General features: G+C 39.5%; 3 protein-coding genes across 17 annotated transcripts; 2 read left to right on the forward strand and 1 right to left on the reverse strand.

The window, feature by feature from the left end:
- Positions 1-1,455: 1,455 nt before the first annotated feature.
- Positions 1,456-48,670, forward strand: Tnpo3 (transportin 3). 11 transcript variants are annotated; one of them, XM_058582812.1, is made up of 11 exons: positions 1,456-1,776; positions 3,634-3,750; positions 4,825-4,919; positions 6,992-7,148; positions 8,133-8,300; positions 9,230-9,342; positions 19,484-19,575; positions 21,055-21,186; positions 39,593-39,645; positions 45,011-45,256; positions 45,792-48,670. In XM_058582812.1, the coding sequence occupies exons 1-7, from the start codon at positions 1,471-1,473 to the stop codon at positions 19,542-19,544; spliced, it is 1,017 nt and encodes a 338-aa protein (XP_058438795.1). In that variant the 5' UTR covers positions 1,456-1,470; the 3' UTR covers positions 19,545-19,575; positions 21,055-21,186; positions 39,593-39,645; positions 45,011-45,256; positions 45,792-48,670. The 11 variants fall into 11 exon arrangements, with proteins under 11 accessions (XP_058438795.1, XP_058438796.1, XP_058438797.1 ...); XM_058582813.1 differs by having other exon boundaries at positions 21,086-21,186; XM_058582814.1 differs by having other exon boundaries at positions 21,144-21,186; positions 39,593-39,675.
- Irf5 (interferon regulatory factor 5) lies at positions 26,775-50,336 on the reverse strand. 5 transcript variants are annotated; one of them, XM_058582808.1, is made up of 9 exons: positions 50,224-50,336; positions 33,612-33,817; positions 29,943-30,132; positions 29,510-29,568; positions 29,064-29,097; positions 28,623-28,889; positions 28,009-28,401; positions 27,802-27,920; positions 26,775-27,589 (listed from the first exon to the last, which is right to left on the reverse strand). In XM_058582808.1, exons 2-9 carry the CDS (start codon positions 33,804-33,806, stop codon positions 27,344-27,346), a joined length of 1,503 nt encoding a protein of 500 aa, XP_058438791.1. In that variant the 5' UTR covers positions 33,807-33,817; positions 50,224-50,336; the 3' UTR covers positions 26,775-27,343. The 5 variants fall into 5 exon arrangements, with proteins under 5 accessions (XP_058438791.1, XP_046310987.1, XP_046310989.1 ...); XM_046455031.2 differs by lacking the exon at positions 50,224-50,336 and adding an exon at positions 39,586-39,780; XM_046455033.2 differs by lacking the exon at positions 50,224-50,336 and adding an exon at positions 37,885-38,003.
- Positions 39,997-43,377, forward strand: LOC124099812 (E3 ubiquitin-protein ligase ZNRF2-like). The gene is given in 2 exon segments (XM_046455037.2): positions 39,997-40,324; positions 40,327-43,377. Coding segments are annotated over 2 exon segments (711 nt in total). The 5' UTR covers positions 39,997-40,017; the 3' UTR covers positions 40,731-43,377.
- Positions 50,337-71,721: the final 21,385 nt, after the last annotated feature.

Here is a 71,721-nt window from a genome sequence, read left to right on the forward strand (position 1 = left end):
AAAATGAATTACATAAATTTTAGATAATCTGAAATTATACTGCCTAGTGACAATAAGAAATAATAAAATCCTAGATCCGGGCACTTTCAACCTAGGCCTCGATTGTCTTTCTACTCTTACTCTCCAGAAAGACACTTCCAAAGCCTATTGCTTTCTAAGTAAATTATTTTTGGCTCCCTATACATTTTCAACATTTCAGCCTGGGTCTTTATGCCCACTCCACACCCCACAAAGAATATCCTGCCTATCTCTATTTGTCATGAATTCATAAACAATTCTCTTGATTACCAAATAGGTATTGAATAGCTGAGCTGTTCCATATATTATGTTCCATATATTATACCAATTTATGGGTAAACAAAATATAAATAACACATTATTCCAATTTATAGATCTAACTCAAATATTACCTCTCTGCTGATGTCTACCCTGAATCTTTTCCTCATAAAGCAGACCTCGTCAAAACATTCATAACACTTGTTACCTGCACTTACTTTTTATTTTGTGGTAACTTGTGTACATGCCACACCTCTCCATGGGTTCAGTGAAGAAAGGGGACATGTTACGGTTCATCATATATCTTTTGCAAGGGTTACTACAGAATAGGTATTCTGTAAACACTTGCATAATCTTTAAATTACCTTAGTTGAAAAGCATGCCCTTCTCATAATTTTAATTTGTACATTTCCTATTTTTCAAAGAGGAGTCTCTGGAGTCAGATAACTGAGCTTTGAAATCTGGCTCTATCAATACATCACTTCTGCACTTGGATTATTTCCTTCATCTTGAGTTTTCTTGGTACCATCATTTGTAAAATGTAAATGATAAAGGTACCCTTATCTCATAGGGTAGTAGTGATGATTCAATGCATTAATATGTGTAAGAGGCTTTGAATTCTGCCTGTTGTAGAGTAAGTACTTAATAAGTGCTAGTAAGGCTAAGACAGGCGGATTACAAGTTCAAAGGCAGCCTCAGCAACTCGGCAAGACTCTGTCTCTAAATAAAATATAGATGTGGCTGGGGGTGTGGCTCAGTGGTTAAAGTGCCCCTGGGTTCAATTCCCAGTCCCCCCCCCAAAAAAAAAAAAAAAAAAGTCCAGAATCACTTTATTTCTCTTCAGAAGCAATTGAGGGACTGGGAGTGTGACTTACTGGTAGAACGCTTGACTAGCATACATGAAGTGTTAGGTTCGATCCTCAGTACTGCCAAAAAAGAAAAAAATAAGCTGGGTGCAGTGGCACACACCTTGTAATCTAGAGACTTGGGAGGCTCAGGCAGGAGGATTACAAATTTGAGCCCATTCTGAGCAATTTAGTGAGATCATGTCTCAAAATATGAAAAGAGCTGGGGGTATAGCTTGATGGTAGAGGACTTGCCTGGCATGTGGTAGGCTCTGATTTCAATTCCCAGTAATAGGAAAAAAAGAAAAAGAAAAGATCAAGTTTTACTGATGGGTAATGGGTTGAACCTATGCACATATGTGTGTGCATACACTGGCCAAAATCAGGTCATGTATATTTTTATAAAAAGTTTTATCCAGATTATTTAAAAGCCAAATCAGATAGTACCATCGTAGGAGCACTATTTGAGCTTTTAGATGTTGATTATTTTCTTTCTTGTGTTCTTTTGACTCAGATATGGCCAGTTTTATCCGAGACTCTAAATAAACACCGGGCTGATAATCGGATTGTAGAGCGTTGTTGCAGGTGCCTTCGCTTTGCTGTTCGCTGTGTAGGCAAAGGTTCTGCAGCCCTGCTGCAACCACTAGTCACACAGGTAAGTTCTCCACAAAAGCAGAATGTTAAATGCACAGAATTTGAAATAAGACCCTTTAGATCAAAAAGTTTTACTGCCAAAATGCTCTCAATTTATTAAGTGCAAACTGAAAAATATTTCAAAGAAATAAGTGCCTGTGGTAGATATGTTGTCTATAAGGAAAACAACTTGTAATCTCTTTTGTATAATTGTAGTCTGACTACATTCCAGTGTGAAATTATGTGAAGAGAATGAGTCATGCTCAGCCCTTATATACCAAAGCTAAGCACTTACAGATTAATTTCCTTGGGGAAAAACTGTAGCAAGTCAAACTTCACTATTTCTTGGTCCAAAGATATTTTATAGACCACAATTTGTTGTTCACATATATCTCTTATTTGTTAAAAATGAATTTTATTTATTTTTATCCTTAAAGTCAATATGATAGCAAGATTTTCTGTATGAAGCACTCACATCTAGAACTACAATATATGAGATGCCTCAGCTTACATCACTAAGTAATTTGTATTTATGTTAACCTCAAAGCAGGGCCATAAACTTTGCCAGTGTACCCACATTTTAAGTATTATCTATTGACTTTGATTGTGTGTGTGCTACATGGGTAAGTTGTTAGAAGACTGAACAGCCTGTTAAGGCCTATACTTTTTACTGTGTGGCCCTTCAAAATAAAAGTTGGCCAACCCCTGATTTCAGTCATTCATTAATAGTACATATAGTTTTGAGTCTGTAACACTGAATAGATTCATAGCTCTCATCTTATGCTTGCTCATTCCATGGCATATGCTGGTAGAAGAATTACCAAATCCTTCAGCCCCCACCAAGCTCATAGTTGAATTTATATACTAAGATCAAATGGCATTTTAAATGGGTGAATGTGTCTCGAGTAAAAACAAATATTTTAAATGTATATATTGTACTAAGGTTTTATTTTATTTATTTTTTAGTTGTAGATGGACACAATGCCTTTATTTTGTTTGTTTATTTTTATGTGGTGCTGAGGATCGAACCCAGTGCCTCACACTAGAGGCATTTGCTAGGCAAATGCTCTCTACAACTGAGCCACAACCCCCTGTACTAAGATTTTATTTTGTTGAAATTGAAATATCTTGATTGGAAATAAGTTTTTTACTTAAAAAGTAAAATAGATGAGTTTAAGATCAACTCAAAATCTTAAACAGTTTTTGCATCTTAAGCATGTAGCTTAGTGGTAAAGTGCCCCTGGATTCAGTCCCCAAAATAAACATAAAGAGTTCTTTCACTGTCTTCTCTAAGATAAGGACATTTGATATTTTTGTTGCTATTGTGGTTTTATATATGGTCTTAAAAAAATAAGACTTGTTGATATTGCAAATAAAATTTGAGCACATACTGTTATAGTTTTACAAATATTACGTGAGTTCCCTCATGGCTTCCAGTTTGAAATATTGATAATTCTCTTACAACATTGTTTTAGCAAAATAAAAGATCAAAGGCTTGAAAGAACTCTAGAGAACTTGAAAATTATGGAGAAATTGAGGCCTGGGTTTACTATATTGCCTTAAAGAGACCAATCTGTCTCTCAGTTGCTTCCTGGAAAATAGCTACCTAAGTTGATACTTTTTGAAGGGTAAAGATTTTAATTAATTTTTTTTTTTTTACTTTTTTTTTTTCCTAATTAATCCTGGGGGTTGACAGTACTCTGTGCTACTGAGCTATAATCCTCAGCCCTTTTAAATTTTTTATTTTGAGACAAGGTCTTCCTAAGTTGCCAAGGATAGCCTCAAACTTGGTATTTTCCTGCCTCAGTCTCTTGTAAGTGAGATTACAGGTGTGCCCCGCCACCCTTTGCAAAACTGATGAATTTTTTTCCCTTGGCAGATGGTGAATGTATACCATGTACATCAGCATTCCTGTTTCCTGTACCTTGGCAGTATCCTTGTTGATGAGTATGGCATGGAAGAAGGCTGTCGGCAGGGACTTCTAGACATGCTCCAGGTATGTGTTTCCTTGGCACAGCAGATGCATCAGGCCTAGAGGACCTAAAAGCCAAGCATTGTATTCTTCACTATGTCTTTATTTCTTTGCTTTATGTTTTCCCCTCTATGCATGTTGATTTCCTCATAACAGGAATGTAGAAACTTGCTCTTTGTTTTCTGTACAGATGAGATTGGCAGAAAGAAAGAGCAAGCGAGCGAACTTGGCTACATGAGTATAATAATCATTATAAATAGTATTGCATGATTTATGTTTTCCTGTGATAGAGTGGAATGTTTTTCAGGGGAGTGGGAGAGCATAGGCTTTCCAAACTCAAACATAATTGTATATTTAATTTCTTGCCTGGAATAGCCAATTAACTAGTTTATTTTGCAACAGAGAGAGTTTTGGAGTTCATAGCAGGTGTTGGAAAATGCCTCTAATATACTACTTTTTCCTCCTTTCTAGTCACCTGGGAGCAATAGATAAGGGAATTAAAGTGTGCTACTCCTTTTCCCAAGATATTATTTCACGTAAAATTGACATTTCAGGGTTGTTATGCAAACTTCATCTACTCCCTAGATCACATTTATAAATAGTGTCTTTGCTTTCAGAAACTTAGATGATATTTTTCTGGTTTTATGAACTGAAATCTATACCTTTTACCTCTTCTGAAATGTAGATTTCATGTGTGGAAACAGTTTCAATCAGAAAATTTTTTTCTCTTGCTTTTACTGATTCATATCCCATCTACCCCACCCCACCTCTTTTTCTCTCTTCTCTTTTTTTCCCCCTTAGTATTGGGGATTGAAATTAGTACAGGGGCTTTACCACTAAACTACATGGCCACAGAGCCTTGCCAAATGCTGAGGCTGGCCTTGAACTTGTAATCCTCCTGCCTCGGTCTTCCAAGTCACTGGGATTATAGGCGTGCTTCATAATACCTGGCTTCCCTGATCTGATTCTCATCACAATCTTTTCTTTTCTCACCTGTGCTGCCCTTTTTTATTCCCTTTGTATTTGTTGTTGATATTTGGCAAGTCTGAATGCTGTAGCTTTGTAAGTATTTCTTTTAAAATCACTGTTCTAATCTAGGCACTGTGCATCCCTACCTTTCAACTCCTGGAACAGCAGAATGGTCTCCAGAACCACCCTGACACTGTAGATGACCTGTTCAGGCTAGCTACCAGGCAAGTCCTTCTGAAAAACAAACTAAACTTTTTTTTTTTTTTTTTTTTTAATTAATTGCTCATCCCCATCTCTGCTTAATCTTGCCATCTGACACCTGGTTATTTCCTTCTCTATAAAAATGAGATCATTGGAGAACAGAGATTAATGATTCATAACCCAAAGGTAAATTGTGAACTGGTATATCCCTAGAGGTTAACGAGGATATACTGGGTGAGAGCAGGCAGAAAAATATCTGAGTTCCTACCATGAAGAAGAGAACATGCACAAAGCACAAATGTGCTTGGTATGGGTTGTGTGGTATAGCTCAGTGGAGGCCCCTAGTTTCAATTCCTAGCATCCGAAAAAAAAAAGTGCCTGGTATGAACATTTGACTAGATAATCTCTACAACCCTCATAGTGTTTATGCCGCTGTGATTATTTCATGCTTCATCCCAGCTTTTTCCTTGAGAAGGTTAACATCCTTCAGATTTAATCATATCTCAGAACAAAGAATTCCTAGGATTTTAAAATGCCTTAGAAGTTACTAGTCCAGCTCTACCCTCACCAGGCTGCTATCACTCCTATCCATTAAATTTCTTTTACCAATAGCACCGACAACATTGTTGCTGACCTTCTGCTTGAATTCCTTCTTGGTCCTTTGTTAAGGAATTTGAACCAAGTCAGTGAACAAATTTAAATACATTTTTTAAGAAAACTTTGAGATGCTCGGGATTGAACCTAAGGATTCATACATATTAAGCATGCACTCTACCACTCAGCCCCACTATTTAAATTATTGTACCAGTGAAAATTTGAAGTCTTATTGACTTGACTATTTCATCTTAGAATTGAATATAGAATACTGCTTTTGTTGGTTTTTGGACAGGTTTAAAAAACAAAACAAAACCTTATTTGTGAATTGATAAAAGAATTATTGGACAGGCAGTCAAGCTCTGTTTTACCAGGATATCTTTCTTGGAAAACTCTTTGCATGTGGTGAAGTAAATTCAGAACATACTGTATTCTTTAAAAAAAATTCTTCCTGTACAATAAAGAATCTGAAAGAACAGGAGATGAGGAAATATAGCTAAGTGGTAGAATGCTTGCCTAGCATGCGTGAGGCCCTGGGTTCAATCCCTAGCATGGTCCAAAAAAAAAAAAAAATATATATATATATATATATATATATATATATATATATGTATGTATGTATGTATTTCTACTTGATACTTCTCATCTTCCATAATCTGGATGGTGGTTGCACACATGTAATACTTGGGAGACTTGGGTAGGGGAATCTCAAGTTTAAGATCAACCTGGGAAATTTAGTGAGACCACCGTCTCACAAACAATTGGTAAAATCTTGTGGTAATTTAAAACAAACAAACAAAAAAACCCCCAAACTCAAGCAAAACTACTTTAAAAATTCAGCATTTTCCAACCAAATTGAACACACAACTTGTTTTTGAGGAATTCTTATTGACATCCTGGAAACTGGTGTTCTATAGAATATAGTTTGGGAAATGCTATTCTAATGTGTTGAGGCTCTTTTGTACTGATCTTTGAAGCTACTTCAAAGTCTTAATTGGAAATTGAGTTTGGCAACATGTCTTTTCATATGCTAATCTAAAATATGGCCCCTTTCTTGCCTTTTTGTTTCCAATAAATATTTTTTAAAGAGCAGTTTTAGGTTCACAGCAAAACTGAGTAAACTAAGTATAGAATTCCCATATTCCTCCAGTTTCTCTGTCCCAAACAAGCAAACATAGCCTCCTCTATTAGCATTCCCCTCTAGAGTGGGCCATTTGTTATAATCAGTGAACCTGCATTCACACATCATTGCCCAAAGTTCATAGTTTACATTAGGGTTTACTTTTGGTGTACCCATTTTGTGAGTTTTAAAAAAACTATCCACCATTATAGCATTTTCACTGCCTAAAAATCTTCTGTGCTGTATTTATTCCTTCCTCCCTACAATTATAGCAACAGTTGATCTTTTTGGTATCTTCATGTTTTTTTATCCTTTACCCTGCTTGCTTTTTTGTAGCCTAATCTCACCATTTATTATATCCAGCCTCTCTTTCCATAACAGGTTTATTCAGCGTAGCCCTGTCACCTTACTGAGGAGCCAAGTAGTCATCCCAATCTTACAGTGGGCCATTGCCTCTACTACCCTGGATCACCGGGATGCCAACTGTAGTGTCATGAGGTTCCTACGAGACCTCATCCATACAGGGGTAGCCAATGATGTAAGTATAAACATTGTACCTTTCCTACTTAACAGATTATCATCTCTTCCTCACTTTTTAGGGGAAAACCAGTATGCTAGTAGGTCCATATTTGATCTGTATTACCAGTCATATATCATAGTTGATCATTCACCCCCTGGATTATTAACTCCAGATCTAAGGCAGCTGTGCTAAGTGCCTTAGGCATCTTGTAGACAAAGCAGTCTAAAACTGTCCCTGTTTCCAAAATATTTGGTGTCTAGTTGAAGAGATAAATAGACATAGAGATGAGTGATAAAAGTCATGATTGCTATGAGTCAGAATAGGGAAGGTTCTGGACAGAAATTAGTTGGGGTAACTGTCTTAAAAAGAAGAAACTTAAAGCCATAAGATAGAGATAGAGCTTTGATGGATTAGAGAGGAGGATAGTCTAATTGGTATATAAACTGTGATCAGGAAAAGTCAGAATAGCATGAAGTATGCTAGTAGACAATGAATAAACCTGTTTGGCTATGTAGTGAAGTGGTTCACAAGATTTTCAAAGGTAAATTTGTCTAGATGTTGAGTAGGATTGAAAGTAAAGAAGAAATATGTGAATGAACTAATAAGTAAAAAGTAATCAAGGTTTATTTTAAAAGGAAATAAGCAAGGAACAAGACAGGGAGGTGAACATGGGAGATGAAAACAAGGACATGAGTTACTTTTCACGGGGGAAAAATGCTAATCTTAATTCTTAACCATTGTTTCTCTTCTGCCTTCTAATCCTGAAAAATCAAATCATTAATATTAATCTCATCAGATACCTATGATTCCATTTCCCTCATATTAAACTCATATTTTCTTCCTAATGACAAAATATTTAATGGTCATTATGAATTCAGCTGTCACATAATGTACTTTTTTCCATGGTAAAGAGTACTTACTAGACTAATGGAGAGTGAGTTCTTGTTCTTTGGAAAGTGGAAACTAGAACCACAGTCATCTGACACTCCTGCTTTGTTACAGCATGAAGAAGACTTTGAATTACGAAAAGAACTAATTGGACAGGTGATGAACCAGCTTGGACAACAGCTTGTAAGCCAGCTGCTCCATACATGTTGCTTTTGTCTCCCCCCCTATACCTTACCAGATGTGGCTGAAGTGCTCTGGGAGATCATGCAGGTTGACAGACCGGTAAGATTCTTTCATAAGCAACCTATTCTCCTAATTCTTAAACTTAATAGACTTTGGTTCCTTGAAGCCTACCATAACTTCGAAACAAGCCCTTTTGCATATGTCCCTTAGAACCAAATTTAGGCATATTGCTAAGTTTAATTGGTAGTTGAAAGGGCCCAGAGAAGAAAAATAACTTATTATCATATTTATGTCTAAATAAACCTCTCATGAGGTTTGTACTGTGTATTACCAGAAGTAAGTACAAAGCATTGAAAGCATATGTGACTAGCCAGTAAGAAATTTTTTCCCTCATAAGAGATCCCATGTATCAGTTATAGTGAGTTGCAGATTATTCCAATATTCAATCACTTTGGGGAATTGTATTATTTCTTACTGATGTATCTAGCCAGAGCATTATACAGTTATGTCCAAGTAGTTTGAGTACTGACCACAGGATAATATTTTTAATATTGATAAAAAAGCTCTTTAGGAAAGTACACAGTTGACCTAAGTGAACTGTCCCTTTACTTATTTTGTATACATTTTGTTCCTACTCTTCCTTATATCTGAAATTTATTTTGAATTTTTTTCTATATAGGCTCTGGAGTTTTGTGACATCTGTTCATTTTTTAAATATTGTGTAAGTTTAATGACAGAAACAGAATAATGGCTTATATAGAAAAGGCTTCACTTCCAAAGTGTAGAAGGACTTCATCTGAAATCATGCCTGCTCCCCCTCTGAAGGGAAGTCTAGGCTTGCATTTGCAGACTATATCAACCCAGAGCATTTGAGGGCATAAAGATAGTGCTTTGTTAATTCCTTTACTTGTTTCAAGTCTAGGGGGAAAATGCTAAGAAAAACCTGTGGGGTTTTGCCTATACCTATAAAGTCTCAGACATGTAAACCCTGTCTCCTTTTAAGATTCTTATCCTTTTTCCTTATACAGACCTTTTGTCGATGGTTAGAGAATTCTTTGAAAGGTTTGCCAAAGGAGACAACTGTGGGAGCTGTTACAGTGACACACAAACAACTTACAGACTTCCACAAGCAAGTCACTAGGTGAGTGACGCCAGAGGCTTGTGAAACAAGTGTGAATAGCATCTGGGGTATGTGGATAAAACATCTATGTTTCTTCTGTGCTATTGTAAATTCACAATTTAGTTTCTTTTAGTCTGAGACTGCACAAGTTGGCATTAAAAACCAATCTGGGGGGAATATCACCATACTATATATTTCTATATCACTTACATCATACATATCAACTAAACTGGTTTAAGAATAAGAGGAGGCACTACCTCTCCCAAAAGAAAAATGCAATCAGGAGATCAGTGTTTACCTTTCTGAGTCCCTTTTAGTCCATGTTCAGGGATCAAGAATGCTGTTGGATGGGCACAGTGGTGTACCCCCTGTAATCCCAGCGGCTCTGGAGGCTGAGGCAAGAGGATCTTGAGTTCAAAGGCAGCCTCAGCAAAATCGAGGAGCTAAGCAACGTAGTAAGAACCTGTCTCTAAATAAAATACAAAACGGGGCTGGGGATGTAGCTTAGTGGTCAAGTGCCCTGATTTCGATCCCTGCTACCTCCCCCTCACCACCCCCAAAAAAGAACACTGATTCTGAGTTGGTGATGTAGCGTAGTGGTATAGTGCTTGCCTAGCATGCCTAAAGCACTGGGTTCAATTGTATGTTTTTTTAAAAAAAATGCAGATTCCTGAATAGGTGAAGCATTGGTTATAAAGTATTAAAGGGTAATGTAGACTGCAGTGAATGAGAATTTTCCCCATGCCTAAAGATATTCAAATTCTAATTTCACAGTTGTATACATAAAACATCTCTCTGGGATGTTGTTTAGGACCCTGAGCCAGCTACTTGATCACAATTTCTGGATTATAGCTTAGTTAAAGTTTTTGTGTGTGTATTTTGATTGTGAATAGTAAACCTATTTAATGGTCTTCCTAATTACCATCTTATATCCATAAAGGTGTTACTTGATTTCCTTTTAATTTTTTTATTAATGGGTAGTTAGATTATTTTTATTTATTTATTTTTTGGTGTTAGAGATAATAACAGAACTGTATCTAGACGTGATTTGTAATACCTCTCATCCCAGCTACTCAGGAGGCTTGAAGCAGGAGGATTGCAAGTTTGAGGCTAGCTTGGGCAACTTAATGAGACCCTGTCTCAAAAAAAAAAAAAAAAGAAAGAAAGAAAGAAAAAGAAAGTAGGGAAGTAGCTCAGTGTCAGGTTCTTCTGGGTTCAATCCCCAGTGCCATTTAAAAACAAATTAAAAAATATATAAAAATGGTTAAGATGATAAATTTTAAGTTATATATATTTTATAAAGATTGTTTAAAAGATGTAGAATATTCGAAGATGTAGCATTTTTCTTCCTTTGAATATTTGTCTTAAAATATAATCACTGAGTCAAAATCTATAAGACTTGTATGGTCTTCAATAATATTAATGGCAGCAATTTAAATTGGATTTTATAACTGTCTTATCTTGCCCTGATACTTCTTTTTGCAAGAACAGTCTTTAGAATTTTTAATAAATTTCAGGCAATGGCTTAAACAAGTATGGAAAGATAAGGTCAGAGAATAAGTGTTGAAGTGAGATTGGCAATTGTGAAAAAAAAAATTGGAAATATTTTAATTGCCATGTTTAATAATTAATGGTATGACTGTACTAGTAAATAGTCACTAAAAAAGAAAAAGATGCACTGCCGCAGTCCGGCTGCAGCAAAATAACTGGGGGGTGACGAACAACTTGTGTACGTTGATACAGCAGGAATAGGAGCCGTTTATTGCAGGACAGGAGCAGTATTTATACATTCCACACAGCTTATCTAATTAGCATAAACTAGATACATCAGTCAACCAATAAGGAATCTCCACACTTAATGGCTCGCTTTTGTTACTTCTCAAACCACTCCCTCTGGCATTTTGCCAGGCACCATCCAGACTTGTTTACGAACTCTAACATTCCCCTGGCAAAATGCCAGGTGTTATTTTGACTTGTTTACAGACTCCAACAATGCACATGTTCTGGTACAAAAAATATACAAAACATTTTGTAAAGGAAGCTAATGGTATCACATAACCCAATTTGAACTTTTGAAACAATTTTTATAATAAAATATATAACTTAAAATTTATCATCTTAACCATTTTTACATATTTTTAATTTGTTCTGATTAATTATACATGACAGAATGCATTTGGCACATCATACATAAGTGGAGTATAACTTCTCATTCATCTGGTTGTATGTTATATAGAGTTACACAGGTCACATAATCATATATGCTCATGGAGTAATAATGGCTGATTCATTCTACTATCATTCCTCTCCCAAAATCCCCTCACCCCCTTCACTCCCTTTGTCTAGTTCAAAATACCTCTGTCCCCTCCCCTATTGTGAATTAACATCCACGTATCAGAGAAAACATTCGGCCTTTAGTTCTTTGGATTGACTTATTACACTTAGCATATTATTCTCCACATCCTTGTATTTACTGGCAAATGCCATAATTTCATTCTTCTTTGAGACTGAGCAATATTTCATTGGGAATATCTATCACAATTTCTTTATCCATTCATCTGTTGAAGGGCACCTAGGTTGGTTCCATAATTTAGATATTGTGAATTAAGCTGTATCACTGTAGTATGCTGATTTTAAGTCCTTTGGATATAGACCGAGGAGTGTGATAACTGGATCAAATGGTGATTTCTTTCCAAGTTTTCTTAGGAAATTTCCATACTGCTTTCTATAGTGATTGCACCAATTTGCAGTCACACTAGCAATGTCTGAGTGTACCTTTTCCCTTTCCCTCCACATCCTTGCCAACATTTTTTGTTTCTTGTATTCTTGATGATTGTCATTCTGACTGGGGTGAATTGGAATCTCAGTTTTGATTTGCATTTCTCAAATTACTAAAAATGTTGAACATTTTTTCATATATTTGTTGGTTGATTGTATTTCTTCTTCCTGCAAAGTGTCGGTTCAGTTCCTTAGCCCATTGATTGGGTTGTTTGTTGTTTTTGGTGTTGAGTTTTTTGAGTTCTTATGGAAATTAATGCTCTATCTGAGGTGCATGTGGTAAAGATTTTTTTCCCATTTTGTAGGCTCTCCACATTATTGATTGTTTCCTTTGCTGAGAAGAAACTTTTTAGTTTGAGTCCATCCCATTTATTGATTTTTGATTTTACTTCTTGCACTTTAGGAGTCTTGTTAAGTTGACTTCCTAAGTCAGTTCCTAAGCTGACATGGTGAAGACTTGAGCCTACTTTTTCTTCCATTAGGCCCAGGGTCTCTGTTCTAGTGCCTGTCTTTGGTCCACTTTGAGTTGATTTTTGTGCAGGGTGAGAGATAGACGTTTAATTTCATTTTGTTACATATGAATTTCCAGTTTTCTCAGCACCATTTGTTGAAGAATCTGTCTTTTTTCTGATGTATTTTTTTTTTTTTTTTTGGTGACTTTGTCTACTATGAGATAACTGTATTTATGTGGGTTTGTCTCTGTGTCTTCTATTCTCATTGGTCTACATGTCTGTTTTGATGCCAACACCATGCTGTTTTTGTTACTATGGCTCTGTAGTATAATTTAAGGTTTGGTATTGTGGTGCCTCCTGTTTCATTTTTCTTGCTAAAGATTGCTTTGGCTATTCTGGGTCTCTTATTTTTTGTAAATGAATTTTATGATTGCTTTTTCTGTTTCTATGAAGAATATCATTGGGATTTTTTTTATTTTTTTTTTTGTACCAGGGATTGAACTCAGCGGCTCTCAGCCACTGATCCACTGAGCCACATCCTCAGCCCTATTTTGTATTTTATTTAGAGACAGAGTCTCACTGAGTTGCTTAGTGCCTCACTTTTTCTGAGGCTGGCATTGAACTTGAGATCCTTCTGCTTCAGCGTAATCTAAGAGCATGAGAAATCTTCTGAGGTCTTCCTCAATTTCTTTCTTTAGTGTTCTATAGTTTTCATTGTAGAGGTCTTTCACTTCTTTTGTTAGATTGATAACCCAATTTTTTGTGTGTGTGTGGCTATTGTGAATGGGGCAGTTTTCCTAATTCTCTTTCAGTGAATTCCTCACTCATGTGTAGGAATGCATTTGAGTGCTTAGCCATGTTTATTATTTTTTTAATATGTATTTTTTAGTTGTAGATGGACACAATATCTTTATTTTATTTTTATGTGGTGCTGAGGATCGAACCCAGTGCCTCACGTGTGCCAGGTGAGTGCTCTACCACTGAGCCCAAGCCCTGCTTAACCATTTTTAAATGTGCAGCTCAGTATGTTCATATTTCCGTATGTGATGGCACACACTTGTAATTCCAGCAACTTAGAAAGAGGCTTAGCAAGAGGCTCACAAGTTGGAGGCCAGCCTGGGAAATTTAGTGAGATTCTGTCTCAAAAAACAAGAAGGACTGGGGATGTAGCTCAGTGATAAAGTGCCCCTAGGTTTAATCCCCAATAGCTCTCACCCAAAAAAGAAATAGGTTGCAAAACAATCTAAACATATCTCCAATATTTTTTTATCTTATAAAATGGAAACTGTGCCCACTAAGTAACAATTCCCTTTTCTCTGCTTCCCCCAATTCCTAGCAGCCATCAGCCTATTTGATGTTTCTTTGAGTTTGACTACCTCATGTGGCTTATTTTTTATGTCCTTAGAGGTCAGCCATGTTATATGTACCAGAATTTCCTTCCTTTTTTTAAGGCTAAATAATATTTTTATATGCATGTGTTTTATAATTCTATTCTTCTGTAGGACACATTTATGTTGTTTCCAGCCTCTTAGCTTTTGTGAATAATCCTGCCATAAACAAATGTAGAAATGTCTTTGAGATTTTGCTTTTATTTCTTTTGGATTTATGCACACAAGTGAAGTTGCTGTGTCCGATGGTGAATTTATTTTTAATTTTTTGAGGACCCATCATATACTGTTTCCTAACAGCTGCACCATTATTATTTCTCACCAGCATTGCTTTTACCTTCTCCACATCCTTGTCAATGTTTGTTATTTTGTTTGTTTAATGGCAGCCACCTTGGCATCTCTCTTGTAGTATGACATAAATATCTTGGTGTGGTTTTGATGAACGATGTTGAGTATTTTTTCATATGCATATTAGCCATCTGTATATTTTCTTTGGAGAAATGTCTATTCAGGTTCCTTGACCACTTTTAAATTAGGTATCTTTTGTCATTAGATTGTAGAAGAAGTTCCTTATATATATTTGGGACATTAACTCCTTATCAGGTATATCAGATTTGCATACAACATTTTCTCCCATTCTATAGTCTGCCTTTGCATCTTGCTGATTGTGTCCTTTGATGCACAGAAGTTTTAAGTTTGGGGGATCAGGTGCTGGGGATTGAACTCGGGCATTCAACCACTGAGCCACATTCCTAGCCCTATTTTGTATTTTGTTTAGAGACAGGGTCTGAGTTGCTTATTAGCATCTAGTTTTTTGCTGAGGCTGGCTTTGAACTGGTGATCTTCCTGCCTCAGCCTTCCAAGCCACTGGGATTACAGGTGTGCACCACTATGCCTGTACTTTTGTTGTCATATCCAAGAGTCATTGACAAATAAAATGTCATGAAGTTTTCCCCCTAGATTTTGTGCTAAGAGTTATAACTTTAGGTCTTGTTATGACTTAGTTTTTGTATGTGATGTTTGGTAGTGACCCAGTTTTTTTCCTTTTTCATGTTGATCTCTAGTGTCCCCAGACTGACTGACTGACTGACTATCTATCTATCTATCTATTTATTTCTTACTAGGGATTGAACCCAGGGTGATTTATCACTGGCTATACCCCTCAGTCCTATTTATATATTTATTTTGAGACTGGATCTTGCCAAATTGCTGAGGCTGGTCTGAAACTTGTGAGCCTCTTGCTTAAGCCTCCTGAGTTGTTGGGATTACAAGTGTGTAATGCCTGGCTAATGTCTTTCATCAATTTTTTTGTAGTTTTTTATTGTACTATATGTCTGTATGTATATGTGTTTGTATATATATGCTACCTCATGTATAGTAAATTTCTGGAAAATTATACATAGGACCAGGATGGAAGGGGAGGGAGGTGTTTTTTTTTTTTTGTTTTTTTTTTTTTGTGTGTGTGTGTGTGTGGTGCTAGGTGCTAGGTATTGAACCCAGGGCCTTATACATACATGCTAAGCAAGGGTGTAGCCACTGAGCTACACCCTTGGTCTGAGAATTTATTTCTTTCTTTTTAAATATTTTTTTATTTTTTCATTGTGGTTGTACACAATACCTTTTACTGATTTATTTTCATGTGTTGCCGAGGATCGAACCCAGGGCGCCGCATTGCTAGGCAAGCACTCTATTGCTGAGCCACAACCGCAGCCTGAGAATTGATTTCTTAATGTCATTTTAAAAACAATTTCCTTTTTTTTCCTTTTGTATACCCCAAATTTTTGTTAATGTTAAAATCCCAAACCATGGAGTAGCTTTGGGATTTTAACATTATTATTATTTGTAGCTTATTAAGTGGCTTAACTTCATGCCCTAGAAGTGAGTGATATTTAACTATAGATCAAGTGACATGCATGACTGAAAAATAACATGACAACCTTTGTGACACATTTTGCTAGAGTGGGGATTTTCCCTCCACCAGGTAGACATATATTGACTGGGATGACCTTACACAATTATTTGGTTTCTTTTTTAACTATGAGTCTTCCCAGTTAAAGTAATACTCTACCTATAAGCTGTTGCAGATGAAAGTAGTATAACAGATGCTTCTCTCTGCTTCTGTTTTGCTTTATTCCATGTAGTGCTGGTCAGTAGAAGGGCACAATCATATTGGCTCTAATTTCTAAGCAAATGAGAGCCTAGGAGGGAAAAGCCTCAAAGGATTGAGCTGAAGAGTCAAATACGTTATTTTGAATCTTGCCTCACTACCCTGTTACTTGAAACTTTAGTTAATTCTGTAGTACAGGGTTAGTACTACCTAGCACATAAGGTTATTGTGAAATAGCAAATGGAAATCTAAAGAAGAGCTTGCACATAGTAGGTGATTAGTGACTTTTAACTCCTTTCTTCTTAAAAAAGAATCTGCCAAAATGCCGTTGTATACTTGCAAGACTAGCTGAGGCGTGTCTCTTGCCAGCTCTAAGGCAGCCACCCACACATTATGGAATAAGTCTCCACCAAACCCAAATTCTCTTGACAGGGTTAGTATATGACAGATAGAGCAATAGTTTAAGTTGGAAATCAAGGTCGTGGATATTATTCCCTTGTTTAAGGAAAGGGGCAAGGAAAAGTACCTAAAACAAGACTGTAAACAAAAAAATATCTGTAATCTTGGTCCTGTGATATGGGAAAATAAAGTACACTACCTAGGTTGTCTACCTGATCTTTCATTGTAAAACAAGTTTTACAGCTCCTGCTGTAGTAGACTGTGACATAATGGTGGGAAATGAACAGAAGTAAGAGGTAATGTTAAGGTATAAGAAAGAGGGTTTGAAATGGCTCACGTCCTCTCTTTCTCTGGTATGCCTGTTGCCCTTGAACCTCTGCATGACTCGGTCTCCCTTTTGGTTTTAAGGTCCTGTAAGTCCTTCCTCAACATGCTGCTTTGTTTGCCATCTTAACAGGGAGGGTGAACTGGTTCAGTTTCATTTCAGCAAGTCCAAGCCTGCTTTTCAAATGGTACTGGCAATTACTTCCCTGGCATTTTAAGTTGGTCAATGTGAAGAAAGCTGGGACCTTTCATTCTAGAATATCGTTCTTGCTTTCCAAACACCAGATGACCCTATCTCTGTCAAAGAGTAATTGGAACAGAAAAAATCATGCCATCATTTTCCTTTCTTTATCTTATTGTGACAGTACCATTTACATATAGGTCTTTAAGCTAAAAGATGTTGAACATGGAAAGAATTGACATTGGAACTAGAGGCCAGTAGGAGGTGTCTCCCTGGTCAGGTCATCAGTGAGAGCTTGGTTATTCTCCATACCAGGGCATCAGATCAAAAGGGTTGCATTTCTCAGTACACCCCTAGAGTGACGAGGCTTAAGAAATAGTGACTATGAAAGTATTCAGAAGTATGGTAGAATGATTGGAATTGTGGACTAGCAAAAAACAGAACCTAGAAAAATAAAGGCAGTTCAAAAAATAAATATGATTAGAAACCATGAACTAACAAATGTCAGAAGGACTGAGGCAGGAACCAAAAAATAGTGCTAGCATTCCAGGAGAATTTTGATCCATTTCTGTGGGTTTATTCACCAAGGGCTCTGTAAGTTCAACATTTGGCTAAAGCTCTTGACACCCATACAATCATTGATAGGGTCAGGAGCAGAAATGGAGCCGATTTAAAACACTGTGACTCACCCCTCATTTTGCTTTGTTTATCACAGTTCTCCTGTACTTGTATTTTTGGTTTCAATACCCTTTCTCATGTACCACAAAAGAGGCTAACAAGAAGCCGGGCATGATGACACATACCTGTAATCCCAGCAACTGAAGCAGGAGGATCACAAGTTCAAGGCCAGCCTCAGCAATTTAATGAGACTCTCAAAATAAAATATAAGGACTTGGGTGGAGTATGGCTCAGTGGTTAAGCACCTCTGGGTTCAATCCCTGGTTTAAAAAAAAAAAAAGCGAATGATGGAGTTATTTCTCTTTGAGATTAAACCAAGATCTTGGGTTGAAAGGGATTAAATTTCTTAAACATGTAGGACATCAGGACAGTTAAAGAATCCTGAGTCTTCAGCTGTCAGGGTTTCTTATTGCCTTAGCCCTCGTCATAGCACATCACACAGCAGCCTCACTTGGGTCTTCCTCTCTCCTGACATTGGGAGCATGAATGACATAGACTGGGAAGTACAATGTTTTTATTGAACTTTATTAAACCCACAAAAAGGAAGTGGCAGATTGCCAATAAAACCAGAAGACCTTTCTCATTTTCATTACATTCTTAGGATGGAGAGAGACTACAGGAAAGTCTCTAGAATATTATGTTGGATCATGTCTAAATCAAGGTTCTTAATTCATTATGTCCCACTGTTCTATATAGAATTGAAAACTTGGGACTGAATGGGTTAATGTTTCAGACCAACCTTACAATGGGTAGGAAAATCTAGATGTAGATACTCAAAGAAATTACTCAGATTTCATCTTCTTCTCTGTTGGGTTACTGTTAGCAGTTCCTTCCTCTGGTGTTCAGCCATTATAAGAGAGAATTGAATCCTAGGCATAGACCCTGATTCCTGAGTTTTCAGAAGGGAAAGCGCTCCACAGAAGGGTAGGCATGTTAGAAAGTGCTGCCTTTTTCACTGTTTTAACTTAGCCCGAGATTCAGTTAGCAAAAACTTATGAAGACATGACACAAAAGAATAAAGCTGGCATCAGTGGGTTTCCTGGTGACTGCTTTGGATAAAGGGAACCTTTTGAAAAAAAGCAGGTGAATATTGGACTCTTCTTACTGTTTGTCCTCCAGTGTTTGCCTGAAGACCAAGTTCTGCTCCCTCTTTCTCCCTTTCTACACACCTTAAACTCCTTCCTCTTCCCTCCTCCTCCCCCCATAGGAAGAGACTCTGAGTGGCCTGTTAATTAGAAAATCTATAACTGATAGAGACTTAGTTGCTGGACTGGTCTTTGTAAAAATAATCTGCCTTTGGGAGAGAATGAATAAATCAGGGTATCTAACTCTGTTGTAGTGTGGTTCAAAGTTCAGTGACCAGAGCCTTAAGTGAACATGCTTGCTGTTTTATTTTGGGGGTTCTAAATTTCTTGTATATGTGTCAGGGACTTCAGCAAAGTGTTGATGTGGCAGCTGGTGTTTTTTGAATGCTGCTTTCTTCACCATGCTGTTAAAATAAGCATTTTACCTATATGAACAAATCGAATTCTCTGGACAGCATGAGGTAGATAACAGATGAGGAGACTGAGGCAAAGATTGGTAACTCGCCCAAGGATACAGCATGGCCAAGATTCAACCTCAGGCAATTTGTCTCCAAAGTCTGCTCTTCAAGGACCGCCAAGTTTATCATTGTTCTCATTTATAATAGTCTGTTTTTACCTTGGATTACAAAAAGATCTGAAGCAGAATCAAGAGACAGTGGACACTCCTCAAAGAGTTGGGACCATCCTCAGTGTGCCTCAGTGTCATGGTTAGTTCTTTATAGAATATGTCTCTCTCCTCAGTCAAGGACCACCTGCCTTTTCTCTTCTAGTGCTGAGGAATGTAAGCAAGTTTGCTGGGCCTTGCGAGACTTCACCAGATTGTTTCGATAGCTCACACTCCTGCACTGTGCCTGTCACCCAGGTGAGTAGTATGTGCTTCCACCTTTTCCTGAGCTTTCAGGAGGTTTGGGGATGGGGAGAAGTTTAATGCCCATCATGGGACCAGTCATGTAGCTAGACTAAGAAAAAGACTTAAAGAGTTTAACTGTGCCACACAACTGGGGAATACAGGGCCCTCATTTTTTGAGCTATGGCAGCCATATAATTCTAGTGTATTCGGATGTCATTTTTACTTGAATAACAAAATAACTACTATAATGAGTATGGTAACAAATAAGTATCTTTACCTTTAACCTGGCTACTGATGGAAACAGTGCTGGCCAGAAGTTGACTTTGATAACATGACACCATCCTCCTAGGACTGACCTTCCAGATATGATGAGCATGGAGCTTGTTCTTACTGCCTTTTGTTTTTTTTAATACTGAAATGCTGTGCCTTGACCAGCGGGTGGTACAGGAAAGAAGTAGCCGCTTTGGCCATTGTTTTTCTCCTCCTGTTTCCTGTCTGCTTATTACAAAGCAAAGCAAAAAGCTTAGCTGAGGAAAATCTTGGTAGTAGAATTTGGGTGCTAGGTTTTTTGTTTCTTTGTTTTTTTGGTACTGAGGATTGAAATCAGGGGTACTCAACTACTGAGCCACATCCCCAGACCTATTTCATATTTTATTTAGAGACAGGGTCTCACTGAGTTGCTTAGTGCCTCACAGTAAGTGCTAGTGCTTAGACTGGTTTTGAACTCATGATTCTCCTGTCTAAGCCTCCCAAGCCACTGGGATTACAGGGGTGTGTCACCACAATGGGCACCCTTTGACATATTAAGCCCCTTTGACATATTAAGGAGAGTTTATTCTCCTAGAAGGCAATTCTCTCTGAATCTGGGGCCCTGATCTGTAGTTTTTGTGGTAAATGCATTAATAACTCAAAGTGACATTCAGCAGTGACTTGCCACATCAAAATTTATTTTAAACTTTGTTTTTTTTAATGAGTAATATAATCTGGGATCATTGAGTTTTACATGTGTTTCTAATAACAGTGATGCACCTCAAAGTGTTGTTCATGGACAGCTATAGATGTTCATAGCTGCATTTATTGAGCACTTTCTAGGTATCTCATACTACTATGCATTCTTTATATATTATGTATTATATCTTTATGTATTAACTAAGAAATCCTCATTCAATCCTCTAGGTTAGTTACTACTATTCTCATTTTACATATGAGGATCTCAAGTTCAGAGATGTTTAACAGTTTGCCTAATTGTGTCAGTTAGTAACTGATGGAGCCGTAATTCAAGTGTTGACATTCTGGTGTCGGTGTCCTCACTTTTTAACAATTTCATTTAACACCTCTATAATAACTACTTGTTATTCAAGTAAAAATGACATCCGAATACACTATACATACTCCTTCCATAGAGTCTAAATCAGTGGTTTAAAAGCTTTTGTTAATAGGCAAAGCCTTCTTAGAAAGTAAATCGTAATGAAACGTCTTTATTTAATAAAGTGGAGCTTTTTTGGTTGGTTTGAAATGGAAGGCCTGGGCCCGTCATTTGGCTTTTTCCTGATGCCACCCACACATCCCTGTTTCCACAGTCCAGTCAGCATTGGAGATGCACTCAAGCAGCATTTCATTAAAGTAAGTTCCCTTAAGATCATAGATTTTTAAAAATTTAACTTTTTATTGTTGTTGCTGCTTTGTATTGTTGTTGCTGCTTTTTTCCTTAACAGGTATCATGACAGAATACAGAATGTGATGCCTGAGCAATTATAGAAACCTCTGCCTTGAGATTTCTTTTATAAAATGCTCACTAGCTTCTTGGGCACAGTTATTGACTGTCTTCTTTCTTCTTGTCAGGAATGTCTTTTTTAATTAGAAGACAGGAAGAAAACAAAACCCAGACTGTGTCCCACAATCAGAAACCTCCGACGCGGCAGAGGGGCCTTCACTGCCCCCAGGGTGTCCAACCCAGACAGGGAGAGACTCCAGCCTTCCCAGGCGTCCTGAGGAGTTCCTGTTTGGGGGTGTGAGGGAAAATCAGCGCGGTTTAAAAAAGATGGCTGCAGCCTGTCCGGCGTGGTGGGAGGGGAGCTGGTTTCCTGGTGAACTTGTTTCTAAAAGGAAAAACAATTTCAAGGAAATAAAAAGGAAAGCTAAACTGAAACCAGTACTGAAACATTCGCCTGATAAGCAAATGGTATACACAGATACAACACGCTAAGTGCAGTACACATAGAAAAACAAAAGTGAGGACTTGATGTGAAACAAAAATATTCACTTAGGGAAAATGTGGGAAATCAAATGAATTTTAAATAGCTACAGTTGGAAGTAAAGGGTCAGGGTCATCTCTGAGAATTTTCTATTGTTTCACCTTCTTTCCCTCTCCTACTCCCCCTCCACTTCCCAACTTTAACACACGTGAATAGAAATATTCCTCCCCCAACTGTTCTTCCTGCCTTGAGTTGTTATGACAAGAAGCCTATTCTTCTATATGTCATGGTCATGTCAGTGATACTCAGGACCAGCCAGGGTCAAAATTCATATTTATGTATAACCCAACCCTGACCCTATTCAATCTCTGAATCCAGCCTTTGAGGAGGAAGAGCCACATTGAGGTATTGAGGTGGGGGGGATAGGATATAAATGTGTATTTTGTTTAGTTTTTCTTTCTTTTTTTTTTTTTTTTCCTTAGCAAACTATTCACCCACAGACATGAGGAAAAAAAATAGGGTGGGAGAAGCAGAAGTGTTTACAGGGCTAATTGTATTTTACTAAAAAGCGTGGAAACTAACTGACTTCTTGTGGGGATAAGGGCCAAAGTGGGGAGCCCAAACAGATCTTAATGTTTAAAAGGAGTGCAGCCCTGCACAGCCATTAGATTTGAGGGCACTGTTCTGTCTGGTGTTGTAGCCATCTCAAGAACAAATGAACAGCAACAAAACAACTGCAAAAAAAAAAAAAAAAGACAATAAATTTTTAAAATGTAATCAGTGTTTCTTTGTTTTTACTTCCATTTACTACCTCCCAATTCTGAAATGATTTGGTCAGAGCAGCTAAGTAAGCAACTTTAGTTGGTACCTCATAGACAGCTGGGTATGGAGTTGAAAGGTCAAGCCCTTGCCCTGTACCATAGACTCTGCAGGGAAGTGGCTTTCTGCAGGCTTTATTCTTCTAGTTCACCCTAAAGCTCCTCATGCTGCTTTTCACACCTTTCATGTCACTTCAGTAAGGTAAAAAAGGAAGCCATTCCTTCATGGTAAACTAGAAGCAAGCTTGCTTTTCTCCTCCATGGTCCCCTAAGTTAGATTGTTCTTAACTACAGAGCTGCTGGTCTTTTACTTATGTATATATGTGTACATACATATATATATATATACACACACACATATAGCTATATATTTTTGTTAATGATAAGGCTTTAAGTGTATACATATATGTGGTTTTATTGAACTATAATTGACAATAAACTGCACCTTTGGGGGGCAAAGCTACTGTGGATTGAACCCAGGGACATTTTGCATTGAGCTACATTCCCAACTGTTTTTTTTTTTTTTTTTTTTTTTTTGAGATGGGGTCTCACTAAGTTGCTGAAGCTAACCTTGTCTTGTGGTCCTTGTGCTTTAACTTCCGGAGTCTCTAGGGTTGTAGGTGTGTGCCACTGTGCCTGGCTAAACTGTACAGAATGTATACAGTTTAATAAGCTTTGACATGATATACCTATGATACCATTGCCACAGTCAAGATAGCATATAGGATCAGGCATGGTGGTACACGCCTATAATTCCAGTGACTCAATAGGCTGAGGCAGGAGGATCAAAAGTTCCAGGCCAGCCTAGGCAACCTAGCAAGACCCTTCCCAAAATTAAAAAATAAAAAGGCTGGAAATGTAGCTCAGTCTTAGAGCACCTGGATTCTATCCCAGTACCCACTCCCCCAATGGTTCACATATTCTTTACCTACCAATTTTCCCGAGAGTCCCTAGGTGATGGCTTTCTCCTGTTCTCTCCCACCCTAGCAATCTGCTTTCTGCTACTATAGTTTATTTTCTTGAGTTTTATGTAAGTGGAATTAAACATTATGTTATGGTAATTAGGCTTTGAGCTAATATCCCTGACTACTGAACTGGCTCTCATTGATAACATCTGGCAGTATTGTTGGGACTGACATTTCTCTGCCTTTTCCTTCACTGTGTCACTTTTAACTTTTTCACTCCCGGGCTTGACCCCTCAAGCTACAGAGTGATATTTACAATCAGTGAAACAGGCCTTCCAGCATTACTTGAATCCATGGTATTCAGGGTCTTACTCTCTAAAGAGATGTTATTAGGAGAGCAAAAAACGTGAATGTGAAAGAGTGGAGTGAGGTTATCAAATCCTGGGGATCAGCACAGTTCCCTAGCCATCCCTCTCATGTTTTGGTTAAACAATAAAACCTTTAAGCCTAGTCCAACTGTACATTGCTGAACAACCAGTTGACTTTGCTCTGTTTAAGGAATTCGGCTTTTTTCACAAGAAGTTGCATCCTGGATTGAAAAATGTGGAATGCTTCATTTGGCCCTGCTAGCTACTGAATAAATAGCATGTGGAATGCGTATTCTAGTTAATGTCAAAAATGTCCTCTCTATAGCTATGGCTTTGAAAGCTGAACCCTGTCGTTAATGGCTCAGGGCCTCACAGTATATTTCCTGTGAGCCTTATAGATTTGAAAGAATCTTATTTGTGTTCCTGCATGGCATTATCTAGAGGAAGTAGAACTACCATCTTTCTCCCATATGTGCAGGTCAGCTAACTGTACCCTAACTTATCTAAGATCTAAGTTGTCTCCCCAAAGAGAGACAACTTATCTAAGTTGTCTCACCAAAGTAGTCAAGCCACTACCAAGAGGATCCCAAGAAGGGAATGTATGGTTCTCCCTTTACTTCTGGAGCTCATGTCTGTCACTTCTTTGGAATTTATCCACAAATTATCTGTTAAATGTATTGGTTAAGCCAAGAAATTTTAGTTACATGAAACACAAATCACCCATTGGGACTATTCCCAGCAAGATTACTAAAAAAGAATTTGCAATTTCTATGTACATATTTGGAAGGAATGATTAAAGATCGATGACTGAAAATGTAAGGTACGTAGACATAAAGGCACCTATGCTTTTGAATGGCATCAACACCTCAAATTTATTGTGCATATCCACCGTGTGTAACCCTGATTTAAGTGAATCATTTTACTAACTTGGAGCCAAGATCTGGAGCATGTAACAAAGTAGGTCTGATTTTGGGGGCGTATATTACCAGCAAATAAAGTGTCCTTCCAAGAACAGATCCTTAGCAAATGGAAACAACCATCAGTATCCTCTCCTGTAAAAAGACTGAAAAGGGGTGTGTTCTTGATGTCATTGAAGAGCTGGTAAGAGGAAGGAGTCTTAAATTAAAGGAATATTTCATTGCATACAAGGATAAATAAACTTGATGGAGAAGGAGGTACTTGGAAGAAGGAAGAGAGACTCCTGTGTACGTGGAATGTATTCATTCCCAGAACCGTGAGCATCAGTGTTCTCTGGATTCCAACCTAAAACAACAGCACTGGTCACCAAAGCAGTCAAGCCACTACCAAGAGGATCCCAAGAAGGAATGTATGGTTCTCCCTTTACCTCTGGAGTTCATGTCTGTCACTTCTTTTGAATTTATCCACAACTGACTACCACAACAGAAATCTAGAGGAAATGACAGTTTTTGTTTTTTTTTTTTTTTTTTTTTTAGAGGTACGAGGGATTGAACTCAGGGGCTCTCGACCACTGAGCCACATCCCCAAGCCCTATTTTGTATTTTATTTAAAGTCAGGTACTCACTGAGTTGCTTAGTGCCTCACTTTTGCTGAGGCTGACTTTGAACTCGTGATCCTCCTGCCTGAGCCTCCTGAGCCACTGGGATTATAGGCATGTGCCACTGTGCCTGGCCTAGTGTTTTCATTTTTGTTTTAAGAAATTGAAAAGAAAGTAGAAAGCCAAGGAAGATATAAGTAGTACTGGACTACCAGTGTTTATATAAAGCATGTAGTTCTTCCAAGCTTCCTTAATTCATCTACTCTGTCTCCCTACTCTCCAAGACACCAAGGGCTGCCTTCAGAGACAAGGACTATATTAAACTGGGAGAACATTCCCTGACTAAATTTAGCTGAGTAATACCATCAGGGAATGTGAGACAGTATTTCCATATTTGTCAGTTGTTTGAGAGAGGTTGGCAAATATGGGACATCTCCAAAGCTTAAAGCTTGTCGAGAGGAAATAGAATGGTACAGACCAGTGGGCAGTAAAGGTGCTAACCTTTGTAAATGACTGCAGACTGAGGACCTAGGTAAAGTTTCTTAAGGGGGTACAGGTTAATAATTCTGAAAACACCATATGTATGACAATATAGAAAAGCAGGGGGTTGGACTGGGGATATACAGTTCAGTTGGTGAGTGAGTGTCTCGCATGCACAAGGCCCTGGGTTCAATTCCCAGCACCAAAAAAAAGCAGGGGTTGGGAGTGGACTTCACTGTGGAAGAACTACTGGTAGTTAAAGTCAACAAGCAGCAGTGTAAATCATATACTCTCTTTTGAGCCATATCCTCAGCCATGTACTTTTTTTTTTTTCCTTTTCCAGAATGTTCCTTGAGTGTAGCTCACGGTAAAGTGCTGGCCTAGCATACATGGGGCTAAAGACACATGCTGAATATTTACACGTGTAATGTTATTTTCTGGATTTGCTTCAAAATTATCTTGGTGTGGAGTATGGATGGAAATTTAGATAAGAAAGATTGATTATAAACTGATAGTTATTGAAGCTGCTACATGGGAATTTTCTATTATCCTTCCAATTTTCAAAAATGTTTAAAATTTTGCATGATAAAACAATAAATTGTCAGTCCAGAAAATTATACTCATGAGCTATCTCATATTCAAACAACATTATCTAATAGCATATGAATATACATGAGGATAAGAGACTAACTGGTCCCAAATGTAGCTAGAATCCCAGGCCTCCCTTTTTCACCACTTCTTAAGGGAAAGTTGATTGGGACAGGATTTTAGACTGCATACCTTGCCTCAGCCAGCTTCCTCCTGGAAAGCAGGCCATCCCATGCCAGCATGGGCCAGAGGGCAGGTGCTGGGGGGGACAGCCAGCTAGCATCCAAAGGAGGGTCTGGTAGAACAGCATGGAAGTCAGGCACTAGAGAAAAACAGCTCAGTCTGTTTTTAACATTTTTTTAATCCAAAAATACATAAAATTATATTTTCTACCCCAGGTTCTTAAACTCTGGAAAAGGGGGAGTAGTTGCCAACCTTAAGTATCCAGTAACACAAAGGCTCATCATATCCATCTCAGGAAGAAGAAAGAAGAGGAAGCAACACTCAAACTTGGGAACCCCCAAATCAGGCCCATGCCCAGCAGAGGCCTTGCTGAGGGACTTGACCCACAACACTTCTTGGCTCTTTTGCCAAAAAAAGGGGTGGGGGGGCAACAATAACTAGGCCCCCAAGGTTGGAGGTGTTCTTTTCCTGCTCTTTTGGCTGCTGGCTGAGTTTCTTCAGAGCTAGAATGAACATAGGGTTAGGCCAAAGAAGATGGAGCCCTTTTAAAGCAGAGCTTTGCAGAGAGAACTTGGTGCTTAGGCCTTTCTTTGTACTTGGCCCAAATCCACATTCAGGAGACCCAGAGGTAGGACCTTGCAGCCAGCCAGGCCTTCTGGGGCTATCACAGCTGATCAGTCTACATAGTCATCCAGGAAACCTGGGCCAGCCAGTATTTGCAGCCCTGTTATTGCATGCTGACTGGGTGCATGGGCCAGGGCCTTTGTTCAGCACCAAGGCCTGCCACTGGAGGGGCCTGGGCCACAGGCTGCAGCTGTTGCTGAGACTGCCAGATGTGATGGAGCTCCTTGAACTGCTCCACCATGTGGTCTTTGAGGTCTGGGTTTGAGATCTGTAGGCGAATGCTGTCAGCTGACCAAGAAAGCTCCCCTGAGAACATCTCCAGCAGCAACCTGGCTGCAACAGGCACGACCTGGGAGACAAAGAAGAGAGAAAACTAGTGGCAGGGCTGCCAGATCCCACTGGGCATGAAAGTGGTAGACTGCCTCCTCCAGCCCTGAGCCTTGGTGATTTCTTGACAACCAAGTTCTTACCTCCCAGAGAGCCCTGACCCCCACCCTGGGTCAAGGGCCAGCCCTGTATGCGCCAGTACTCAAGCCAAGGCAGTGGGGCTGAGGGGCACACCTGTACAGTAATGAGCTTCTTCTCTCGGGGTTTTCGGTCAGGCCACTCTTCCCCGAAACAGAAGAAAATCTCAAAGGGTGGTGGGGCACTGGTCTGGCCCTTCTGGAACAGGATGAGCTCTGCATTAAGATCAAGACACCTAGTTAGTCAGAGGCTAGAACCATGCCCTGGGGGAGAGGCAGCCAGGAGGAACTTGTGGAGTCTCACCATTGAGAAACTGCTCCAGGCTGAAGAGCTTGGTCTCGACCTCCCGCTGGATGGGGTTGGGGCTTGAGCCATGGGCTGTGGCACAGGGCCCGCTCCAGAACACCTTGCATTGGCAGAGACGGATGGCATACAGGTCTTGACCCTGCAACTGGAGGATGAGCCCTCGGTCTAGGACATCCAGCAGCTGGTTGGTGTAGAAGCGTTGCTTGTCGCTGGGGATGTCCTCAGGGCTGGGGAATCGCACTTGCTCCAGGCTCACAGGGCCAAAGAGTTCCACCTGCTCTTGGGTGGCCTCCAGTTGGCTATAGAAGAGCCGGCAGCCTTGTGGGTTGCTGATGGTAAGGGCACAGGGTGGCCGCCCCCGGTATTGGAACTTGATCTCCAGGTCTGTCACTGTGGGGCAGAGGGGCAGGCCACCCCAGCCATGAGCCCCCCCACCTGTTCTGCAGCCAGGAACAAGCCCAACCTCAGCGGCTCTCTCACTTTCTCCCTCCCAGCTTCCCGCGGGGCTGGCATACATACTTTTGTTCTTTCCCGTCATCCTCCACCTTCCTTGCCAGCTCTACCACAATCTCCAGCACTGTACCCACCCCCAGCACACCCAGGTTCCTTACAAGGCAGCATATGGGGGCTGATCAGCAGGTCAGGCAAGAGTTGCTCTCCTGTAGGGGGCAGGCTGGCATCCAGGGGCCCAGGCTCCACGTTCAGCAGGACCCCAGGGAGAAGATGCCCAAAGCCAGCAGCGTCGCCATGAGGAGGTGCCAGGAGGTTGGGGGCTGGAGCTGGGGGACCCAGCCCCACAGGTGGCTGGAGAGCTGGTGACCACTTGGCATCTTCTTTGGGTAAATAGGATGCCATTGGGGGGCCAGGCTGCACTGTTTCTACAGACAGTGGGGTGGACAGAGCCATTAAAGCCACCTCTAGAAAATGCCTCCCAGGCCCACCAACTCCCACCTCCTGCCAACCCTCAGCCTCCTTTCAGCCCCCTCCCAAGTACCTATGGTACTTGTCACTTCTTATGCTAGACCCCCAACCGTACTACCTCCAAGCCCCACCTGTGATGCTCAGGCCTGGTAACATCCTCTGGAGCTAAAGAGAAGACATGGGCAAAAGAGAAGAAGGCAGAGAGAAAGGAAGGCAGGTTATTAAACTGTTCTGATGCTGAGAAAATAAGGCTGGAGAAGCACAAGGCTGTCCCCTCCTTTCTTCAGCTCAGCTGAGGCCAGACCCTACCTCCAGAGAGTCCAACCTTTATGAGGGTCAATCAGTCAATGTGACATGCTGTGTAACAACACAGCCCAGGGAGGGACAAGGTAGGCACTCTGTTCCTGTCCTTCAGATCCCCAAGAAAATAAAAAAGAGCCGCAGAGGGCCATGGGCTCCAGAGGAAGGGACCGCTCAACCCTAAAATAGGGGAGGGCAGCAAAGCCCATCTCGTCGGTCAGTGGTCAGTGCAGGCAGCTGGATGCAGCCACCTCCTCACTGCCCTGCCCCCACGCACCTCTTCTTCTTCCTCCTCTTCTTCTGTACATACACTATAATCCTCAGTGGGCTGGGACTCTGCACAGCAAGGGAGAGAAAAGGACAGGAGGGGAATCAGTGACAATGCAGGAGTTGGGACATCCAGGCTCCATTTGGGCAGCCTGAGAGGTTTCCCAAAAGCCCTGCTGGGCCTTCTGCCCTCCCCAAAGCTGTCCAAACACAGGATGAGATGAAAGGCACCACCACCAGGAACTGGTAGGGACCTCTCCCCTGACGCCAAGAGCCCAGAACAATGGCGGTGGTGAGGAAGAACCATCTGGGCCCCTGAATCCATTCCAAGCCCTGGAGTAATGACCTTGCAAAGCCCCAGCACCATGTCCTAGAAGGGCCCTGGGCCTTCCTACATTCACAGTAAGCCTGCCAGGTGGTCCATACAGGACCAGGCATGGTACCTGTGGGAGCAGGGCCATTGGAGCAGACCTCGTAGATCTTGTAGGGTTGAGGCGGCATGTCCCGGGGCCCATCATAGATGAGGCGGAAGTCCCGGCTCTTGTTAAGGGCACAGCGCAGGTTGGCCTTCCACTTGGCTGGATCAGCCTCGTCCACCCCCTCAGTATATTTCCCCGTCTCCTTGGCCCAGGCCTGGGACAGGAAGAGAGGACAGTTGACCATGGAGAACCTCACTCCTTGAAGCCCCAGCTATCCTTTTCTCTACCTTCCTGTCCTATAGGAGTCCTTGCTGAGATCTGTGGCCATAGGCTGAGCCTTGTTGAGCTGAGGGACTCATCTGCAACAAGTGGATGTGAAATAGTCCTTCTCTTGGGGTTCCAACAAGCTCAATAAACCCCGCAAGCTTTAAGGGGTATCCACGATTCACTGCTCCTAGCAGGGCAAAGAGGTATAGTTTCTACATAGGACAAAGTTACATGGTGGATATGGGTACATAATCTGGAGCCAGGCTGGTATCGAAACCAGCATGTGCCACCTGCCATGTCACTCTGCCTCTCTTTGCTTCATCCTCCTCATAATACCTATTCACAGGGTATCAGTGAGGGCTCCAAGAGTCAATGCCCATAAAGTACTCAAAACTGTGCCTTTATATAGAATGGGATGGATGTGCTTCAGCTATTGGTACGCTGCTCCTACTGCTGCTGCTGATGGTGATGTTGAGGATGCTTGCTAAGGTCTATCACTGAACTACACCCCCAGCTGCTACTATTATTTTAGATGGCAATTTGGTGATGTCAGGATTACAAAAGTTTCTACCCTCAAACCCAGCAACTGGGTTTCTATAGAATTATATAGACTAGCCAGTCACAATGGTGCATGCCTGTAATCTCAGGAGGCTGAGGCAGGAGGATCTCAAGTTCAAAACCAGCCTCAGCAACTTAGCAAGGCCCTAAGCAACTTAGCAAGATTCCCCCTTCCTTTTTTTTTTTTCTTGTGGTACCCAGAATTGAGGCCAGAATAAAAAATAAAAAGGGCTGAGGATACAGCTCTGTGGCTAAGCACCCACAATCCCAGGTACCAAAGAAAAAATTAGACTTAACACAAAATTTTATACATACAGCTTATTCACTGTAGCACTATTTGTAAAAGCAAATGATCTGTGATATCCAATGTCCATAGTGGGGGCTGGTTAAATTATGTCTAGCTGGTTAAATTATGATCAGCTCAGAGAATTGAATATGCAGGAAGAGAAAGGAGGGAACTTTTTATACACTGATTGATCTTAAAGAAATATGAAGTGCAGACAGTATGTATACCGCTAGCATTTTTGTGAAAAGCTGGGAAAAGATAGGTGGTATTTTGCTTGTCTGCACGGAAATCTCTCAGGAAAGATAAACAAGAATCTGAGGTTGAGGCAGGAGGATTGCAAGTTCAAAGCCAGCCTCAGCAACTTAGTGAGGCCCTAAGAAACTTAGTGAGACCCTGTCTCTAAATAAAATACAAAAAAAGGGCTGAGGATATGGCTCAGTGGTTGAGCGGCCCTGGGTTCAATTCCTGGTACTAAAACAAAACATGGAATCTGATAAAACTATTGCCTCTAGGGAGTGGAGTGGATAGCTGGGACAAGGGTGCAAGGGAGACTTTGCTGTAAATCATTTTATACCATTTTCATTTTGAATTATGTAACTGTTATTGAAAAATAAGAAATGGATTTGAAAAAGAACTCTGAAAAGGGAAGTTCAGGTACAAATATTAAGAAACATGTATCCAGGGGCTGGGGATGTGGCTCAAGCGGTAGCGCGCTCGCCTGGCATGCGTGTGGCCCGGGTTCGATCCTCAGCACCACATACAAACAAAGATGTTGTGTCCGCTGAGAACTAAAAAATAAATATTAAAAAATTTTCTCTCTCTCTCTCTCTCCTACTCTCTCTTTAAAAAAAAAAACATGTATCCAAGTTTTAAAAATAAGCATTCTCTTTGACCCAGAACTATCCCCAAAGTTCCAGTAACTATCCCCAACGAAACCATTTAAAGGTTAGGACTTAAGAAAGTCTAGATGAAAACGTGGTTTTCCTAGTATGGCAATATGTAAATCAATGGATGTGTAACTGATGTGATTCTGCAATCTGTATATGGGGTAAAAATGGGAGTTCATAACCCACTTGAATCAAAGTGTGAAATATGATATATCAAGAACTATGTAATGTTTTGAACAACCAACAATAAAAAATTTAAAAAAGAAAACGTGGTTTTCAACACTGAAATACGAAAAGCAGCCTGAAGAGTACAAAAATTGGTGTTGGATGCTAAATCTTTCCAGTGGAATATTCAACAGTCACTACAAGTGATGTGGGCATATTTTGGAAAGGAAAACTAGTTCTGATGTTGGGGGAAAATGGTCCAGGTCCTGGGTGCTCTGGCCCATGCTTATAATACCTACTAGCTACTCCAGAGGCTGAGATGGGAACATTGCAAGTCAAGCCAACCTGGGCAACTTAAAGAGACCCTGTCTCAAAATACAATTCTTTTATAAAAGGAGGGGCTAGGGACACAGCTCAGTTGTAGAACACTTGCCTAGCACACTTGAGGTATGAGTTAAATCCCTAGTTCCACAAAAATAAAATAACAAGAAAGAAAAAAGATTTGTAAGTTATAAAATAATATATGGCTTGATTCTAATTTTGCATTACATATACACATAGAAAACTGGAAATTATCAGCAGTTATATTTTCTATTAAAAAACCTATTATATTTTATTTATTTTTGCATTACAATTCTTAATATAGCATTATACCATAATTTATCATATCTCTGATTATATATAAGATATGTTGACACCAAATTCACATCTTCATCCATGTATTTTATATAATGATGAGGGTCTCCTTCCACCATCCATGCTATTCCCCTTCTCCCTCCCTTTCCCTCCCACCCCTATTCCCTATCTAGAGGTAATCTTCCTCCCTTGCTTTCCCTCCCAACCCCATTTTAAGTCACCCGCCTTATATCAGAGAAGACATTTGGCGTTTGTTTTTTTGGGATTGGCTAACTTCACTTAGCATAATCTGCTCTAATGCCACCCATTTCCCTGCAAATGCCATGATCTTATCCTATTATATTTTCTATTATAAAAATGATAATGGGGACTTCCTAGCATTAAGATTATGGATGAATTGGTAACCTCCAATTCTATGTATACTGAATGTGTGCTCCTGGTTAATGGCATGAGGCTAGAACCAGGGGTAGGTAGAAGTCACTAGAGGCTTTCCCAGGGACTTTTGGTCCCAACTTTGCTCTGAGGCACAGGTTAGAAAAGGTAACCCTATGGCTATGTTCCCCCTTGCTGCCTCCTTTTTTTCCTTGTGGTACTTAGAATTGAGCCCAGAAGTACTCTCACATTGAGCTTCATCCCCAGACCTTTGATATTTTTTATTTTGAGACAGGGTGGATCAAACTTGAGATTCTCCTGCCTCAGCCTCCCAAGTTGTTAGGAATGGAGGCTTGTACAATTTTGCCAGCTCCTATGTCCCCAGTCTAAGCCTGGTGTCACCTTGGCAAGGCAGCTGAAGACTGGCCAGCCTTGAGGAGATTTGTGTGTGTTTGTGTGTGTCCTCTTCCTAGGGGTGGGGGTGGCTTTAGAGGTCCAGGCAGCACCCTGCCCAACCCTTACCTTGAAGATGGTGTTGTCTCCGTCCTGGCTGGGACCATGCCGGGTGGCATGGCGCCAGGGGATGTAGAAGAATTTCCTTTCCCCGTTGACCCACTGAAGTCCTGGGTATTGGCAACTGTTCACCTGGGCCACCAGCCAGGGCTTCAGCCGCACCCGGCGGGGTGGCGGGGGAGCCCCAGGGGCTGGCTGGTTCATGGCAAAGGGGTCTGCAGGAGAAAGCAAGAGGGAGCTCAGCAGATCGGCAGCTGGACGCTCCCTGCCCTAGGTGGGGGGAGCCTGGAGGGATAGACAGTCTCTCCAGTCCATCCAGGTGTTCAAGGCCAATTCTCCTTTCCAAATCTTGGCTTTCTTGTCACAGAGTCACTGAGTCTGTGCTTTGTGTCCAGAGGGAAAGGAAGGAAGTGATTTCACACTAGGGGATGCTGTGGGCAGCCACACCAGACTCTGCACCCAGCTGGGGCTTCCCTTCTCTAACTGCTAACATAACAGAACCTAGTTGCCCCTTGGCTCTCAGCTGCCTCCCTTCACAGGTGAGGGCACTCCTCATTCCACAGCTAACAGCTGCCTGATACCTGGGACAAAGCCTGGCTCCCTTGCTTACAGGTGGGCCAACAGGTGTGAGGGCTCCCACAGGATCTGACGTTTCCACCATAACTGATCCATTCCATCCTTGCTCAGCTTCTCCTCAGCTTCTCCCCGCTCCCTGTTTTTCTCACCCTCTTTCCTCTAGGAATCCCCTCAACAAATCCTCTATATAAGAATTCCATCTCAGGTTTCTAGGAAATCTGGCCTTAGACAAAAAAATAGAATATATGAGTGAAAGGAAGGTTTCCACACCTACTTCTCAGAGCATCTGTTCTCAGTTATCCTCAGGGACGAAGGATCCCTTCACCCTGATCTCTTCCGAGAAATCCCATCAACCTATCTACCTCCAGCAAGGCTGGTGGCCATTAAGCTTACATCTGACCCCTCTAAAGCCATCCATTTCTTAGCTACTTCTTCCTGCCCCATCTTCCACTGGATACACGTTTGTTCAGCGTTTAGGAAGCCCCTAGGGTGTGCAGGCTTGTACTGCACACAGATGCAGGAAGTACAGAGCCAAGATCTCACAATTCCCCGTGGGTACCTGGGCCCCAGTCTCTGCCTCACTGGAGTCAGGTCAACAGGACACATGAAGTGTCCTCCTTTCCACCTGTTTGTACCCCCTCCCAACCCAGAAACTGAAATTCTTCACAATCTGGAGCCCCTTCCTGCTCCTGGTCAGTTTTTCTCCGTTGCTTGCCCCAAAGTCTGTAACCCCAGGGTCAGTGACCAAAAGGAGAGAGCCATCATACCAACTGGACTCTGAGGGGAATGTTGCTCAGCAAGTAAGAAACAAAGGGCTGAGCTGGACCCTTTGTCATTCCAGGCCCGCTTGGGCCTTGCGGTACAGAGCCTCAGTTTCCCCTGAAGTTCCTCTCCTAGTACTGTTTTGGGTTGCAGCTGCTACATTCCACCTCGAGACTGCCAGGGCGTCTTTCTGCAGGTTTCAGAGCAGTGCCCAGCTCAGCTACAAGGGACCCAAGCAGAGTAAGGACAGACCGGGACAAGGAGGATAGCAAGGCTCCCAGCCCTGCCCCCAGGCCTCAGAAGACTGTGGCTCAGTTCCTCTTTCTATATTAGCCTCCACCCAGCCCCAAGGGAAATGAAAGTGGTCTGATGGGACATCTCAGACACCTGACTCACTCTGGACTTAGGGAGGGAGGGGATGTAGAGAAAATTCACAAGTGAGTCCCCAAGACCAAACTTCCAACCACCCATCCCTAGCCTATTCCCTACCTCCCAAGCCAGCAGACAATCTCAGCATATTTGGTGTGGTCCTAAACATTGGGGAGCCTTACTCACCCATGTTTTTATTTGTAGCCCCAGAGTCCCTAGTCCTACAATAGAAGGATAACTGTGACCAGCAGTAGGCAATTCTTCTATGATGCCAAGTGGGTGGGCAAGTTACTCTGTTGACCCCCACATGCATGGCCAGGTCTGAAGCTGGAGGAACGGTTTTGCTGGGAGACCAGAAAACCCCCTTTGCTTCCTGCTGCTGGGGCTAAGGAGGAGCAGGGGTGAGTCCAGCCATCTGGCTCAACCCAACACTTCTCTAATTCAGAGCAAGTTTTTGAAAATATAACTTTGGCTTCAGTGTCAGAAAGCTGCAGTCCCTTGAAGTGGTCTAGGGACAAGGTATGGAGAAAGGGCTTCTACAACAAGCCCCACCATAGCTAAGAAGGTCTGTCCTCCAGGCTGCAGAAGGGTCTTCAGACTCAAGAACTTCTGACCACGACCAGTTCTGTGAGGTCCTTTCCCTTGAGCAGGATCAGGCTCATCATCCATCTCCCAAGAAGCTTTCTCCTGCCCCACAGTGGGCTTAGATCTGATTCAGATTTTCCCCAAAACTGTGAGTTCTGACTTCCAGTGTCTGAGTACATCTGCCTGATGGAGGGTCTGGAGGCTTGAGGTGAAATTTATGCAGCTCTGAGGACTGAGCCTTGGAAAGCAGAGTAAACCAAGAGCTCCTCCAATACTTTCCATGGAAATGTTGAAGAGTGTGGGCTGCTGGAGTTCTGAGGGAGCCCCCAGAAACTGGCAGTCCTGAAGCCTCTGTTGGGGTGGAGAGACCCCTCAGCTCTATAGGGCCCTATTAAATAATAGGGCCCTATTAAAGACCCAGGAGAGGACACTTGAGCAGGGGGAAACACCCAGGAACCAGGGAGCTGTAGGGAAAAAGTCAGCAGTAGTGGAAGTAATAGTTGGCAGAACAGCTGGTCCCTCTGCTTCCTCCTGAGGTTCTGATTCACATGCCTCCCTGAAAACTCCACACTCAACTCAGGGAGAAGGCAAGGGGTTCCCTTAGCAGAACCCCTAAAACCCGCCCCCTCCAGGTGAGCCGACACACCCTGGACCTGGCCCCCCTCAAAGTCCAAACACATTGAGACTCCGGGGCAGCAGGTGCTGCAGGAAGGGTTAGGGGAAGGCCAGGGTGCAAGGGGAAACCCCAAAGTAAGTCCTTTGGGTTAGAAGGGGTGATTTACCAACGATTCCCTTGTCACTAGCCGGGAGCGCCCCAAGCCTGAGAGCTAAAGGGCGGGGGCGGGGACTCTGCCTCCGGTCCCGGGGCTCTCACCTAAAGACCTCCAGCGTCCCTTACCGGCTCAGATTACATCCTTTCTGGTCCTGCTCACTTATTACCGCTCTGGGGTCCAGGCCAAGGCTGGCCCTCGCGATTTCCCGCGCAGACTGGGCGCGGGGTTGACCACCCGCACCCCCGGGGTAGCCCGCGGTGCCGCTGTACACCCAAGTACCCGCTGTACCTCTTCAGGTTGCTGTGCCCCCGCTCTTTCCCCGCCCTGTTATGCCAGGGCAAGGCCAGGAAAGTCCCCTCGTTCCACCCCCGCTCCTGGGTACCCGCTCCGGCGCCTCCCGGAGACCAGAGACTACAGCGGCGGCGGAGTGCGGTGCACAGGTCCTCACCATCTCCTCCCCCGCATCTCGGCCACACTAGTCTCACTTTCCCTCCACTTTTAGACTTGTTTCCTTCTCAAGTCAATAAGAGCTACCCCAAAATTACTGCACCCCGACTCTTCTCCGCTGCTTGGAGAGTCAGTGTCTACTTTTCTGGGCCGTGAGTCAAAGGATACACGACAACTCCATCTGACACCATCTTCCCCCAAACGCTCTTCACTGGTTTTAAGATCCTGGCAGAGTGACTGCTTGAAATCTCAACTTCTTACCCGAAAGGGTGAAGAATGGCCGAGGTAGAGGAATCGCTCTGATAGGGTTCGTGGCGTGGGGTTGGAGTCGGAGCCTCCCTCCACGGTGTCCCCAGCTACACTCCCGTCAGGCGCCAGAGTGCTGCTCCAGTCCTTGGCAATGGCGAAGCAAAGGGAGAGACGCAGCAGAGCAGGCGCCCTCGACAGTGGTGCCCACTTCTCGGTTCAAGCCTTGGGGCTCTCCCCGGGACGATGGCAGCCAGTGCCCAGCACCCCAAGCTCATCGACGCGTGGGAGGCACCTTGGAGGCATTCAGGCCGCTGGGCACGCCCTGCGGTAGGTGCCCACTAGAGCTTGGGCGCCAGGAGGAGCTGGACACGGACTCCACCCGCCCTCCCGGCAGGGTCCTGGAGGTGCCAGCCGTAGTTGAAGCCGAGGAAGTGGGTTGGCAGCAACAGGGTACCGCTCTCACTGCGCTCAGGGTGCGCTGGGCGGCGGCGCCGAAAGAGTGCGCTGCGGCGGAGACCTACCTGACTGCGGTGCGCCCTCTCGGCTGTGCCCGCGAGCACCGGCCGGGCGGCGGGGCCGAGCTGCGCCCCTCTGGAGCTGCGCCTCCCGCGGGTGGATGAACCAGCCTGGCACTTCCGCATCGCGCCGCCCACGCCCCTGGGCCCCCGCTGCGGAGCCTCAGTGCGCAGGCAGCGCCCCGCCCCGCGGAACCACCCCGAGCCCCAGCACTGACCCGGCGACCGCGGACCTGCGTTGAGCACCCGGCCAGGCCCAGGGCCTCCGGGGAGACTCCAGGCAGCGAGGTTCCCTGGACCAGTCACTGGGCTACTTCAGAAATCTGGAACCGCAAAACAGTCAACCGACAGCTGCCCTCCACCTGCTGCAATGCTCGGGGACCCAGGGTTTCCCCAGCCCGCGCCCTCCAGAAGCCCAAGATCTGATGCACGCAGGTTGTCATTGGAGCCACATACCAGGGCTCCTGAGGCCGCAGATAGCCCCGGGCCTCCCCAGCACCCGCTGGCACCCCGTGGGAGCGTGGCCCTAGCCCTGGACTGCGACGCCCCAGCTTGCAGGGGAGGATCTCTGGGCCGCTCTCCATTTCTCATCCTCAACCCCACACCTGCCTCACCCCAGCTCCTCTCTTAGTGGAGGTGTCACTGGCGCCAGACCCGCCTTTTCTTTCACCGCTACCTTCACCATTGGTTTGCCATTACGAACACTGTTTTGGTTGCATAGATGGGCCTCGCTGCCAGCCTCAACTTTCACATATTCTGTTCCTTCTGGAATATTGTTTACTTGATAACTCTGGTTCTTCAAATTTCCTATCAGCATCTCCTTCCTTAGGAATTCTGCCTTGACTTCCCCTCCTAGATGGGGGTTCCAGGACTGTGAAGGTCGTCCTCCTCTCTTCCACTGGTGATTTTTTTTTTTTTGTGGTGCTGAGGATTGAACCTAGGGTTTGTGCATGCGAGGCAAGCACTCTACCAACTGAGCTATGTCCCAGCCCTCCACTGGTGCTTTTAATGAACAACCTAAACAGGAGCCCCTCCTGTCTTTTCATTGTTTGTTTACTATAGTAGTTTTTATTTTTTTAAAAAAATTTTAGTTGTATATGGACTCAATACTCTGCCTCTCTTTGCTTCATCCTCCTCATAATACCTATTCACAGGGTATCAGTGAGGGCTCCTAATTCTCTTTCAGTGAATTCCTCACTCATGTGTAGGAATGCATTTGAGTGCTTAGCCATGTTTATTATTTTTTTAATATGTATTTTTTAGTTGTAGATGGACACCCAAGGGTGCTTTACCGCTGAGTTAAATTCCCAGCCCTCTTTTTTTTTTTAAGGCAGTCTCACTAAGGTGGCTAGGGCCTCACTAATTTTGCAGAGGACTGGGTTAGAACTGCCAGGCGAGGCAGGCGGGGCGGGGCCGCTTGCGCACCTGCTAGGCAACGCCTGCGGCTGTGACGTGTCTTGACTCCGCCTCACTCTGTTTAGGTGGAGACGAAGGTGGCGGTGGCGGCCGGTGGCGGCCGTTGTACTCGTGTGGACGAGGACGATTCGCCAGTGATTGCAGCGACTGACTGTTTTTGTTCCGGGGGGGCGGAGAGGCAGCTCCCGGCCGGGCCCTGCGGCCTGGGTCGCGGAGCTAGCCGTCCCACCTCGGTCTGAACCGATTTTTCCTTTCTGCCCCCGACCCCCTCCCCGTTCTTTCCCTGCCTACCCCGCAGAAGCCATGGAGGACGAAGAAAGAAGGAGAAAGATTGAAATCGGCCGAGCGCTGGTAGGAGAGCCGGGGACCGCCGGGCCAGAGGTGGGAGGCGGTGGCCGGAAAGGGTGGGAGGAGGCCTGGGGAACGACTTTTTAAGAATGATCTGCTATGCTCCAAGAAGTTCGGCCGCGGCCGAACCAGGCCCTCCTCCCTGTCACCTCACCTCCTGCGCCCAGTCAGGTCGCCGGCCTCGCCCGCCGCCCCGAGGAGAAAAGCGCGCCGCGTGCCGACCGCCCCTCGGGGCGCCAGCGGTGGCCCTGGAAGTGCGGGGGTCCCAGTGGGCCGGCCGCGGCGTTTCGGCCCTGCCCTCTCGCTCCTCCGCTCGCTCCCTCCCTCCCGGCGCTCGGGGCCCTACGCGCGGGCCCGGCCCGGGGCAGGGAGGACATGGGCGCCAAGCAGAGCGGCCCGGCCACCGCTAACGGCCGTACCCGTGCGTACTCAGGCTCGGATCTACCTTCCAGCAGCAGCGGAGGGGCCAATGAGACCGCGGGCAGCGGCGGCGGGGCTCGGGAGGCGGCCGCGGGCAGGTTTCCGGCTCAGGTGCCTAGTGCACATCAGCCCAGCGCTTCGGGCGGCGCAGCCGCGGCCTCGGCAGCCCCGCACAGCCGCTCCCTCGGCGGGGCCGTGGGGAGCGTGGCGTCGGGGGCCCCAGCCGCGCAGTCCTCCTTCAGCATCCCCAACAGCAGCAGCGGTCCTACGGCTCGCAGGACTCGGTGCACAGCAGCCCCGAGGGCGGCGGCGGCGGCGGCAGGGACCGGCCGGCGGGCGGGGGCCCCGGCGGGCCGCGCCTGGTGATCGGCTCCCTCCCAGCTCACCTCTCGCCGCACATGTTTGGAGGATTTAAGTGCCCTGTATGCTCAAAATTTGTACCCTCTGATGAAATGGATTTGCACCTTGTGATGTGTTTAACAAAGCCAAGAATAACCTATAATGAGGATGTACTGAGTAAAGATGCTGGGGAATGTGCAATATGTCTTGAAGAATTGCAGCAGGGAGATACTATAGCACGACTGCCTTGCCTATGCATATATCATAAAAGCTGCATAGATGAATGGTTTGAAGTAAATAGATCTTGTCCTGAGCACCCTTCAGATTAAGCATCAGATTCCTGTTTTATAGGATGCTTGAAAAATCTAGAGGATTTGAGGATCTGTCTCTGGAAAAACAAAAATGCAGGCTTACTCAGCCAGAAATCTGAGTTCTGTGAGACTTGGTAATACAGAGATGGACAATCACACAAGAAAAAAGAAAAAACATCCTGCTGAAGAGAGGACAGTAACCACAGAACTCAGTGTACCAAACTTGCATATAAGGGACACACAGGGATTTTGAAAATGCTGCACATCCCTTAATAGTCATCTACATAGGTAATACTGATGAACATTTTGTATTCAGACGCCAAAGTTAACTGATTTAAAAGTTGATTTACTTTTTATTCAGTTCTCTAGAGCTGCGCAACTAGCTGTGTTTTGATTTGTTTTGTTTTGTTTCTTTAATTTGGGGTCTCTTTTATTTCCCCCAACATAATGTTTTTGCATTCACTTATTCTTAAATTGAAAAACCATATAAGTTACTTCTCATAAAGTCTTAAATGTGAAACCAAGAAATGTAATCAAGCAGTAAAACATTCTCTGAATGTAGACCATGATCTCAAGTTCTTCCATTTTTCCCCCAAGTGTGGAAAACTAATTTCTACATAGGAAAACTAAAATATGTTTGTTTTTAAATTAAAGGTTTAAATATTATCAGAATGCTGCCCAAAGAATAAATCAAGTTACATAATTACATTTTAATTAAATAAATGTAGAAATTGTCTACTGAATTGTAGTTTATAAAATATATTGTTTCCTCTTAAATAAAACTGCTCAACATTTAATCAGCAATCATCTTGCAGCTATGCAACTTTTAAAATAATATAAATTATTCATTTTAAGTGCTGCCAGCTATAATAACTTTTGTTTTAACGGGTATTTTTTTTTTCTTTTTTCATGTGATTATTTTATTGTACTTTGCATCTCCAGGCAGTTTTCCCACATTTGGGTAAAATGTGTAGCAGAGCATAAGCTTAAAATTTATGAAAAAGAGTAAAACAGAAATTTCTGAAGTGGAAGTTGGAATAATTTGAGGGGTATTTTATATACCTTTAAACATCAGGATTTAAAATTGGGATGTCAGGTTTATAGCAATTCACACCTTTAATTTTCCAGATAATCTGGAAGTTAACATTTGATAAATGATTTTTTAAAGCAAATACAAAGATTTTGTTCATTTATAATTTATTAATGTGTTATTACTCTTATTGAAAATGTTAGAGACTTTTAAATTGAGCCTTGTGTAGAAAAAATAATGTATTAAGCAAAATTATGTGAATAAATATTCCCCCAAAATATATCTGAATGGTTAAAAATACTGGAAGAGAGCTATCAGGGCTACAATAGTGAATGTCTTTTAGAAAAAAAAAATATATCAACAATAAGTAGATTTTGCATTTTCAACATAGGGAAAATGTTATCAGTAAATATTTAGGCAGTGCACTTTACTTAGTTTAATTGAGAGTTGCACAATACTGTTTCCTTATTTTAAGCTCTCTTTAATGTATTTAAGTATTTGCTTTTTAATTTAACTCTGCTGCTCTTATTTTCCTTTAGTTTGTTTCCCTACTCTATTGCTTCTGTTTCATACTTTCTAAAAGGGCAAGTACAGGAGCAACTGCTGCTCCCCAGAAAAATTTGTGTATTATGAATAATTTAAATAATTTTTAATTGCTTTCTGTATGATTTCAAACTAGATAACATTTTCCCTCAAGTTATGCTGTGAAAAATGCCATTTGTTATGCTGCAATTGCTGCAAAGAATCCAAAACTTCCATTGTGTCAGCCAACAGCACAGTTTCATAGGTGCTTTTTTTTAGTAGTTGTAGAAAATTATTTTCCCTCAAGGGAAACATTCTTAAATTTTTTTCATAAAATCTTAGTTTGAATTTATTTCACATTTTCAATTGTGTAAGCTTTTGCACCCTCCCCTCATGTACTCCCCCAAGGAAAGCCTCTTAGACTGTGAATAATTAATTTGTTTTCTACTACTGGTATATTGTGATAAGAATTACTTTGTTGTCTTCCATTCTTAAGAGATTTATTATAGCTGTGGTAATTAATTGTTTATATTCTGGCAGTTGATTTTCTGATATAGCTTACTTGTAAACTTTACTTTTTGAACTGTACCGGCTTAAGTTCACTTTTCCTTGTTTACCTTGTCCCATATTCTCAGTCTTAATAATTTAGCCTATGTCTATCATAAGGCTGTGTGCTGCAGCTGCTACAATTGAAGCTCCTGGGATTTTAAAGAAAGTTTAGTGTTTGTCACTGTCGATGCTACTTGATTATTAATGTTTGTATATAGAAATTTTTACTGAAATCTGTTTAAAACAACCCCTTTTTGTTAACATTTACAAAGTTGTTATTTTTATTTTAAATTCAATCTCTAATGACTTCTTAGAATGAAGAATTTAGGGAAAAGGAGGCGGGAGGAGGGGTAAGCTCAAATGCTCCAGTTTTTATTCAAAATCAAAGTTATTCTGGAAAATACTATAAGTGTTAGTCTATAATATCTCTTATAATATTTGCAGTCTGTATGCAAACACTGAATAGTATAAGTGGGACATAAAATTATGTTGGATATTTAAATATTCAGCTGAAACTACTGAACACTAAATATTATGGAAATTAAAAGCCTGGATTATCAAGTTGGTTTATAGTTTTCTAGAAGAATCTTTGTAAGTACTCATCTTCAAATAAGGTTACATGTGCATATATAGAAAGCAATGTTTTTAAATTTCACTTTAGTGCCACTTTTTGTCCATAATGGATTTATTGCCAATTTGTCATACTACTTTGATCCATCTTTTTTTTTTCTGTTTGCCAGAATGTTTAAAACAGAAAAATTGTTTTGTCTGACTCTTTACCAGAGAAATAGTAGACTAAGTATAGTCTTCATATGTTTTGCAGATTTAGTTACAAATCATATTATATATTGTTTTAAGAGCCATGTTTAAGATTGAAATATAAACAATTGTTTCTATAAAAAAAAAAAAGAATAAATAAATAAAATGTAAGTGAGCAATAGGAAAAATACCTGAAATCTGAACTCCAAATGTCAACAAAAGTTGTTAAGGTTGTAGTTTTCCAGAATTTACCTATGCCTATGAATATAATGATGTTTAAATTCATACTGGATATAATCATTGAAAGCTATGAGCCTGAGACTTGCCTTATCTTTTTAAAAATGAAGTGTAATTTTCCTTTCATGAAAAGAAATAGATATGCTACAATACTAGTTTATACCTGCTATTATATCACAAAGTCTTTAATAGCAATTGCTTGCCCCTTGGTATTTTTAATATAAGTTCACCATAATTAGTCTAGTGTTACCTGGTATATAATGTGTACTTCTGATTTTAGGTGGTAAGAAAATATTTTAGGTCTTAAAAAACTTTGGATAGTATAGTAAGAAAGTTTTTACCTTTTTCAGTTTTCTTTCTGCTTATGATAACGAAAATCTGTTTGATGCTTGTCTGCCTTTAACACTCTTTTATTTTGTCCATTTTTTTTTCATAGCCTTCAGCAACCTCTAACTAAAATTTCAATAATAGATTTATCATTTCTTTTATTTTCAACTTATCTCTTAAAAGAAATAACAAGTGATATTAACTTTCAATTTATGCCAGAGATTCCATCTCCTTTTAAAATAAACTTAAAGAAAATACACTGTTTAAAATATATTAAGTAAATGATAATGTATCGATGACTAGGGTTTGGTACAAATTCTGATGATGACAGACAAATGATAAAGGGTAGAAAACACTGCTGTTTAAAATTTTAAGTTACTTGTAAGTTTTTCCAACTATAAATATGGCTGCGGTGAGCATTTGTATAGCTAATAGGCTAATTATCTTTTTTGTATAAAAGATAATTATAGACGATATCTTTTGTATAAAGTAGTAGAACAGAACAAGTGTGTTCGGAGCTCCTTGTTTTTGTGTATATTTTCATATAATCTTAAATCCAGAGATTATACTGTGAATGAGAGTCCCTCTATTCCCCTATTCTAGTTATAGAATAGTTATTCCCCTAACTCAGCTAATTTCCTCTTCTTTAGACTTGACATGTTCATTTCTTACCCCTCAATATTTAATAAGTTCATTCACAAGTACCTAGTTTTACAACCTTTACAACCCGAATATTCAATCCAATAGTTATTCTGAAACTGTGAAGTCGTCTATATTATTATCATCATTTTAACTTGGTGATAGTTTGATCTTTTAAAGAAAGTGATCCCAAAGAAAAATTATCATTGATGTTAATGATACTTTTTTCCTGTAGCTTGCCGAGTTTCGACAAAGAAGAGCTCGATTGGATGGACAAAACCCTCATAAGAAGCCAAAAAAGAAGAAAACCTCAAGCAGTAAAAATGATGTTCATGGCTTGAATATTGATCAACCAAAGAGTGAGGAGATGTTGATAAATAGTTCTCAGGGTGTTGGATCAGCCGTGATGCCTGAATCCACAATAATGAGAACTCTAAACAATGAAGAAATGCTTAAGCATGAGCAGGTCTTTTCTTTTGATGTAAGTATTCATCCAGATTTTAAAACATTCTACCTCTAACTAGAAAGTAGTGGCAGTGAAAAGTCATTAGCATCCACCTGAGGGAAGCCTGACAAAGTCATTGACTTTTTAGCATCAAGAACTGATGATTCTTTTAAAGAACTTGAACTTTTCTGATGGCATGTTAAGGATTTAGTTTTTTATTTAAAAGAGTTACATGAATTAAAGGAATGGTGTCTTTGATGCTTTTGGCTTACAGATGACATCTACTATATATGTAAAAGTTCTTGGTACTTTTGTATTTATAACAATGCCTTGTGATAAATTTTATATGCATTATTATAAGTCATTATAATTCATAATGAAATGAAATTTTTAAAGATTTGGATAATTTTTACTAGTTTTTTAATAGTATTTTTGTGAATTTTCTATCATTGTTACTAACAGCAACGTCTTAGTAAAGCAGGATTTTTTTTTTTTTTTTTTTTTTTGTAAAGTATGATATTTAGCAGGGGAAAAATGTCATAATTGTAATCATGTTTTACTTTTGTTTTAGCCGGAAAGTGAGATTTCAACCACAGCAGATGATTACACTTCGGAGGTAAGACTAACATATCCCAATTAAAAATGTCATAGATAAAATTGATATTTTTTTGAAATTATTGATTGTTGGTACTTTATTTCTTATAAATTTATATGCTTCTATATATATTTAATATAAGTTAACATAATGTAATATAAATGGATTGAAAAAATTAAAATTATATTTTACTGCTGTATCTTTTTCCAGTGGTTAGCTAAAGTCTTAACTGTTTGAATTCCTTAATCCTTAATTACATAGCAGCCCTACTTTGGTTTTTAGGAAAGTTGAGCCTGCATTTCTAGGATCCATGACCATTTTAAGATAGCCATTTAGCACAGTAAAAATTTTATAATTAGTATGATTTTTATAGTAATGCTTTTTACAAATCTTTGAATACTTGTGTGTGTGTGTGTGTGTATAAATGTTTATTGGAATTAATGTTGCTGTAGTGTTGTGCATGCGTGTGCATGCGTGTGTGTACGTGTGTGTTACTGGGCATTGAACTCAGGGCCTTGTACATGCTAGGAAAGCACTTTGTCACCAAGCTACATTCCCAGCCCTTTTTCAGTTTTATTTTAAGATAGATTCTCACTAAGTTGTCCAGGCTATCTTTGAACTTGTGATCCTCCTGTCTCAGCTTCCTGAGAAGGGATTAACGGTGTGCATCACCATGCCTGACAATGATGATTTTTATTTTAGGTGATAAACTATAAAATAGGCATTGGTCTCTTAAGAAATACCTGCCTTCTTTATATGTTTGCAATAAGTATCACTTTGTTATCTTATTCTTTTTAGATATGATTGTCATTTCTTTGCTCCTAAATTTAGAGTACATGGAAAATTATTCTTTACTCTGAATGTTAAAGCAACTTAGTATATTTCATATGTCTGAATTTATTGTAGGCTTCTAATAGAAAAACTGTGTCCTTTTTTTTAAGAGAGAGAGAGAGAGAGAGAGAGAGAGAGAGAGAGAATGAATATGAATCTTTTTTGTAGATGGACACAACATGATGCCTTTATTTTATTTTATTTTTTTAATGTGGTGCTGAGAATCGAACCCAGGTCCTGCCCATGCTAGGCGAGCACTCTACTGCTGAGCCACAATCCCAGCTCAAAAAACTATGTTCTTAAATTAACATATTACAGTTTTTATTTTTGTTGTTTGGGTGTGGGTGTGTGTATGTTACTGGGGATTAAACCCAGGGGCGCTCTACCACTGAGCTACATTCCCAGCTGTTTTTATTTGAAACTGACTTTCTAAGTTGCTCAGGCTAGCCTTGTACTTGCAAACCAGAATTATCTCAACGTTATCCATGGTGTGGTTGACTCTGAGGACCTGCCTCTGAACATCTCCCAAGAAAATGCTCCAGCAGAGCAAAATCTTGAAAGTCATTCACAAAGACATTGTTAAAATTTGCCTTGAGCTTTTTTCTGAGCTGGCACAAAATAAAGAAAACTACAGGGAAAAAAATGTCAGAGGCATTCTCTTAAACTCTCTAAAACCTGGAAGCTCTGAGGACGCCCAATAACTACTGATGCCTTTCTGAGCTGCTTGACTATCATACCTCCAATTCACCCCAGTCAGAATGACAATCATCAAGAATACAAGAAACAAAAAATGTTGGCAAGGATGTGGAGGGAAAGGGAAAAGGTACACTCAGACATTGCTAGTGTGACTGCAAATTGGTGCAATCACTATAGAAAGCAGTATGGAAATTTCCTAAGAAAACTTGGAAAGAAATCACCATTTGATCCAGTTATCACACTCCTCGGTCTATATCCAAAGGACTTAAAATCAGCATACTACAGTGATACAGCTTAATTCACAATATCTAAATTATGGAACCAACCTAGGTGCCCTTCAACAGATGAATGGATAAAGAAATTGTGATAGATATTCCCAATGAAATATTGCTCAGTCTCAAAGAAGAATGAAATTATGGCATTTGCCAGTAAATACAAGGATGTGGAGAATAATATGCTAAGTGTAATAAGTCAATCCAAAGAACTAAAGGCCGAATGTTTTCTCTGATACGTGGATGTTAATTCACAATAGGGGAGGGGACAGAGGTATTTTGAACTAGACAAAGGGAGTGAAGGGGGTGAGGGGATTTTGGGAGAGGAATGATAGTAGAATGAATCAGCCATTATTACTCCATGAGCATATATGATTATGTGACCTGTGTAACTCTATATAACATACAACCAGATGAATGAGAAGTTATACTCCACTTATGTATGATGTGCCAAATGCATTCTGTCATGTATAATTAATCAGAACAAATTAAAAATATGTAAAAATGGTTAAGATGATAAATTTTAAGTTATATATTTTATTATAAAAATTGTTTCAAAAGTTCAAATTGGGTTATGTGATACCATTAGCTTCCTTTACAAAATGTTTTGTATATTTTTTGTACCAGAACATGTGCATTGTTGGAGTCTGTAAACAAGTCAAAATAACACCTGGCATTTTGCCAGGGGAATGTTAGAGTTCGTAAACAAGTCTGGATGGTGCCTGGCAAAATGCCAGAGGGAGTGGTTTGAGAAGTAACAAAAGCGAGCCATTAAGTGTGGAGATTCCTTATTGGTTGACTGATGTATCTAGTTTATGCTAATTAGATAAGCTGTGTGGAATGTATAAATACTGCTCCTGTCCTGCAATAAACGGCTCCTATTCCTGCTGTATCAACGTACACAAGTTGTTCGTCACCCCCCAGTTATTTTGCTGCAGCCGGACTGCGGCAGTGCATCTTTTTCTTTTTTAGTGACTATTTACTAGTACAGTCATACCATTAATTATTAAACATGGCAATTAAAATATTTCCAATTTTTTTTTTCACAATTGCCAATCTCACTTCAACACTTATTCTCTGACCTTATCTTTCCATACTTGTTTAAGCCATTGCCTGAAATTTATTAAAAATTCTAAAGACTGTTCTTGCAAAAAGAAGTATCAGGGCAAGATAAGACAGTTATAAAATCCAATTTAAATTGCTGCCATTAATATTATTGAAGACCATACAAGTCTTATAGATTTTGACTCAGTGATTATATTTTAAGACAAATATTCAAAGGAAGAAAAATGCTACATCTTCGAATATTCTACATCTTTTAAACAATCTTTATAAAATATATATAACTTAAAATTTATCATCTTAACCATTTTTATATATTTTTTAATTTGTTTTTAAATGGCACTGGGGATTGAACCCAGAAGAACCTGACACTGAGCTACTTCCCTACTTTCTTTTTCTTTCTTTCTTTCTTTTTTTTTTTTTTTTGAGACAGGGTCTCATTAAGTTGCCCAAGCTAGCCTCAAACTTGCAATCCTCCTGCTTCAAGCCTCCTGAGTAGCTGGGATGAGAGGTATTACAAATCACGTCTAGATACAGTTCTGTTATTATCTCTAACACCAAAAAATAAATAAATAAAAATAATCTAACTACCCATTAATAAAAAAATTAAAAGGAAATCAAGTAACACCTTTATGGATATAAGATGGTAATTAGGAAGACCATTAAATAGGTTTACTATTCACAATCAAAATACACACACAAAAACTTTAACTAAGCTATAATCCAGAAATTGTGATCAAGTAGCTGGCTCAGGGTCCTAAACAACATCCCAGAGAGATGTTTTATGTATACAACTGTGAAATTAGAATTTGAATATCTTTAGGCATGGGGAAAATTCTCATTCACTGCAGTCTACATTACCCTTTAATACTTTATAACCAATGCTTCACCTATTCAGGAATCTGCATTTTTTTTAAAAAAACATACAATTGAACCCAGTGCTTTAGGCATGCTAGGCAAGCACTATACCACTACGCTACATCACCAACTCAGAATCAGTGTTCTTTTTTGGGGGTGGTGAGGGGGAGGTAGCAGGGATCGAAATCAGGGCACTTGACCACTAAGCTACATCCCCAGCCCCGTTTTGTATTTTATTTAGAGACAGGTTCTTACTACGTTGCTTAGCTCCTCGATTTTGCTGAGGCTGCCTTTGAACTCAAGATCCTCTTGCCTCAGCCTCCAGAGCCGCTGGGATTACAGGGGGTACACCACTGTGCCCATCCAACAGCATTCTTGATCCCTGAACATGGACTAAAAGGGACTCAGAAAGGTAAACACTGATCTCCTGATTGCATTTTTCTTTTGGGAGAGGTAGTGCCTCCTCTTATTCTTAAACCAGTTTAGTTGATATGTATGATGTAAGTGATATAGAAATATATAGTATGGTGATATTCCCCCCAGATTGGTTTTTAATGCCAACTTGTGCAGTCTCAGACTAAAAGAAACTAAATTGTGAATTTACAATAGCACAGAAGAAACATAGATGTTTTATCCACATACCCCAGATGCTATTCACACTTGTTTCACAAGCCTCTGGCGTCACTCACCTAGTGACTTGCTTGTGGAAGTCTGTAAGTTGTTTGTGTGTCACTGTAACAGCTCCCACAGTTGTCTCCTTTGGCAAACCTTTCAAAGAATTCTCTAACCATCGACAAAAGGTCTGTATAAGGAAAAAGGATAAGAATCTTAAAAGGAGACAGGGTTTACATGTCTGAGACTTTATAGGTATAGGCAAAACCCCACAGGTTTTCCTTAGCATTTTCCCCCTAGACTTGAAACAAGTAAAGGAATTAACAAAGCACTATCTTTATGCCCTCAAATGCTCTGGGTTGATATAGTCTGCAAATGCAAGCCTAGACTTCCCTTCAGAGGGGGAGCAGGCATGATTTCAGATGAAGTCCTTCTACACTTTGGAAGTGAAGCCTTTTCTATATAAGCCATTATTCTGTTTCTGTCATTAAACTTACACAATATTTAAAAAATGAACAGATGTCACAAAACTCCAGAGCCTATATAGAAAAAAATTCAAAATAAAATTTCAGATATAAGGAAGAGTAGGAACAAAATGTATACAAAATAAGTAAAGGGACAGTTCACTTAGGTCAACTGTGTACTTTCCTAAAGAGCTTTTTTATCAATATTAAAAATATTATCCTGTGGTCAGTACTCAAACTACTTGGACATAACTGTATAATGCTCTGGCTAGATACATCAGTAAGAAATAATACAATTCCCCAAAGTGATTGAATATTGGAATAATCTGCAACTCACTATAACTGATACATGGGATCTCTTATGAGGGAAAAAATTTCTTACTGGCTAGTCACATATGCTTTCAATGCTTTGTACTTACTTCTGGTAATACACAGTACAAACCTCATGAGAGGTTTATTTAGACATAAATATGATAATAAGTTATTTTTCTTCTCTGGGCCCTTTCAACTACCAATTAAACTTAGCAATATGCCTAAATTTGGTTCTAAGGGACATATGCAAAAGGGCTTGTTTCGAAGTTATGGTAGGCTTCAAGGAACCAAAGTCTATTAAGTTTAAGAATTAGGAGAATAGGTTGCTTATGAAAGAATCTTACCGGTCTGTCAACCTGCATGATCTCCCAGAGCACTTCAGCCACATCTGGTAAGGTATAGGGGGGGAGACAAAAGCAACATGTATGGAGCAGCTGGCTTACAAGCTGTTGTCCAAGCTGGTTCATCACCTGTCCAATTAGTTCTTTTCGTAATTCAAAGTCTTCTTCATGCTGTAACAAAGCAGGAGTGTCAGATGACTGTGGTTCTAGTTTCCACTTTCCAAAGAACAAGAACTCACTCTCCATTAGTCTAGTAAGTACTCTTTACCATGGAAAAAAGTACATTATGTGACAGCTGAATTCATAATGACCATTAAATATTTTGTCATTAGGAAGAAAATATGAGTTTAATATGAGGGAAATGGAATCATAGGTATCTGATGAGATTAATATTAATGATTTGATTTTTCAGGATTAGAAGGCAGAAGAGAAACAATGGTTAAGAATTAAGATTAGCATTTTTCCCCCGTGAAAAGTAACTCATGTCCTTGTTTTCATCTCCCATGTTCACCTCCCTGTCTTGTTCCTTGCTTATTTCCTTTTAAAATAAACCTTGATTACTTTTTACTTATTAGTTCATTCACATATTTCTTCTTTACTTTCAATCCTACTCAACATCTAGACAAATTTACCTTTGAAAATCTTGTGAACCACTTCACTACATAGCCAAACAGGTTTATTCATTGTCTACTAGCATACTTCATGCTATTCTGACTTTTCCTGATCACAGTTTATATACCAATTAGACTATCCTCCTCTCTAATCCATCAAAGCTCTATCTCTATCTTATGGCTTTAAGTTTCTTCTTTTTAAGACAGTTACCCCAACTAATTTCTGTCCAGAACCTTCCCTATTCTGACTCATAGCAATCATGACTTTTATCACTCATCTCTATGTCTATTTATCTCTTCAACTAGACACCAAATATTTTGGAAACAGGGACAGTTTTAGACTGCTTTGTCTACAAGATGCCTAAGGCACTTAGCACAGCTGCCTTAGATCTGGAGTTAATAATCCAGGGGGTGAATGATCAACTATGATATATGACTGGTAATACAGATCAAATATGGACCTACTAGCATACTGGTTTTCCCCTAAAAAGTGAGGAAGAGATGATAATCTGTTAAGTAGGAAAGGTACAATGTTTATACTTACATCATTGGCTACCCCTGTATGGATGAGGTCTCGTAGGAACCTCATGACACTACAGTTGGCATCCCGGTGATCCAGGGTAGTAGAGGCAATGGCCCACTGTAAGATTGGGATGACTACTTGGCTCCTCAGTAAGGTGACAGGGCTACGCTGAATAAACCTGTTATGGAAAGAGAGGCTGGATATAATAAATGGTGAGATTAGGCTACAAAAAAGCAAGCAGGGTAAAGGATAAAAAAACATGAAGATACCAAAAAGATCAACTGTTGCTATAATTGTAGGGAGGAAGGAATAAATACAGCACAGAAGATTTTTAGGCAGTGAAAATGCTATAATGGTGGATAGTTTTTTTAAAACTCACAAAATGGGTACACCAAAAGTAAACCCTAATGTAAACTATGAACTTTGGGCAATGATGTGTGAATGCAGGTTCACTGATTATAACAAATGGCCCACTCTAGAGGGGAATGCTAATAGAGGAGGCTATGTTTGCTTGTTTGGGACAGAGAAACTGGAGGAATATGGGAATTCTATACTTAGTTTACTCAGTTTTGCTGTGAACCTAAAACTGCTCTTTAAAAAATATTTATTGGAAACAAAAAGGCAAGAAAGGGGCCATATTTTAGATTAGCATATGAAAAGACATGTTGCCAAACTCAATTTCCAATTAAGACTTTGAAGTAGCTTCAAAGATCAGTACAAAAGAGCCTCAACACATTAGAATAGCATTTCCCAAACTATATTCTATAGAACACCAGTTTCCAGGATGTCAATAAGAATTCCTCAAAAACAAGTTGTGTGTTCAATTTGGTTGGAAAATGCTGAATTTTTAAAGTAGTTTTGCTTGAGTTTGGGGGTTTTTTTGTTTGTTTGTTTTAAATTACCACAAGATTTTACCAATTGTTTGTGAGACGGTGGTCTCACTAAATTTCCCAGGTTGATCTTAAACTTGAGATTCCCCTACCCAAGTCTCCCAAGTATTACATGTGTGCAACCACCATCCAGATTATGGAAGATGAGAAGTATCAAGTAGAAATACATACATACATATATATATATATATATATATATATATATATATATATATATATATATATATATTTTTTTTTTTGGGACCATGCTAGGGATTGAACCCAGGGCCTCACGCATGCTAGGCAAGCATTCTACCACTTAGCTATATTTCCTCATCTCCTGTTCTTTCAGATTCTTTATTGTACAGGAAGAATTTTTTTTAAAGAATACAGTATGTTCTGAATTTACTTCACCACATGCAAAGAGTTTTCCAAGAAAGATATCCTGGTAAAACAGAGCTTGACTGCCTGTCCAATAATTCTTTTATCAATTCACAAATAAGGTTTTGTTTTGTTTTTTAAACCTGTCCAAAAACCAACAAAAGCAGTATTCTATATTCAATTCTAAGATGAAATAGTCAAGTCAATAAGACTTCAAATTTTCACTGGTACAATAATTTAAATAGTGGGGCTGAGTGGTAGAGTGCATGCTTAATATGTATGAATCCTTAGGTTCAATCCCGAGCATCTCAAAGTTTTCTTAAAAAATGTATTTAAATTTGTTCACTGACTTGGTTCAAATTCCTTAACAAAGGACCAAGAAGGAATTCAAGCAGAAGGTCAGCAACAATGTTGTCGGTGCTATTGGTAAAAGAAATTTAATGGATAGGAGTGATAGCAGCCTGGTGAGGGTAGAGCTGGACTAGTAACTTCTAAGGCATTTTAAAATCCTAGGAATTCTTTGTTCTGAGATATGATTAAATCTGAAGGATGTTAACCTTCTCAAGGAAAAAGCTGGGATGAAGCATGAAATAATCACAGCGGCATAAACACTATGAGGGTTGTAGAGATTATCTAGTCAAATGTTCATACCAGGCACTTTTTTTTTTCGGATGCTAGGAATTGAAACTAGGGGCCTCCACTGAGCTATACCACACAACCCATACCAAGCACATTTGTGCTTTGTGCATGTTCTCTTCTTCATGGTAGGAACTCAGATATTTTTCTGCCTGCTCTCACCCAGTATATCCTCGTTAACCTCTAGGGATATACCAGTTCACAATTTACCTTTGGGTTATGAATCATTAATCTCTGTTCTCCAATGATCTCATTTTTATAGAGAAGGAAATAACCAGGTGTCAGATGGCAAGATTAAGCAGAGATGGGGATGAGCAATTAATTAAAAAAAAAAAAAAAAAAAAGTTTAGTTTGTTTTTCAGAAGGACTTGCCTGGTAGCTAGCCTGAACAGGTCATCTACAGTGTCAGGGTGGTTCTGGAGACCATTCTGCTGTTCCAGGAGTTGAAAGGTAGGGATGCACAGTGCCTAGATTAGAACAGTGATTTTAAAAGAAATACTTACAAAGCTACAGCATTCAGACTTGCCAAATATCAACAACAAATACAAAGGGAATAAAAAAGGGCAGCACAGGTGAGAAAAGAAAAGATTGTGATGAGAATCAGATCAGGGAAGCCAGGTATTATGAAGCACGCCTATAATCCCAGTGACTTGGAAGACCGAGGCAGGAGGATTACAAGTTCAAGGCCAGCCTCAGCATTTGGCAAGGCTCTGTGGCCATGTAGTTTAGTGGTAAAGCCCCTGTACTAATTTCAATCCCCAATACTAAGGGGGAAAAAAAGAGAAGAGAGAAAAAGAGGTGGGGTGGGGTAGATGGGATATGAATCAGTAAAAGCAAGAGAAAAAAATTTTCTGATTGAAACTGTTTCCACACATGAAATCTACATTTCAGAAGAGGTAAAAGGTATAGATTTCAGTTCATAAAACCAGAAAAATATCATCTAAGTTTCTGAAAGCAAAGACACTATTTATAAATGTGATCTAGGGAGTAGATGAAGTTTGCATAACAACCCTGAAATGTCAATTTTACGTGAAATAATATCTTGGGAAAAGGAGTAGCACACTTTAATTCCCTTATCTATTGCTCCCAGGTGACTAGAAAGGAGGAAAAAGTAGTATATTAGAGGCATTTTCCAACACCTGCTATGAACTCCAAAACTCTCTCTGTTGCAAAATAAACTAGTTAATTGGCTATTCCAGGCAAGAAATTAAATATACAATTATGTTTGAGTTTGGAAAGCCTATGCTCTCCCACTCCCCTGAAAAACATTCCACTCTATCACAGGAAAACATAAATCATGCAATACTATTTATAATGATTAGTATACTCATGTAGCCAAGTTCGCTCGCTTGCTCTTTCTTTCTGCCAATCTCATCTGTACAGAAAACAAAGAGCAAGTTTCTACATTCCTGTTATGAGGAAATCAACATGCATAGAGGGGAAAACATAAAGCAAAGAAATAAAGACATAGTGAAGAATACAATGCTTGGCTTTTAGGTCCTCTAGGCCTGATGCATCTGCTGTGCCAAGGAAACACATACCTGGAGCATGTCTAGAAGTCCCTGCCGACAGCCTTCTTCCATGCCATACTCATCAACAAGGATACTGCCAAGGTACAGGAAACAGGAATGCTGATGTACATGGTATACATTCACCATCTGCCAAGGGAAAAAAATTCATCAGTTTTGCAAAGGGTGGCGGGGCACACCTGTAATCTCACTTACAAGAGACTGAGGCAGGAAAATACCAAGTTTGAGGCTATCCTTGGCAACTTAGGAAGACCTTGTCTCAAAATAAAAAATTTAAAAGGGCTGAGGATTATAGCTCAGTAGCACAGAGTACTGTCAACCCCCAGGATTAATTAGGAAAAAAAAAAAGTAAAAAAAAAAAAATTAATTAAAATCTTTACCCTTCAAAAAGTATCAACTTAGGTAGCTATTTTCCAGGAAGCAACTGAGAGACAGATTGGTCTCTTTAAGGCAATATAGTAAACCCAGGCCTCAATTTCTCCATAATTTTCAAGTTCTCTATTTAAGAGTTCTTTCAAGCCTTTGATCTTTTATTTTGCTAAAACAATGTTGTAAGAGAATTATCAATATTTCAAACTGGAAGCCATGAGGGAACTCACGTAATATTTGTAAAACTATAACAGTATGTGCTCAAATTTTATTTGCAATATCAACAAGTCTTATTTTTTTAAGACCATATATAAAACCACAATAGCAACAAAAATATCAAATGTCCTTATCTTAGAGAAGACAGTGAAAGAACTCTTTATGTTTATTTTGGGGACTGAATCCAGGGGCACTTTACCACTAAGCTACATGCTTAAGATGCAAAAACTGTTTAAGATTTTGAGTTGATCTTAAACTCATCTATTTTACTTTTTAAGTAAAAAACTTATTTCCAATCAAGATATTTCAATTTCAACAAAATAAAATCTTAGTACAGGGGGTTGTGGCTCAGTTGTAGAGAGCATTTGCCTAGCAAATGCCTCTAGTGTGAGGCACTGGGTTCGATCCTCAGCACCACATAAAAATAAACAAACAAAATAAAGGCATTGTGTCCATCTACAACTAAAAAATAAATAAAATAAAACCTTAGTACAATATATACATTTAAAATATTTGTTTTTACTCGAGACACATTCACCCATTTAAAATGCCATTTGATCTTAGTATATAAATTCAACTATGAGCTTGGTGGGGGCTGAAGGATTTGGTAATTCTTCTACCAGCATATGCCATGGAATGAGCAAGCATAAGATGAGAGCTATGAATCTATTCAGTGTTACAGACTCAAAACTATATGTACTATTAATGAATGACTGAAATCAGGGGTTGGCCAACTTTTATTTTGAAGGGCCACACAGTAAAAAGTATAGGCCTTAACAGGCTGTTCAGTCTTCTAACAACTTACCCATGTAGCACACACACAATCAAAGTCAATAGATAATACTTAAAATGTGGGTACACTGGCAAAGTTTATGGCCCTGCTTTGAGGTTAACATAAATACAAATTACTTAGTGATGTAAGCTGAGGCATCTCATATATTGTAGTTCTAGATGTGAGTGCTTCATACAGAAAATCTTGCTATCATATTGACTTTAAGGATAAAAATAAATAAAATTCATTTTTAACAAATAAGAGATATATGTGAACAACAAATTGTGGTCTATAAAATATCTTTGGACCAAGAAATAGTGAAGTTTGACTTGCTACAGTTTTTCCCCAAGGAAATTAATCTGTAAGTGCTTAGCTTTGGTATATAAGGGCTGAGCATGACTCATTCTCTTCACATAATTTCACACTGGAATGTAGTCAGACTACAATTATACAAAAGAGATTACAAGTTGTTTTCCTTATAGACAACATATCTACCACAGGCACTTATTTCTTTGAAATATTTTTCAGTTTGCACTTAATAAATTGAGAGCATTTTGGCAGTAAAACTTTTTGATCTAAAGGGTCTTATTTCAAATTCTGTGCATTTAACATTCTGCTTTTGTGGAGAACTTACCTGTGTGACTAGTGGTTGCAGCAGGGCTGCAGAACCTTTGCCTACACAGCGAACAGCAAAGCGAAGGCACCTGCAACAACGCTCTACAATCCGATTATCAGCCCGGTGTTTATTTAGAGTCTCGGATAAAACTGGCCATATCTGAGTCAAAAGAACACAAGAAAGAAAATAATCAACATCTAAAAGCTCAAATAGTGCTCCTACGATGGTACTATCTGATTTGGCTTTTAAATAATCTGGATAAAACTTTTTATAAAAATATACATGACCTGATTTTGGCCAGTGTATGCACACACATATGTGCATAGGTTCAACCCATTACCCATCAGTAAAACTTGATCTTTTCTTTTTCTTTTTTTCCTATTACTGGGAATTGAAATCAGAGCCTACCACATGCCAGGCAAGTCCTCTACCATCAAGCTATACCCCCAGCTCTTTTCATATTTTGAGACATGATCTCACTAAATTGCTCAGAATGGGCTCAAATTTGTAATCCTCCTGCCTGAGCCTCCCAAGTCTCTAGATTACAAGGTGTGTGCCACTGCACCCAGCTTATTTTTTTCTTTTTCTTTTTTGGCAGTACTGAGGATCGAACCTAACACTTCATGTATGCTAGTCAAGCGTTCTACCAGTAAGTCACACTCCCAGTCCCTCAATTGCTTCTGAAGAGAAATAAAGTGATTCTGGACTTTTTTTTTTTTTTTTGGGGGGGGGGACTGGGAATTGAACCCAGGGGCACTTTAACCACTGAGCCACACCCCCAGCCACATCTATATTTTATTTAGAGACAGAGTCTTGCCGAGTTGCTGAGGCTGCCTTTGAACTTGTAATCCGCCTGTCTTAGCCTTACCAATCACTAGGATTATAGGCATATGCCACCACAGCTCATAGTGATTCTTTAGGAAGAATATGTTTTGTTTTGTTTTTTAATTTGGTGTGTGTGTGTGGGGGGGCGTGGGGTGGGGATTGAACTGAGGCCCTTGTACATGCTAGGCAAATGTTCTTCATTGAGCTACACCCCCAGCCCAACAACATGTCTAATTTTACTAAAATGCAGATTGCAATTTTCTAAATTACAACCTTCTTCAACCTTCTTGCATGAGAATGAAAATGGGTTACAGAGAAAGAGATGTTTAAGTAGTTTTAGGAAGGCAGAAGACCTTGAACAGAAGACTGGTGTTAAGGAAACAGCATAATTTGATAAACAATTAAGGATATTTAAGATTTATGCAATCCACCTCAAGTCTGAAGCTCACTCCTCACAACTATGACTCCTGATTTTTCACATTTTCCTCAGTGAACAAAAGTACAAGGGAAATATGTTTTAACAGGGAAACTGAAGCCACTAGCTTTGTCAAAAACATTGTGCTAAGATTTATCAGTCCTCCTAGAAATTCTAGGAATCACACACAGTTAAATCTCTATTTCTTCTTTGGCCTTTCAGTGTATTTCCCCACAGCTGGCTTTGTTATCAAATCTAAAATTAAAAGTATCTGGGTGGGGCTTAGGATACAGCTCAGTTGGTAGAGTTCTTGTCTTGCATGTACAAGGCCCTGGATTCAATCCCCAGCACCACAATTTAAAAAAAAAAAAAAGTATTTGGATGACTCTGTTCCTCATTTCACTGAAACTGGAACCCTACAAACAAATTTAATATCCTTATGAATTTAGAAGACAACACCTTATTAACCCAGTTACCCAAAGCCTTGAAAGAACAGAAGAAACCTTTGAAATGAACACAAGAAAGCCTTGATTCCATAGGCATCCATTAATACTTACTTCCTGTATGACTTTTTGGCATGGATGAGTCTGTCCATTTTCCACAATGGGATTGGTATGTCTGAGAAAAGAAAAGGGTCCAAAATTGTTAAAGGAGAATAATTTTGCTGAGGACCAGAGCCTTGGTCCCTGTTTGCTTACTTAGTATATCTTTCTTTCAAATGAAGAAAACCAGATAATACACTCATTTACTTATATCAACGACCTTTCCCTCCTATTCCATTCACACCAAAAAAGCACACTTTAAACCATATTATCATTTTTTAAATTTTTTTTATTTTTAGTTGTAGTTGGACACAATACCTTTATTTATTTATTTATATGGGGTGCTGAGGATCGAACCCAGGGCTTCGCATGTGCTAGACGAGTGCTCTACCACTGAGCCTGAGCCACAACCCCAGCCCCATATTATCATTTTTTACCACCACTATGCCACTTCCACTATAACCTTCAAATTCTATTCTAACTCTGGTTATTAGGGATATGGGGCACTATTTCCACCTTTTCCATATCCCGTTCCTTTTGTAAACATAAATATGTAGTTTCTTCTAAATTAATAATAAAAATATACACAAGCTGTTTGAATATACCATGAAAAACTGAGTGCTGCTAGCATTAAAAGACAAAAATCTTTAGGCCTTGTTGTCTACCAGAAATGTTTCTTGTAATTCTATTCTGAACCCAATGATAAACAACATAGATCCACAAAAATCTTTAGGCCTTATTGTCTACCAGAAATGTTTTTTATAATTCTATTCTGAACCCAGTGATAAACAACACAGATCCACCCGTAAGTCAAATCCAACTCTTCTATTTCTGGAGTCCACTAATTTGAAGAAAAATAAGGGAGAAAAAAACTGCAGGATTACTAACTCCATACTACTCTTTAAAATTTTAAATATTTTTCTTTTTGCAATACTGGGGGGATTGAACCCAAGGTCTTGTACCTCCTAGGTAAGTACTCTACCACTGAGCTCCATCCTCAGCCCTATTCTTCGATTTTAAACACAACATAATAAAAATCTGATTTTCTTTAATTCAAGCATTTACATCTATCACAAATTTTCTTTCATTTAATGTAAAATAATGAATATTATCAATAGGTTCTCAAGAATGGCATATAATAGGGCTTTCCTAATTACATAAGGAAAACTCTGCACCAAAATAGAAAGATATTTGTTGACAATAGCTAAGAAGCAAAAACAATACCTTTATTTTAACTTATCCCACATACATTTTCTTTTCTTCCTTTTTCTTTTTTTTTTTTTTTTGGTGGTGCTAGGGATTGAACTCAGGGCCTTATGCACGCAAGGCAAGCACTCTCCAACTGAGCTGTACCCCTAGCCCTCCACATAGGTTTTCTAAGTGAATACTACTCTGACATATACGCCCAAGGGGCCCATGAGTTTATAAATTGTGTAATTTAGTCAAGATCGGGCTCTGAATGTTATTCAAATGCCTTTTTAATTATTGAGCTCCTCTTCACAGGAGGATTAATTTTATCTGATTATTGAAGATGGTTTTATTATTATTATTGTTTTTTGGACCATATACCATATAGCAATGATTCTGAAAGTGTGGTCTTTAGAATAGCAAGCAGCATCACCTGGGAATTTATTAGATATACAAATTTGGGGGTACTACCAAGATCCAATGAATCAAGACACTTGAAGGATGGGAACTAACATTTTTGTTTTGATAAACTTTCAAGGTGATTCTGACACGTGCTAAAATTTAAGAATCCCTGAAAATGTATATTTAGGGGCTGGGGTTGTGGCTCAGTGGTAGAGTCCTTGCTTAGCACATGCAAGGCCCTGGGTTCGATCCTCAGCACCACATAAAAACTAAATGAAACAAAGGTATTGTGTCCAACTACAACTTAAAAAATAAATATTTTTAAAACAGAATCATATTTATATATAATTATACATATAAATCATATAATTTGCATAGTTATATATACAAATTAAAACTACACACAAATTATTTATAATTATTATATACTATATAATACTATCACACATAATTATTCATATGTAATATAATTACTATATTTTACATATAATTATTATATATAATGTGTGTGTGTGCGCGTGTGTGTGCGCGCGCGTGTGTGCGCGCGTTTTCCTCCCCACCCCATCCCCCACCCCTAGTACTGGGGATTGAACCCAGGGCACTCAACCACTGACCTTTATTTCCAGTCCTTTTTATTTTCTGAGACAGTCTCACTAAGCTGCTAAGGCTACAACCCTCCTGTCTCAGCCTTCTAAATAGCTGGGATTAGGTGTTCCACCAGAACTAGTTCAATTATATATATTTTGGGAGAAGGAGGGTACTGGGGATTGAACTCAGGGGCACTCGACCAATCAGTCACATCCTCCCAGTCCTACTTTGTATTTTATTTACAGACAGGGTCTGAGTTGCTTAGTGCTTTGTTTTTTGCTGAGGCTGGCTTTGAACTGGTGATCCTCCTGCCTTAGCCTCCCAAGCTGCTGGGATTATAAGCATACGCCACCATGCCCAGCGTTCAATTATGTTTTTAAAGGGTCTTTTGACAGAGATAAACTAAGATTGAATTCTCAGAATTTGACTTTGTACCAAAACTTCAGTAACAGGCTTAGTCTCCTGAAAGAGAGCATTATGAAAGTACCTCAAAATATAAGGAAAAAAGTTTGCCTATTTCATCATATATAATGGATTCATCTGAAATTTTAACCCAAGTAAGAAATCCAGAGTCTCCCTTCTTACCTAAATATCACTGCCAGGCGATCTAAGAACACAGTGGGATCTGAGGATATGCCATTGCTGGGCTCCTGAGACAACAGCTGAAGAGACAGAGAGACATTATCTAGTGGTCACAAGTACAAATCCATAGCAAACACCACAAATCCTTAAACATCAATTCTGTCTCAATTTCTGCTTATCTCCTTATAAGAGCGTCTTAAAAATTACTCAAATGCTGTAAACTTAATTTAAATTGTCAAAAATTTTCTTTCATCACCCTGTATCTTAAGCCTATATATTATATTTTACGCTCATATACTTAGGAGCAGAAAACAGCATCATTTGATTTTTCCCCCCACAGATTAAGATATTATTCACATTATATATTATAATGTAGACTGAATATGTTACATTATAATTAAATATATGTAAGATAATATATTTATATTTAGCTTTATGCTATAAAGCTTTCAAATTATAGCTTTATAATATACTCCAAGCAAGTTGCCTATCATTCTTATTTCCTAAATCATTTTCTTTCTTTCTTTTTCAGTACTGAGGATCAAACCCAGGACCTCACACTTGCTAGGCCTTGCTCTAACAACAAGCAACATGCCTAGTCCCTGAAAATTTCTTAGATAAATTTCTACCAGTGTATTATTAGAGATGAATTCCAGAATCATTATATCAAGTTATAAAAACCCTATCATATGTCTACAGTTATTGTGCTAAAAATGTACATTAATAGACATCTTTAAAATATAAGAGAGCCAAGACTGTAGCTTAAAGGTAGAGTACTTGCATAGCAGGTGCTATATAACCAATGTTTGGTTAATGATGGACCATTTATTTATACAATGGTGTTACCATAAGATTGTAAAAGGACTGAAAATATCTTTTTGTCTAGTGACTTTGTAACTGTCCTAACATCAGAGTGCAAGACATTACTGATGTGGTTTTTGTGGTGATGCTGGTATAAACAAACCTATTGCGCTAATGGTAGAAAAGCATAGCACAGTTGGGCATGGTGGCACATGCCTGTAATCCCAGCTACTCAGGAGCAGAGGTAAGAGGAGCACAAGTTTGAGGCTAGCCTAGGCAACTTAGAGACCTTGTTTCAGTAAATAAAAAGGGCTGTGATGTAGCTCAGAGGTACAGTGTCCCTGGGTTCAATCCCTATTACCACTCCTTCCCCCTCAAAAAGTATAGCACATACAATTGAGTACAATACATAAAACTTGATAACAATGATCATTGCTGGTTTATGTATTTACTATACTATACTTTTTATCATTATTTTAAAGTGTACTACTTCTAGATGGGCACTGTTGCACATGCCTATAACCCCCAGTGACTTAGAAGGCTGAGCCAGAAGGGTCTCAAGTTCAAGGCCAGCTTTGGCAATTTAACAAGACCCTGTCTGAAAATAAAAAATGGTTGGGGAGATAGCTCAGTGGTAGAATGCCCCTGGATTCACTCTCCAGTATAGCCAAATAAAAAAAAGAAAGAAGAAAAAAGGGTATTCTTTTAGTTATTAAAATTTTTTTACTTAAAATAGCATACCATGGATATACCAGAAGCAGTCTCTATCTCATGTTCACTGCATCTCTTGACTGTATCCAAGAGGCTAAGTCAAGTGATTGACCTAAACAATCTAGGTCTGTATTAAGTACACTCTATCATACACAAAAATACAGAACAGTCTACTACCCAGGGGCACTTCTCAGAATATATCCCTGTTGTAAAGGAATGCATTGCTAGTACTTTTTTTCTTATATGTAGCTACTTTGACACTTACTAATTTTAATAAATTTTCAGTTTATTCTTTTGGCTTTTCTAGGCAGATGAAAGACAAGTAAGTAATTTTGTCTTATTTTCTAACATATTAATATCTTGTATTTGTTTCTTCCCTTGCTTAATTGGACTCACCTTTTTCAATGCCATAACCTGAACAGAACATAGTTCACTAAGACATTCAGTAATCTTATCCAACGGTAATCTGGCAAGAACAAGAGCTGTCCCTGAAAAACAAAGGAAGATGCAAATGAAAATAATTGGATTAATTCAATTAATCAGTCTACATCATACAGACTAACAGAAAAAGCTGACTGGTTTCATTATTTTAAAAAAATCAGCACTGTTTTTAAGATGCAACATTTTGTTATTTATGATTTTTTTTTTCTTTATTTGGCTTAAAAGACCACAGGCTGACTATCACATTGAGTTTTATAACCAAAGTTGTTACTAATAATATTCTCTGTAGCACTAACTGGTTTAAAGATGGTGTAAATATGACTTCCCTTCCAATTATTCAAAGACTTTAAAAATCTCCTTTAAAAAGCAAATGCCCAAACTATTTCTATACACTATTAATGTAATATTTCTCATCCTTCACAGAGATTGTGATTTAGTGGGTCAAGAGGAGACTTAATTTTTTCTAAGTACTTCAGGCAAATACAATCAGAGAAGTTTGAGAAACACTGACATAATACTTTTAGGAAGGATGGGCTGACGTCAAAGATTTCATTTGCATTCTACCATAACACACTCTGTGAGCTTTGTGAAACATTATCTCTGAGCCTCAGTTTTTTTTATGTGTGAAAGTGATTTGAATAGAAAATTAATAATCAAGCTACCTTTATCCTATCAGCATTTTCCGCCAAAATAAATGCTACCTTTGAGCTCAACAGCATAAAAAACAAAACAAAACAAACAATCCACAAATCCACAAGAAACAATGTTTAGATTCAGTGGGGCTGGAAGAAGGATTGGTTCTCTCAGTCAGCCTTCCTCTGGTTCAAATACCTTTTCTATCCCCACCAACCACTGAAATATTTTCCCCAAATCCAAAGAAACACACATCAGCCGAAGTCCCTGCAAAGTCAAAAACCCTCTGATTCTTATTCATTTCTTTAATTATCATTCAATATAACAGTAATCCTTAAAATCTGAATTTAAAAAACTGAGTGATTTTTTTCCTGGCAGTCTATGAGCCATAGATGGGTTAGACATTTCTTTAAAACTAGTGGGGAGGGAAGTGGTTGGGGGAGGTGTAACTTAAATACACTTTACCACTGAGCTACATCCCCAGCCTTTTTAATTTTTTAGACAAAGTCTTGCTGAATTGCTAAAACTGGCCTTAAAATTGTGATCATTCTGCCTCAGTCTCCTGAGTTGCTTGAATTATAGGTGTGTATCACCACGCCTATCTTTTAATTTTCATTTTTAATTCATTTCTACAGAAGAGAATGTAAATAAAAACTCTTCTACATCTAGAAGATATCGTAACTGGAAGCCATAATCTACTTAGATATTACTTTAGTATCATAGTTAAATGTCACTAGAAAATAACAAGAAAGAACAGCTGACTGATTTAATCAATGCCTTATTATCTATACCCATGAAGGCAAAATCTATGGTATAAAAATAAAATCTATGGGAAATGTGTAGTCATATTAACTGGTAAGGAACCTGGTCACAGAAATAAGAGAATTAGTTCATGCATAAGGTCTTCTAAAGCCTTGCAAAGGCTGTTTGATGCCCACAGAAACTCAGACACTGTACAGTTTGTATTATCCAACCCTTTATTTAATATATTCCAACCCTCTCTACCAGCTATAATGATTTTACTACCTCACAGAACATTCAATCTGTCTTCAGAAAGAAAGACCAGAAATTATTTTCTTTCTAGGAGCCAGTATATATTTCCCTATATGCGGTTGATAATTCCTCAAAATAAACAGGATCCACTTTTTTATAAAGTAATCTTTCAAATGTTTATAAATAACCATCCTGTTTAAAGTCTATTCTAATTTTTTTTAATTGGGTATTGAACCCAAGGTACTTTAAATGCCCAACCCTTTTAATTTTTTTAAATATATATATTTTTAGCTGTAGATAGACACAATACCTTTATTTTATTTACTTAGTTTTATGTGGTGCTGAGGAGGGAACCCAGTGCCTCACATGCGTTAGGCAAGCACTCTACCACTGAGCCACAACTCCAGCCCCTTTTTATTTATTTATTTTTAATTATTGTTATTTTTTTTACTTGTAGTTGGACACATTTCATTCATTCATTCATTCATTTACATGTGGTGCTGAGGTTCGAACTCAGGGCCTCATACGTGCTTAGCCAGCGCTCTACTGCTGAGCTATAACCCCAGTCCTGCTTTTGAGACAAGGTCTCACTAAGTTTCTCATGCTGGCTTTGCAATTCTCCTGTCTCAGCCTCCCAAGTTATGTGCTACTACACTCCACTATATTTTTCCTTAAATCTGTTTTTTTCTTATCTTTTCTTTTCTTTTTTTTTGGTACTGGGGGTTGAACCCAGTGGTACTTAACCAATGAACCACATCTTCAGTCAATTTTATTTTGAGTCAGGGTCTTAGTTATTTAGGGCTTCATTAAGTTTCTGAGGCTTCTTAGTTTTGAACTATGGATCCTCCTGCCTCAGCCTCCCAAGCTTGTGCCACCATGCCCAGCTATCTCCAGTCCTTTCTATTTTTATTTTGAGGCAGGGTATTACTAAGTGGTTAAGGGTTTCTCTAAGTTGATGAGACTGGCCTTGAATTTGCAATCCTCCTGCCTTGGTCTCCCAAGTCTCTGGAATTACAGGCATGAGCCACTGCACCCTGCTTTCCCTAATCTTCATAACTCTGGTTCTATTAGCCTAAGCCCCTAACCACTGTGTTTGGATAGGCAGACAGTGTAAGCTGATCAGTAATGATAGAGACTAATACGAGACCAGAACCCTTGGCTTCAACACATGGCACTGATCCATGCACACCAACTTTCAATATCTACTTAATTCTTTTTTATAGCACTACTTCCTTAGTAAGTCTAATGTAAAAAGTAACTGTATTTAGTTCAAATGTGCCGCCTCCACCCAAAATCTATACCTGTGCTTTACATACTTGCCAACAGCATGATTTAACTTTGTAGACTTTAAAATATCTTTTTTTGGAGGTGGTGCTGGGGATTGAACCCAGGGTCTTATGCATGCAGGGCAAGCACTCTACCAATTGAGCTATAGCCCTGGCCCCGACCTTAAAATATCTTAAGAAAACAATGCATGTACACCCTCCCCTGAATGGAAAAGCTACCTTCACCATCACTAAGTTTATTACAACTGAAAAACAATTTTATGATGTATATAAAACAACCCCAAATAGAAGCTCAGAGGAAATAGTTACTGGTTAGCATTATTAAATAAATACCTTTTAGCAAGCCCACTGCAGCTTCCGGAGAAAACATGAAGGAGTCAAGAGAACAAGCAATCTCCAGGAGTCCATTAAAGTGCTGAGCCATGTGATCTCGACAGACAGAGCAAATATTATGAATGGCTTTGGCTGCAGCAGAAGCCAGAGGCTTTTCACATAGGCCTTTCATCAAATAGCCCAACACAGGGTCTGGAAAGTAAAGCAGAGATTATAAATCTGAAACTCAAGGAAAACTTCTAGTTAAAGCAGAAGTTACAATTTTTTAAGTAAAAGAATATTTTTTAAACAACAAAGTATTTAAAGAATCCCCAATAGAAAAAGCATAAAGCTGGGCATGGTGGCGTATGCCTGTAATCCCAGAGATTTGAGAGGCTGAGGCAGGAGAAATGCAAGTTCAACATCAGCTTCAGCAACTTACTGAAGCCCTAAGCAATTTAGTGAGACCCTGTCTCAAACTAAAAAGGGCTTGGGATGTGGCTCAGTGGTTAAATGCCCCTGGGTTCAATCCCCAGCACCAAACAATCAATCAATAATAAATATATAAATTAAAAAGCACAAAAACAGAGCTGATCTGACAGACACAGTGTTAGGAGGCCCTGAGCCCCATCTATTTCATCTTCCATTTCTTCCCTTATATTAGTCAACTATTCCTTCTGTCTGGATTCCTGAAGTACAGTTTGAAAACCACTAATTCCACAGTATATATGGCCATTTAGTTATTAAAATATGTTAATGTAAGAAAGAATGTAAGGCTCAGAGGATTACCATCATACCAAGAGATGAATCACTTAGTAAAACAGCCTATACTAATCAGGACAATGATAGTTGTCTAAAGCTGACATTTTTATGTTTGTATCTTTCTAGCTATATTTGTATCTTTCTAGTTATAAAAAGCTATAAATTTATGTGGAAGAATCTTTAGCACTTCTAGATAAATTCATTAAAAACTGTTTAATTAAAACTATGTCTTGGGATGGGGCTGTAGATCATTGGTACAGCACCCGCCTTGCACGTGTGAGGCACTGAGTTCGATCCTCAGCACCACATAAAAATAAAGATACTATGTCCAACTACAACTAAAAAAAATATTAAAAAAATCTATGTCTTGGGGGACTGGGGTTGCAGCTCAGCAGTCGCCTAGCGTGTGCAAGGCCCTTGGCTCGATCCTCAGCACCACATTAAAATAAAGGTACTGCATCCAACTACAACTAAAAAAAAAAAAAAAAAAAAAAAAAAAAGTAAAGCTAAAAAAACAAAAACAAAAAAACTATGTCTTGGGTCTGGGGCTGTGGCTCAGCGGTAGAGCATTTGCTTAGCATGTACAAGGCCCTGGGTTCGATCCTCAGCACTACATAAAAACAAATAAATAATATAAAGGTATTACATCAAACTACAACTAACTAAATAAATATTAAAACCAAAAAAAAGTCTTAATTTTGCCAAATGCTAGTGTTCCAAGAAAGTTAATCTGTAAAAATGAATTTCTTTATGTATATATGTGGGGATTGAACTCAGGGCCTTGGGTATACTTTATCATTAAAGTACACCCCCAGTATTTCTACTCATCTTTTCCCCTCAGAATGTATCCCTTTTAATGTCAGGGCCTTAATACATATTACACTGGATTAATTACTTACTTTGGGTTTTAAGAGTTCTTATCTACAAAATGAAGGGATTAGGATACATGGTTTCTAATTCGACCTTCAATTCTAACATTATTTTATATGAGTTTTACTTATTTTTTCAAGTCAATAAGGGTAGACAAGTTATATTTCTCACTGCTGTTCATTTTCACTTGTATTTATTTTGTTTTGAATGATAATTCTTAAGTTTTTAAATGGAGCATGTAGTTAACACAGAAAACCCCTCTCCTTTAGTCTATGAGTGCTTCTAGGTTAGAACTACAGACAGATTAACTCATACATTTTGCCAAAGACTAGCAAAACCAGACCTTAAGCAAAGTACCAGACCTTTTCCTTGTCTAGAGATCTAATTTTTCAAAGGTCCTTCTCCCAGATCAGATTACAAATGTTGTGTCATCTATGCAACTTATAATATATTTATTCTGTCTACAAACGTTATACTTATCAGTAAAAAAAGAAAGCAAGAAAAGAATAAAAGTAACCAAGGAAAAGAAAATCAGAAGCAGCAGCACATGGGAGAGTTTACACATACCAAGGAACTGAGGATTTCGATCAACCACTTCGCTCATTTCTCCAACCAACTCAATGCTGGTGTATCGCACGGCTGTATGGACAGTCTCTGGGAGACGAACGACTCCTTCTAGGACCTCCACCAATGTTGGATTGTTCTCCCTGAATATAAAAAGCAAGCACTCAGTTACTGACTATAGAGGTTATGTTCTGGCCAAATAACAGGCTACAGTGAAACACTATACTGCTACAGGGCTTCTTTCTAAAGAAATAACCATTCAAATAAATGTGTTTTAATACTGGGTAAGAATGTTTCTTAAATCCTCACAAAAGATGAAAGATAACATTGTTTCAGGAGAAGCACTTTCATTTTCTCCATGTGAGGAAAGTGTTTAAGGCCTCATGATGCTATCAAAGAGAGGCTCTTCCAGTGGGAAAGGCAGACATTCACTGGGGATTAATGTCTTCTTTTAAAGAATCTATTTCATTTATTTCTATATCTGTAGCACCTTATTTTTCCCTAGGGGACACTAAAGCTGGAACAGTGCCTGGCGCATAGTAGGCACCCAACAAATATTCCTGAATGGCTAAATGAATATGAATAACTCTCACAGACCACTTTCTATTACTTGCTATTCTTTAAAAGATTTCTTATGGTTGAATACTGGAAACTTTAAGAACAGAAGAGTATGGGTAGACCAATTCACTAACTAAAATAAAAGAACACAAAAACAAGCTGCAGCAATAGGTTAAGGTGCTCCAATATGAAACACATGGGAAAATTAAAGTTAGGTACTTTCTATAGTGACATGAATTTATCTCCATCCCCAGTCCAATATTACTGGCTAAGGTTTTTTTAAAAACAGAGTGAAAGATGCCCCAAAGTGGCAGGACTTAATCCAGAAATGAAGATGTTTAAAATATAAGAAGTATTCTGGATTAGACCAAGTGCACCCCCTACTGACAATAAGGTCTATTAAGCCCTTTAAATGGATTAAAAAATTATAATTATTCAGTTGGCTTGACAAGCAAGTAAACAATAGAAAAAAATCTTCTCTCGTTTACACCTTATTTTTTCCCTACGGGACACTAAGCCAATTACTGAATATTACCTATACATTTTTTTCAAGCAAGAATAGTAATGACTTTAAAACCTTCAGAATGTTCTAAAACAACACCAAATCAGATTAGATTGAAAAGCAAATAGTATAATATATAATTATGAACTAGAACTTCTTAATAGAGAAAAATAAACCCACTCTATCTCTGTGAATATTTATTATATAGAAACAATGTAAGATATCAGTGACTAAGTCCTGAAAGGCAACTCAGAAAGAAGTACTGTGCTTTTAATAAATATCTGCCTTAACCATCTTCCCATCAAGGCCCTGAATAAAGAGTTTGAGTGCAGGTATCTGATCAAAATACAAAGTAATGTGACAGATATTAACACCAATGTATAAATTCATGGTACAAAGTAAATTGTCTTTACAGTTTCATGTCTTAAGTAGATTTTCTATGCTAAGCAATTTAAAAATCAAATTTGAAATAACTTAAAAGTTTCAATGGCAATAATAAAAATTACAACTGCCCTTAAGATATTGCTGTTCTTTTAGATGAAATGGTGCCTATGCCTTGACTCTCTGATATTCACAAATTATTCTCTAAGACAGAAAAAAGGAATACAATATAATTAAATATATGTAAAGATAATATGCACAAGATCAAAAAAGCAGGAGACCCAAATTAATACCTATTCAATTGCTTTTAAGCAAGTACCAGTACCTCACACGTGCCAGGCGCGCACTCTAACACTGAGCCACAACCCAAGCCGCCCCCAGGTCTTTTTGAACCTGGGATTACTTGAACCCGGGATTACTATCCTGCCTTTGCATTATCTTTTGGAGCAGATGAAGAGAGTTCACAGCTTGGTTCATTGTCCAACCAACCAAATCTGCTATGATAACAATGCTTTAATTCTGATTGACCTTGCCCATACAAACTTACTATTTATGGGCTGGGGATATAGCCCAGTGGTAC

The sequence above is a fragment of the Marmota monax genome, unplaced genomic scaffold (genome assembly GCF_021218885.2).
Source record: "Marmota monax isolate L192 unplaced genomic scaffold, Marmota_monax_Labrador192_F-V1.1 WCK01_AAM20220418_F8-fsc00806, whole genome shotgun sequence".
Classification (NCBI taxonomy): Eukaryota; Metazoa; Chordata; class Mammalia; order Rodentia; family Sciuridae; genus Marmota; species Marmota monax.

What these genes read in the sequence shown, in the direction of transcription:
- Tnpo3 (XM_058582809.1), top strand. Translation starts at nt 1,471, where the DNA reads ATGCACATATGTGTGTGCATACACTGGCCAAAATCAGGTCATGTATAT. An exon ending in GACTTCTAGACATGCTCCAG is followed by an intron (nt 3,751 to 4,824) that starts GTATGTGTTTCC and finishes GTTCTAATCTAG; the next exon opens with GCACTGTGCATCCCTACCTT. An exon ending in TTCCACAAGCAAGTCACTAG is followed by an intron (nt 9,343 to 45,010) that starts GTGAGTGACGCC and finishes TTTTTCCTGTAG; the next exon opens with CTTGCCGAGTTTCGACAAAG.
- Irf5 (XM_058582808.1), bottom strand. Translation starts at nt 33,806, where the DNA reads ATGAACCAGCCAGCCCCTGGGGCTCCCCCGCCACCCCGCCGGGTGCGG. An exon ending in GAGACAACACCATCTTCAAG is followed by an intron (nt 30,133 to 33,611) that starts GTAAGGGTTGGG and finishes TTCCTGTCCCAG; the next exon opens with GCCTGGGCCAAGGAGACGGG. An exon ending in CCTGGAGCAGTTTCTCAATG is followed by an intron (nt 27,921 to 28,008) that starts GTGAGACTCCAC and finishes ATCTTAATGCAG; the next exon opens with AGCTCATCCTGTTCCAGAAG.